This window comes from Phyllobates terribilis, unplaced genomic scaffold, assembly GCF_046119375.1.
Source record: "Phyllobates terribilis strain yellow unplaced genomic scaffold, ASM4611937v1 Scaffold_498__1_contigs__length_1317049, whole genome shotgun sequence".
Classification (NCBI taxonomy): Eukaryota; Metazoa; Chordata; class Amphibia; order Anura; family Dendrobatidae; genus Phyllobates; species Phyllobates terribilis.
The window spans coordinates 222,862-294,950 of NW_027363258.1; positions in this window are offsets into that span (position 1 = coordinate 222,862).

A 72,089-nucleotide genomic window follows, 5' to 3' on the forward strand; every position below is an offset into this window, starting at 1 on the left:
CAAAAGGAGGGATATTACGGTAACAAGAGGGCATTCACTAAGACTGGAAGAGAAAAGGTTTAAGCACCAGCATAGGAAGGGGTTCTTTACGGTAAGAGCAGTGAGAATATGGAATTCACTGAGTGAGGAGACGGTAATGTCAGATTCACTAAACCAGTTCAAGCGGGGACTGGATGCATTTCTAGATACCAGGCAGATTTCAGCATATACTTAAAAATAAAATAAAATAGTAGGTTGATACAGGGATTTATTCTGACTGCTGGTTTCAGAGTCGGGAGGGAATTTTTCCTCAGGTGAAGATTGGCTAAATCATTTGGGGTTTTTGCCCTCCTCTGGATCAACTTTAGCAATTACAGAACTAACAGGTCGAACTTGATGGACGCAAGTCTTTATTCGGCTTTACAAACTATGTTACTATGTTACTATGTTACATTGTCTAATTTGGAAAGAATTTTTTTTCAAATTTTGGTGGAAAATAAGTATTTGGTCAATTACATAAGTTCATGTCAATACTTTGTTATATATCCTTTGTTGGCAATGACAGAGGTAAATATTTTCTGTAAGTCTTCACAAGGTTGGCACACACTGTTGCTGGTATGTTGGCCCATTCCTCCATGCAGATCTCCTCTACAGCAGTTACGTTTTGGGGCGGTCGCTGGGCAGCACAGACTTTCAACTCCCTCCAAAGTTTTTCTATAGGGTTTACATCTGAAGACTGGTTAGGCCACTCCAGGACCATGAAAAGCTTCTTACGAAGCCACTCCTTCGTTGCCCTGGCAGTGTGCTTGGGATCATTGTCATGCTGAAAGACCCAGCCACGTTTCATCTTCAATGCCCTTGCTGATGGAAGGAGGTTTGTACTCAAAATCTCACGATACATGGCCCCATTCATTCTTTCATGTACACGGATCAGTCGTCCTGGTCCCTTGGCAGAGAAACAGCCCCAAAGCATGATGTTGCCACTCCCATGCTTCACAGTAGGTATGGTGTTCTTTGGATGCAACTCAGCATTCTTTCTCCACCAAACACGACGAGTTGTTTCTACCAGACAGTTCTACTTTGGTTTCATCTGACCATATGACATTCTCCCAATACTCTCCTGGATCATCCAAATGCTCTCCAGCAAACTTCAGACGGGCCCGCACATTTAATGGCTTAAGCAGGGGGACACATCTGGCACTGCAGGAGTCCCTGGCGGCGTAGTGTGTTACTGATGGTAGCCTGTATAACGTTGGTCACAGCTCTCTGCAGGTCATTCACTAAGTCCCCGCATGTGGTTCTGGGATTTTTGCTCACCGTTCTTGAGATCATTTTGACCCCATGGGGTGAGATCTTGTGTGGAGCCCCAGATCGAGGGAGATTATCAGTGGTCTTGAATGTCTTCCATTTTCTAATTATTGCTCCCACAGTTGATTTCTTCACACCAAGCTGCTTGCCTATTGCACATTCAGTCTTCCCAGCCTGGTGCAGGGCTACAATTTTGTTTCTGGTGTCCTTCGACAGCTCTTTGGTCTTCACCATAGTGGAGTTTGGAGTGTGACTGTTTGAGGTTGCGGACAGGCGTCTTTTATACTGATAACAAGTTCAAACAGGTGCCAGTACTAAATGTAATGAGTGGAGGACAGAGGAGCCAGTACTACAGGTAATGAGTGGAGGATAGAGGAGCCTCTTAAAGAAGAAGTTACAGGTCTGTGACAGCCAGAAATCTTGCTTGTTTGTAATTGACCAAATTCTCATTTTCCAACAAAATTTGAAAAAAATTCTTTCTAAATCAGACAATGTGATTTTCAGGATTTGTTTTCTCATTTTGTCTCTCATAGTTGAGGTCTACCTATGATGTCAATTAAAGGCGTCTCTCATCTTTTTAAGTGGGAAAACTTGCACAATTGATGGCTGACTAAATACTCCCCCCCCACTGTATATACACACATATATACAGTAATACAGCATATACATACACATATATATACTGTATATACACACACACATATATATAGCTACAGGGCCCCGCTGCGTCCTCTCTGTCTCTGTACAGATATAAGTGTAACACGTACTGGATCCAGCACAGGTGACAGTCTGCCATAGAGCTGACGTGCAGTACATACACTGTGTTATTGGGGGCGCTCACCTGTGCGGACCCCGCGCTCCGGCCGCTACTTCTCTGCTCATATAAGGTCTTTCTTTCTGCCATTAAACAATTCAGTTGTCATGGCAGCGGAGGCGGGGCATTGGTAGGGGGCGTGTCTGATATAGGGCAGATTGGGGCGGGGCTGTGATGCAGTGCTTGTCTCATCGCTGTAATTTCCTGCTGATGCCACCTGGTGGACAGCATTGGTCAGTACACGCTGAGAATGCTCACATGGTGGGGGAGGGAGAGCTTACATACAGGTGCATCTCACTAAATTAGAATATCATCAAAAAGTTACAGTATTTTTCGGACCATAAGACGCACTTTTTTCCCCCAAAATTTGGAAGGAAAATGGGGGGTGTGTCTTATGGTCCGAACGTTACTTTACCGGTGGTGGTGGAGCGGGGATCGCAGGGTCCTCCGGCGGCGGCAGAGGTGAGATGCGGCTGGAGCGGGGCCTGTACCTGTGCTGGAGTGGCTGGTGTCAGGTGGTGAACCAGAGGAGCTCGGGCCTGTGCTGGGCTGTGAGTGGCATTCGGAGGTGAGGCAGAGGAGCCGGGGCCTCTGCCGGGCTGTGAGCGGTGTCCAGCGGTGCGGCAGAGCAGCGTGTGCTACTTCCGGTGGCCGCGGCCATCTTCCTGAGACCGTGATCCACGGGAAAATGGCCACCTGAGCCGACGTATACGCCGGCGGGAGCTCTGGTGGCCATTTTCCTGTAGATCACGGCCTCAGGAAGATGGCCGCGGCCACCGGAAGCCGCACACGCTGCTCTACCGCACCGCCGGACACCGTTCACAGCCCGGCAGAGGCCCCAGCTTCTGTGCCTCACCGCCGGACGCCACTCACAGGTACAGGCCCCAGCAAGTGCACAGGCCCCAGGCAGGTGCACAAGCCCCAGCAGGTCCGCAGGCCCCAGCAGGTCCACAGGACCCAGCAGGTCCACAGGCCCAGGCAGGTGCACAGGCCCCAGGCAAGCCCCAGCAAGTACACAGGCCCCAGGCCCCAGCAAGTCCACAGGCCCCAGCAAGTCCACAGGCCCCAGCCAGACACCGGCATCTCACCTCTTCTGCTGCCACCGGGTTCCTGAGGCAGGGAACGGAGGGACCTGTGACACCCACCCCCTGGGCCAGACCTGTGAAGGACCCCCAGGCCGGTCGTTGCTAGGGGAGATGTCACAGTGGCGGTGACCAGGTCCGTGACCCAGGGCTTTCCATAAAAGGATATATTTACAGGGGAATTAAAGTGCTGATATACAGTTTGTGACGCCACCAGTGGTATGCGGCTAAAGGGAGCCGCCGCTGCGGAGCAGGTCCTCTGGAGCTGTTGTTAATGCAGCAGAGTTGGTTTAGCTCTCCACAGGTAGAGCTTAGCCCCAGGGCAGTGTAGATGTTGCTGTTATGGAAGTAGTGCTCGTGGTGCAGTGTAGTGCAGGGGGTGATGGTGTGTCACCCTGGCCTGGATGCCACAAAATGTATTAAAGCTGTGTCTGAGAGCAAGGGGGAGGTTCTCTAGTCAGGGGAACATTAGCATGCAATGCCTCCTGTCTCAGGCCAGTAGGGGGAGCTGGCTGCCCCTATAAAAGCTGGTACTGGGGGCAGGGTTAGAGAGAACTTGAAGGCCTGTCTCAGGACTGAGACTTGTCCCAGAGCAGAGCAGGGACAGAAAGTTGTATTGCACCTAAGAGGAAGTGTGGCAGGAGGAGAGCCACAAGCCAGAGACAAGAGGCGAAGTGAGCCTGTCTTGGCAGATAAAAGACTTACTTTACCAGACTTTGGTGTCTGAGGCTGGGAGGATTCTACATCCTCCAGCAGATAACTAGTTCGCAGGGGACTGTATATTCCTTGGCCTAAGAAGCCTGGAGGCCCTGCCACAACAGAAGGGACCAGCAGAGCCGTACAAGGCTGGGAGCAGAAAGGAACCCACGTCGCAGGCCATACAGGCGAGAATACACGGAAAGCTCGGAAACGTGGGCTGTTACCCTATAACGAGGAGATAGCCAGAAGGAGCGCAGAAAGCACGGTAGGCCTACACCCTCACCCTGACCAGGGCCAATTTCCCCGTTGCTCTCAGACATCCAGGTCCCCTCCTAGCCGGGACTGTTTATGGGTCAGTTTACCTGTTTTAGTAAAGACCCTGGACTGCAACTTGTTGTCTGTGTGCTCCTTGCTCCTCCAGCACTATCGGCACCGGAACTCTCACTACCATCACTCCCACCATCCACCACACTGCCCTGGGGCCGCACTCTTCCCGTGGGGACCACACCATCCCAGCTGTATATATCATCAGCCCCAGCGGTCTGCCCTGCAGCGGTGGTTCCTTATGACCGCAAATCCACGGGTGGCGTAGTCGGACATAATCAATAGCACATAACGGACTACCACTGGCCTGACCACCCTGAGCCACGGAACCGGGTTGCCACTACTACCCCCATCGTTCCCTATTGCCCGGATCCGCGTGCCCCACGGCCCAGGGGGCGAGTCAGCTTTGGCGTAGTCGGCAGGATTGCAACCAACCCACCACAGACGGGTATTGCGTGCCTGAAAGAGACGTTGCACTTACCTGAAAAGAGGTTTCCCGCCATCCGGAGCCGATTCCCGCCATCAGACGCCATCTTGGACTGTTTCCCGCCGTCCGGAGTCGTTTCCCGCCATCAGACGCCATCTTGGACCGTTTCCCGCCATCTTCCCGCCATCCGCAGCTGCTTCCCGCCATCGGACGCCATCTTCAGGACGCCGAGCAGGAAGAAGAGGGGCGTGGACGCCGAAAGCGTGCGAGACCTGAAGCTCCGCCCCACGCACCGACGCTGCGCAAGGTCCTGGAAGGGAGAGAGAGCGACGCTGACGTCATCAGGACGCGACGCAAGGTCCTCGTCCAGAGCAGCAGCAGCGGAGCCGCGGCCTACAGAAGAGGATCGTCGGAAGGTAGGCCACGCTTGACTAGGGGGGAGGAAGATGTCGGACACAGAGGCGCCCACTACCACCAACGCAGCTGCAGCAGCGGTGATGCCCTTTTCCCTGCCCTACATCCCTGGAGCGGCCTGGCTGCCCAAGTACTCAGTGGAGCCCCATGCCCTAACTGACTTTAAGGAAAGGCTGTACAGTTTGTTCCAAGTCTACCCCCTAACAGAGGAACAGAAGGTCAGCATACTAACAGGGCAGTTAACTGGCGCAGCCCAAAGGGAGGTAAAATCATGGCCCACTGAGGAGAAAAGGACTGTGAAGGGTATTCTGGCCCGGCTGCGGGGTACCTTTGACACACGTACCTCCGCTGAAATTAAAATGAGGTTCTATGGATGTAAGCAGCGGGCACAGGACAGCATCAGAGACTATGCCCTAAATTTGCAGGAAGCCTTGAGGGCTATTCAACAAACTGACCCTGGCAGTGTGCTGGAAACGGATAAGCTGCTAACAGAACAATTCATAGAAGGTCTGCTGTCTAGCGCCCACAGGGCCCAACTGCGCCTCATGTTCTTTCAGAACCCTGACCTGACCTTTGCCCAATTTAAGGACAGGGCCATAAGGGTGCTCCGTGAATCTGCAACCAGTGGTGCTATAAACCCCCGGCGCCCTGCTCTCACCTACCACCAGGAGGCGGCGCCCTCCTCTATGGACCCCGTGGGGGCTGATGCACAGGCCCTGAACCAAGCCCCGTCGAAAGACCTGCACCACCAAGTCCAGGAGCTGACCAGTAGCGTCACGGCGTTGACCAGGACCATCCAGGCGTTGCAAGTGGACCCGTCAAGACCCATCGAGCTGGCTTCAAGTCCGGAGGATGTCCCGTGGCGTCGACAGAGGAGGATCCCGTCATTCCGAGGGAGGCCCACAGACCGCTACGCAGAGGATGGACAGCCCATTTGCCGTCGAGGCAACCAGCCCAGACACATTTCCAGGTACTGTAATTTAAACTGGTCCAACCTGGGGCAGAGGGCCAACCCCCAGGCATAAGATCACCAGGCCCTTATAATTGGCGTGATAAGTACATTGGGGGGCGCCCGGTTTTACCCGTGGTGCTGGACGGTATCCCCATGAGCGCCTTGCTGGATACTGGGTCACAAGTAACCACTATCCCTTATGTACTTTTTAAGCAGTATTGGACTGATGCTGATATCACACGGTATCCAGACAGTAACTTGAGCATCATCGCCAGTAATGGCTTACCCGTGCCGCAGATGGGGTTCAAGGAGATGACCATTAAAATTGGTAAAGTTGAATTGCCGGCACAGGGAGTGATTATTGTGGACATTGACCGTCGTGAAAGTCACCCTAAAATAACTGTGGGTACTAACGTGATTGAAAATTGTCTTTCAGAGGTAATTGTAATCTTACAACAGGTGGCGGTGAATGCTAGTTCCAGCCAACAGAGAGTCCTCAACAAGGAGATAAAAGCCCTGATGAGACGGCAGCAGGTAGAACTGTCTGGTGGTGACATCGGTAGCGTAAGACTGAGTGACCCATTCCCCATTTCCATGCCTCCCAAAAGTGAAATGATGATCTGGTGTCGGACTGCAATCGGGTTGAGAGGTAGAGACTACCAAGCCATGGTAGAACCCGTGTACTCAGACAGCAGGCCCACCATTTTGACAGCCCGGGGGGTGGTTGATGTCCGTCATGGGAGGGTGCCCGTCCGCATCCTCAACATTGGGGAGAGGGAGGTACACTTACCCAGGTACGCTACACTCGCCAAGCTGTTTGTGGTCGAACACAAAGCTATCAGGGCCGTGGAACCCTTGCCTCCATCTCCTCAGGCGGAGGGTAATGGCTCCCAGAAACAAAAGGAGGACTGGTGCCAGAAACTCCATGTGGGTGCTGACTCCACTCCCCTGCACCAAAAACAAGGAGTCTACCGGGTGGTACAGGAGTACGAGAGAGTCTTTAGTAAGCACCCGCTAGACTTCGGCAGAGTAAAGGGGATAGAACACCACATCCCCACCGGGAGCCACCCACCAATAAAAGAGAGGCACAGACCTGTACCCCCTGCACATTATCAGAACGCAAAGGGCATGCTAAGAGAGATGAAAGAAGCTGGGGTTATTAGAGACAGCTGTAGCCCCTGGGCAGCCCCCTTGGTTCTGGTCAAAAAGCACCATGAGAATGTGCGTGGACTATAGACAAATCAACCGTATCACCCACAAAGACGCATATCCGCTGCCTAGAATAGAGGAGTCTTTAGCCGCACTAAAATCTGCTAACTTCTTTTCTACTTTGGACCTTACTAGCGGGTACTAGCAGGTTCCTGTGGCAGAGGCTGACAAGGAGAAGACCGCCTTCACCACCCCGATGGGACTGAGTGAGTTCAACTGTATGCCCTTCGGGCTCTGCAACGCACCAGGGACCTTCCAGCGGCTGATGGAATGCTGTCTAGGGCACCGAAACTTCGAGACGGTCCTCCTTTACCTGGACGACGTGATCGTCTATTCGAAGACCTACGAGGACCATCTCAAACACCTGGCTGAGGTGTTCGAAGCCCTGGCAGGCTATGGCCTGAAGGTGAAACCATCGAAGTGTCACCTGCTGAAAACAAAGGTCCAGTACCTAGGGCACGTGGTAAGCGCGGAAGGAGTGGACCCCGATCCTGACAAGGTCACGGCAATCAAGAGCTGGCCAAGCCCCTCGAACATCAAAGAGGTGAGACAGTTTCTCGGGTTGGTAGGCTACTACCGAAGATTCATCCCCGGGTTCACTAAGATGGCAGCTCCTATGCAGGACCTCCTGATCGGACAGTCTAAGTCCAGGAGCCAAAAGCCGCCCTTCAAGTGGGATAAACCGGAAGAGGAGTCCTTCCGCCAGCTAAAGATGGCCCTCACAGGGGACGAGATCCTGGCCTACCCTGATTATGGCCAGCCTTTTATTCTCCACACAGACGCCAGTAATGTAGGACTGGGAGCCGTACTGTCCCAAAACCAACAGGGCAGAGAACGGGTGATCGCATACGCCAGCCGGAAGCTGAGGCCCACTGAGAGGAACCCAGAGAATTACAGCTCCTTCAAGCTAGAATTCTTGGCGGTGGTGTGGGCCGTGACGGAACGCTTCAAGCATTACCTGGCCTCCGCAAAGTTCACCGTGTACACGGACAACAACCCGTTGACACACCTGGACAATGCAAGACTGGGTGCCCTGGAACAGCGGTGGATGGCCCGTCTCTCCAACTATGACTTCGTGATCAAGTACCGGGCAGGCAAAACCAATGCCAACGCGGACGCCCTATCAAGAATACCTCACTTACCTGAAGGTGACGAAGACCCAGAAGAGCTGGAGGAGGTAGAACTCCCCGCATTTCACCGGTATGGAGCCGCTCAATACTCCCACCGCGTGAAGGAGGAGGATCTAACAACCGTGATGATCAATCCACTACCTCACCACAGCTGGGCTGAGACCCAAGATAGTGACCCTGCCATCCGCCTGGTGAAAGATCTGCTGACCCAGGAAGACGCCCGCATGGATCCGGATGCTCCAGAGGAAGCTAAGCAGCTATGGAAAGAGAAGAGCAAGCTGTTCCTCTACGAAGGCAAGTTGTGCAGAAGGATTGTCAACCACCGGACGCACAAGCTGACCTGGCAAGTCGTGGTCCCAAGGCGGGATGCAGCTATGGTCCTGGGGGCTTACCATGACAGAGCGGGGCACTTCGGTTGGAAGAAACTGGAGTTCCTGCTAAGAGGAAGATTCTTTTGGGTCGGCATGAGAGGAGCTGTAGAAAAATGGTGCAGAGACTGTGGCCCTTGTCACCTAAGGAGGAAGGACCGTGCCAGCCAGAAGACACCCTTGAGGCCCATCGTCACCACGCAGCCTCTTGAGCTGGTAGCTCTGGACCACGTCAAATTGGCTCCAAGCCGGTCAGGATACATCTATGCCCTGACAATCGTGGACTACTATTCCCGTTTTCTAGTGGTGGTCCTGGTGAAGGACTTGACAGCCCAAACAGCGTCCAGAGCCTTCCAGCAATACTTCTGCCATCCACATGGGTATCCGGAGCAGGTCCTGACAGACCAGGGTCCAGCGTTCGAGGCTGAAATCTTCCAGGAGTTCTGCAACCTCTATGGCTGTAAGAAGATTCTGACAATGCCTTACCACCCCCAAACCAACGGGATGTGTGAGAAGATGAACAATATAGTCATTGATCTCCTGAAGACGTTGCCCCTGGAGGAATGCAGCCTGTGGCCAGAAAAACTGCCGGACCTAATAGACCTATACAACAATATCCCGGTGAATGCTACAAACTGCACCCCAGCTTACCTGATGCGAGCCAGACCAGGTAAGCTGCCCGTAGACCTGGAGATGGGAGTCCTAATACCAGAGGATACCTCCCCGGATGCGGACTGGGATACGGAAAGGCAACTGCAGTACAAGAAGGTACAGGAGAGTGTGGAGAAGACCCTGGCCCAGGTGAGAGAGAGGCAAGAAAAACTCTTCAATCAACACGCCCCTGCTGGTCCCCTAGAATCTGGTGAGCAAGTCCTAAAGCGAAAAAGAAGGCTACATAAGTTGGACGACCAGTGGGAAAGGGAACCCTACACCGTACTGCAGTCTGACCACGACAACCCAAAGGTGTGCGTAATCACCAAGGATGGAGGAGAAACCACTAGTGTCGTCTCCAGAGACCACCTCAAAAGGTGCCCCGAGCAACTCCGTAGTGCAGAAGAAGATCAGAGTGACCTTAAACCCGCAGAGGACAAGGAAGAAATGATCAGCACCATTCTCGGAGAGTTCCCTCAGTCCTGGACTCGCATAAATGATGCCATAGTGGTACCTGTCCTGCATTTCCTGCAACCGACTGCGAAACAACCTGCACCAGAGCCGGAAGGTGAAGAGGAGCAAGCGGTTCCAGAGGCAGAAGAGCCTGTACCAGCAGCCCAGGAGAGTCAACCCTCTGCTGACAGTGAGCCTGCCATGCCTGCGGTAAGCCAAAGGACCCGCAGACAGCTGCCTGCCCTACCTGTACACCCAGCTGGTAGCTGTACCCCTAACGCTAGTGGGGAAAGCCAGGTTGGTCCACCACCAGACAGTGGGCTACGTAGATCAACCAGGAGCTCAAAGGGGCAGATACCCGCTCGCTGGAGAATATAGAGCGCGCTAAGATTGTAAATAACCCTGTTGCCAAATGTTGAAATGTTTGCCAAGTTACATGCTTGTTTGGTAATTCTGTGTTTCAGTTTCTTGCAGTTACCGTAAGGACTCACAGGTTATGGACTTTTTATAATCAGGACCTTGTATGGACTGCATTCGGAGCCTACCCCAGGAATGAACTAAGACTGTGAAGGACTTGGGGTAGGACAGACCCCCACCTGGTTAAGGCTCCCCGTTGTGCTGGTGATATGGACACCCGGTCACAGGCCACACTGTGACCTTAAGAACTCAATTTGTGCGTCGTCTGTCTATTAATGTTTTATGGTTATGCATATTGTCTTTGTTTACTGTTTAGTCCCGGAGTACTAAATTTCACTAGGGGGGAATGTGTCACCCTGGCCACAAAATGTATTAAAGCTGTGTCTGAGAGCAAGGGGGAGATTCTCTAGTCAGGGGAACATTAGCATGCAATGCCTCCTGTCTCAGGCCAGTAGGGGGAGCTGGCTGCCCCTATAAAAGCTGGTACTGGGGGCAGGGTTAGAGAGAACTTGAAGGCCTGTCTCAGGACTGAGACTTGTCCCAGAGCAGAGCAGGGACAGAAAGTTGTATTGCACCTAAGAGGAAGTGTGGCAGGAGGAGAGCCACAAGCCAGAGACAAGAGGCGAAGTGAGCCTGTCTTGGCAGATAAAAGACTTACTTTACCAGACTTTGGTGTCTGAGACTGGGAGGATTCTACATCCTCCAGCAGATAACCAGTTCGCAGGGGACTGTATATTCCTTGGCCTAAGAAGCCTGGAGGCCCTGCCACAACAGAAGGGACCAGCAGAGCCGTACAAGGCTGGGAGCAGAAAGGAACCCACGTCGCAGGCCATACAGGCGAGAATACACGGAAAGCTCGGAAACGTGGGCTGTTACCCTATAACGAGGAGATAGCCAGAAGGAGCGCAGAAAGCACGGTAGGCCTACACCCTCACCCTGAACAGGGCCAATTTCCCCGTTGCTCTCAGACATCCAGGTCCCCTCCTACCCGGGACTGTTTATGGGTCAGTTTACCTGTTTTAGTAAAGACCCTGGACTGCAACTTGTTGTCTGTGTGCTCCTTGCTCCTCCAGCACTATCGGCACCGGGACTCTCACTACCATCACTCCCACCATCCACCACACTGCCCTGGGGCAGCACTCTTCCCGTGGGGAGTCACACCATCCCAGCTGCATATATCATCAGCCCCAGCGGTCTGCCCTGCAGCGGCGGTTCCTAATGACCGCAAATCCACGGGTGGCGTAGTCGGACATAATCAATAGCACATAACGGACTACCACTGGCCTGACCACCCTGAGCCACGGAACCGGGTTGCCACTACTACCCCCATCGTTCCCTATTGCCCGGATCCGCGTGCCCCACGGCCCAGGGGGCGAGTCAGCATTGGCGTAGTCGGCAGGATTGCAACCAACCCGCCACAAACGGGTATTGCGTGCATGAAAGAGACTTTGCACTTACCTGAAAAGAGGTTTCCCGCCATCCGGAGCCGATTCCCGCCATCAGACGCCATCTTGGACTGTTTCCCGCCGTCCGGAGTCGTTTCCCGCCATCAGACGCCATCTTGGACCGTTTCCCGCCGTCTTCCCGCCATCCGCAGCTGCTTCCCGCCATCGGACGCCATCTTCAGGACGCCGAGCAGAAAGAAGAGGGGCGTGGACGCCGAAAGCGCGCGAGACCTGAAGCTCCGCCCCACGCACCGACGCTGCGCAAGGTCCTGGAAGGGAGAGAGAGCGACGCTGACGTCATCAGGACGCGACGCAAGGTCCTCGTCCAGAGCAGCAGCAGCGGAGCCGCGGCCTACAGAAGAGGATCGTCGGAAGGTAGGCCACGCTTGACTAGGGGGGAGGAAGATGTCGGACACAGAGGCGCCCACTACCACCAACGCAGCTGCAGCAGCGGTGATGCCCTTTTCCCTGCCCTACATCCCTGGAGCGGCCTGGCTGCCCAAGTACTCAGGGGAGCCCCATGCCCTAACCGACTTTAAGGAAAGGCTGTACAGTTTGTTCCAAGTCTACCCCCTAACAGAGGAACAGAAGGTCAGCATACTAACAGGGCAGTTAACTGGCGCAGCCCAAAGGGAGGTAAAATCATGGCCCACTGAGGAGAAAAGGACTGTGAAGGGTATTCTGGCCCGGCTGCGGGGTACCTTTGACACACGTACCTCCGCTGAAATTAAAATGAGGTTCTATGGATGTAAGCAGCGGGCACAGGACAGCATCAGAGACTATGCCCTAAATTTGCAGGAAACCTTGAGGGCTATTCAACAAACTGACCCTGGCAGTGTGCAGTAACGGATAAGCTGCTAACAGAACAATTCATAGAAGGTCTGCTGTCTAGCGCCCACAGGGCCCAACTGCGCCTCATGTTCTTTCAGAACCCTGACCTGACCTTTGCCCAATTTAAGGACAGGGCCATAAGGGTGCTCCGTGAATCTGCAACCAGTGGCGCTATAAACCCCCGGCGCCCTGCTCTCACCTACCACCAGGAGGCGGCGCCCTCCTCTATGGACCCCGTGGGGGCTGATGCACAGGCCCTGAACCAAGCCCCGTCGAAAGACCTGCACCACCAAGTCCAGGAGCTGACCAGGAGCGTCGCGGCGTTGACCAGGACCGTCCAGGCGTTGAAAGTGGACCCGTCAAGACCCATCGAGCTGGCTTCAAGTCCGGAGGATGTCCCGTGGCGTCGACAGAGGAGGATCCCGTCGTTCCGAGGGAGGCCCACAGACCGCTATGCAGAGGATGGACAGCCCATTTGCCGTCGATGCAACCAGCCCAGACACATTTCCAGGTACTGTAATTTAAACTGGTCCAACCTGGGGAAGAGGGCCAACCCTCAGGCATAAGATCACCAGGCCCTTATAATTGGCGTGATAAGTACGTTGGGGGGCGCCCGGTTTTACCCGTGGTGCTGGACGGTATCCCCATGAGCGCCTTGCTGGATACTGGGTCACAAGTAACCACTATCCCTTATGTACTTTTTAAGCAGTATTGGACTGATGCTGATATCACACGGTATCCAGACAGTAACTTGAGCATCATCGCCAGTAATGGCTTACCCGTGCCGCAGATGGGGTTCAAGGAGATGACCATTAAAATTGGTAAAGTTGAACTGCCGGCACAGGGAGTGATTATTGTGGACATTGACCGTCGTGAAAGTCACCCTAAAATAACTGTGGGTACTAACGTGATTGAAAATTGTCTTTCAGAGGTAATTGTAATCTTACAACAGGTGGCGGTGAATGCTAGTTTCAGCCAACAGAGAGTCCTCAACAAGGAGATAAAAGCCCTGATGAGACGGCAGCAGGTAGAACTGTCTGGTGGTGAGATCGGTAGCGTAAGACTGAGTGACCCATTCCCCATTTCCATGCCTCCCAAAAGTGAAATGATGATCTGGTGTCGGACTGCAATCGGGTTGAGAGGTAGAGACTACCAAGCCATGGTAGAACCCGTGTACTCAGACAGCAGGCCCACCATTTTGACAGCCCGGGGGGTGGTTGATGTCCGTCATGGGAGGGTGCCCGTCCGCATCCTCAACATTGGGGAGAGGGAGGTACACTTACCCAGGTACGCTACACTCGCCAAGCTGTTTGTGGTCGAACACAAAGCTATCAGGGCCATGGAACCCTTGCCTCCATCTCCTCAGGCGGAGGGTAATGGCTCCCAGAAACAAAAGGAGGACTGGTGCCAGAAACTCCATGTGGGTGCTGACTCCACTCCCCTGCACCAAAAACAAGGAGTCTACCGGGTGGTACAGGAGTATGAGAGAGTCTTTAGTAAGCACCCACTAGACTTCGGCAGAGTAAAGGGGATAGAACACCACATCCCCACCGGGAGCCACCCACCAATAAAAGAGAGGCACAGACCTGTACCCCCTGCACATTATCAGAACGCAAAGGGCATGCTAAGAGAGATGAAAGAAGCTGGGGTTATTAGAGACAGCTGTAGCCCCTGGGCAGCCCCCTTGGTTCTGGTCAAAAAGAAAGACGGCACCATGAGAATGTGCGTGGACTATAGACAAATCAACCGTATCACGCACAAAGACGCATATCCGCTGCCTAGAATAGAGGAGTCTTTAGCCACACTAAATTCTGCTAACTTCTTTTCTACTTTGGACCTTACTAGCGGGTACTGGCAGGTTCCTGTGGCAGAGGCTGACAAGGAGAAGACCGCCTTCACCACCCCGATGGGACTGAGTGAGTTCAACTGTATGCCCTTCGGGCTCTGCAACGCACCAGGGACCTTCCAGCGGCTGATGGAATGCTGTCTAGGGCACCGAAACTTCGAGACGGTCCTCCTTTACCTGGACGATGTGATCGTCTATTCGAAGACCTACGAGGACCATCTCAAACACCTGGCTGAGGTGTTCGAAGCCCTGGCAGGCTATGGCCTGAAGGTGAAACCATCGAAGTGTCACCTGCTGAAACCAAAGGTCCAGTACCTAGGGCACGTGGTAAGCGCGGAAGGAGTGGCCCCCGACCCTGACAAGGTCACGGCAATCAAGAGCTGGCCAAGCCCCTCGAACATCAAAGAGGTGAGACAGTTTCTCGGGTTGGTAGGCTACTACCGAAGATTCATCCCCGGGTTCACTAAGATGGCAGCTCCTATGCAGGACCTCCTGATCGGACAGTCTAAGTCCAGGAGCCAAAAGCCGCCCTTCAAGTGGGATAAACCGGAAGAGGAGTCCTTCCGCCAGCTAAAGATGGCCCTCACAGGGGACGAGATCCTGGCCTACCCTGATTATGGCCAGCCTTTCATTCTCCACACAGACGCCAGTAATGTAGGACTGGGAGCCGTACTGTCCCAAAACCAACAGGGCAGAGAACGGGTGATCGCATACGCCAGCCGGAAGCTGAGGCCCACCGAGAGGAACCCAGAGAATTACAGCTCCTTCAAGCTAGAATTCTTGGCGGTGGTGTGGGCCGTGACGGAACGCTTCAAGCATTACCTGGCCTCCGCAAAGTTCACCGTGTACACGGACAACAACCCGTTGACACACCTGGACAATGCAAGACTGGGTGCCCTGGAACAGCGGTGGATGGCCCGTCTCTCCAACTATGACTTCGTGATCAAGTACCGGGCAGGCAAAACCAATGCCAACGCGGATGCCCTATCAAGAATGCCTCACTTACCTGAAGGTGACGAAGACCCAGAAGAGCTGGAGGAGGTAGAACTCCCCGCGTTTCACCGGTATGGAGTTGCTCAATACTCCCACCGCGTGAAGGAGGAGGATCTAACAACCGTGATAATCAATCCCCTACCTCACCACAGCTGGGCTGAGACCCAAGATAGTGACCCTGCCATCCGCCTGGTGAAAGATCTGCTGACCCAGGAAGACGCCCGCATGGATCTGGATGCTCCAGAGGAAGCTAAGCAGCTATGGAAAGAGAAGAGCAAGCTGTTCCTCTACGAAGGCAAGTTGTGCAGAAGGATTGTCAACCACCGGATGCACAAGCTGACCTGGCAAGTCGTGGTCCCAAGGCGGGATGCAGCTATGGTCCTGGGGGCTTACCATGACAGAGCGGGGCACTTCGGTTGGAAGAAACTGGAGTTCCTGCTAAGAGGAAGATTCTTTTGGGTCGGCATGAGAGGAGCTGTAGAAAAATGGTGCAGAGACTGTGGCCCTTGTCACCTAAGGAGGAAGGACCGTGCCAGCCAGAAGACACCCTTGAGGCCCATCGTCACCACGCAGCCTCTTGAGCTGGTAGCTCTGGACCACGTCAAATTGGCTCCAAGCCGGTCAGGATACATCTATGCCCTGACAATCGTGGACCACTATTCCCGTTTTCTAGTGGTGGTCCCGGTGAAGGACTTGACAGCCAAAATAGCGGCCAGAGCCTTCCAGCAATACTTCTGCCGTCCACACGGGTATCCGGAGCAGGTCCTGACAGACCAGGGTCCAGCGTTCGAGGCTGAAATCTTCCAGGAGTTCTGCGACCTCTATGGCTGTAAGAAGATTCGGACAACGCCTTACCACCCCCAAACCAACGGGATGTGTGAGAAGATGAACAATATAGTCATTGATCTCCTGAAGACGTTGCCCCTGGAGGAACGCAGCCTGTGGCCAGAAAAACTGCCGGACCTAATAGACCTATACAACAATATCCCGGTGAATGCTACAAACTGCACCCCGGCTTACCTGATGCGAGCCTGACCAGGTAAGCTGCCCGTAGACCTGGAGATGGGAGTCCTAATACCAGAGGATACCTCCCCGGATGCGGACTGGGATACGGAAAGGCAACTGCAGTACAAGAAGGTACAGGAGAGTGTGGAGAAGAGCCTGGCCCAGGTGAGAGAGAGGCAAGAAAAACTCTTCAATCAACACGCCCCTGCTGGTCCCCTAGAACCTGGTGAGCAGGTCCTAAAGCGAAAAAGAAGGCTACATAAGTTGGACGACCAGTGGGAAAGGAAACCCTACACCGTACTGCAGTCTGACCACGACAACCCAAAGGTGTGCGTAATCACCAAGGACGGAGGAGAAACCACTAGCGTCGTCTCCAGAGACCACCTCAAAAGGTGCCCCGAGCAACTTCGTAGTGCAGAAGAAGATCAGAGTGACCTTGAACCCGCAGAGGACAAGGAAGAAATGATCAGCACCGTTCTCGGAGAGTTCCCTCAGTCCTGGACTCGCATAAATGATGCCATAGTGGTACCTGTCCTGCATTTCCTGCAACCGACTGTGAAACAACCTGCACCAGAGCCGGAAGGTGAACTGGAGCAAGCGGTTCCAGAGGCAGAAGAGCCTGCATCAGCAGCCCAGGAGAGTCAACCCTCTGCTGACAGTGAGCCTGCCATGCCTGCGGTAAGCCAAAGGACCCGCAGACAGCTGCCTGCCCTACCTGTACACCCAGCTGGTAGCTGTACCCCTAACGCTAGTGGGGAAAGCCAGGTTGGTCCACCACCAGACAGTGGGCTACGTAGATCAACCAGGAGCACAAAGGGGCAGATACCCGCTCGCTGGAGAATATAGAGCGCGCTAAGATTGTAAATAACCCTGTTGCCAAATGTTGAAATGTTTGCCAAGTTACATGCTTGTTTGCTAATTCTGTGTTTCAGTTTCTTGCAGTTACCGTAAGGACTCACAGGTTATGGACTTTTGATAATCAGGACCTTGTATGGACTGCATTCGGAGCCTACCCCAGGAATGAACTAAGACTGTGAAGGACTTGGGGTAGGACAGACCCCCACCTGGTTAAGGCTCCCCGTTGTGCTGGTGATATGGACACCCGGTCACAGGCCACACTGTGACCTTAAGAACTCAATTTGTGCGTCGTCTGTCTATTAATGTTTTATGGTTATGCATATTGTCTTTGTTTACTGTTTAGTCCCGGAGTACTAAATTTCACTAGGGGGGAATGTGTCACCCTGGCCACAAAATGTATTAAAGCTGTGTCTGAGAGCAAGGGGGAGGTTCTCTAGTCAGGGGAACATTAGCATGCAATGCCTCCTGTCTCAGGCCAGTAGGGGGAGCTGGCTGCCCCTATAAAAGCTGGTACTGGGGGCAGGGTTAGAGAGAACTTGAAGGCCTGTCTCAGGACTGAGACTTGTCCCAGAGCAGAGCAGGGACAGAAAGTTGTATTGCACCTAAGAGGAAGTGTGGCAGGAGGAGAGCCACAAGCCAGAGACAAGAGGCGAAGTGAGCCTGTCTTGGCAGATAAAAGACTTACTTTACCAGACTTTGGTGTCTGAGGCTGGGAGGATTCTACATCCTCCAGCAGATAACCAGTTCGCAGGGGACTGTATATTCCTTGGCCTAAGAAGCCTGGAGGCCCTGCCACAACAGAAGGGACCAGCAGAGCCGTACAAGGCTGGGAGCAGAAAGGAACCCACGTCGCAGGCCATACAGGCGAGAATACACGGAAAGCTCGGAAACGTGGGCTGTTACCCTATAACGAGGAGATAGCCAGAAGGAGCGCAGAAAGCACGGTAGGCCTACACCCTCACCCTGACCAGGGCCAATTTCCCCGTTGCTCTCAGACATCCAGGTCCCCTCCTAGCCGGGACTGTTTATGGGTCAGTTTACCTGTTTTAGTAAAGACGCTGGACTGCAACTTGTTGTCTGTGTGCTCCTTGCTCCTCCAGCACTATCGGCACCGGGACTCTCACTACCATCACTCCCACCATCCACCACACTGCCCTGGGGCCGCACTCTTCCCGTGGGGAGTCACACCATCCCAGCTACATATATCATCAGCCCCAGCGGTCTGCCCTGCAGCGGCGGTTCCTAATGACCGCAAATCCACGGGTGGCGTAGTCGGACATAATCAATAGCACATAACGGACTACCACTGGCCTGACCACCCTGAGCCATGGAACCGGGTTGCCACTACTACCCCCATCATTCCCTATTGCCCGGATCCGCGTGCCCCACGGCCCAGGGGGCGAGTCAATGGCGCAGCAGTAATAATTACCAGAGACAGTGGGGTGCAGTCTTCCGGATTTACTCACAGTTCTTACTTTGCTCCTCGTTACAACTGCAGATCATAACTTCCCACGTCGTGCTGCGTTCACCGGGCAGGGGCTCAGCCAACCCTCAGGTACCTCCGGAGTACATAACGGGACCCCATTCTGTGTGTTCCTTCTGGCCGTCTCCCTGCACCTCACAGCCAATGTCCCAATCCAGTGGCCGCTGGCCTTGTCGGGCGACGTGTTCTCTGTTCCCTGGGCCCTCTATGGCCACCTTCTCTCTTTGGGCTGCAGCACTTGAAATGCTACACCCTCCGGTTACCCAGCTGAATATTGTAATTCTCACTAGTTAGGGGCCGGTCCTCTCTGCGACCCGATCCCTCCACCGCCTGGTAGACTAGGGCGTACAGATGACCTCGAGCACTGCCGGTACCCCTGGGATCCTTTCTTCACTCCTGGAGCCTTCTCTCTGCTCCCGTTCCTTCCTCCTCTCCTTCTCCTGGGCCTCCTCACTAGGCCCACTCCGCCTGAGCAGAGCTCCTGCAGAGCTCCTGCTCCCAACTCTCTTCCTCTCACTTCTCCTCTGACTGGAACTGAACTCACTAGAATGTTCCACCCTCTCTTTTATATCACCTCTTACTGAGCTCCCCTGAACTTCTTCCTCCACCCACACCTACTATATGGTCCTCCCTACTTTGGTTCAGTCAGGGACAGGGCTCAGCAGAGGAGCAGCGCATCTTGCCTCTCCTGCTGGTCTGGAGTAGTGTAGTGTTGGATGCAGGTGTTAGGGTCCCGGGCAGCACTCTATCCTTACCTGAGAGTGAGATACCACACCTCTGGGTGAGATGCAGTACCTCTGTGGCGACTGAACCCGCAGGGGCACCACACCTACGATCCTGCTCCACCATCACCGCAACTCACAGCTGCTGGAGCACTGGCTTCATGTATCCAGGGTCCACAGCATTCCTCCACTTCCGCCGGGCCGGTTTTCTGAAGGACCCTGCTCCACCACCCCCAGGTAAGATACCTAATCAGACTATAAGACGGACCCCATCTTATAAAAAAAAAATTTCCTATTTTCCACCCCAAAATTTGGGGTGCGTCTTATAGTCTGAAAAATACGGTAATTTATTTTAGTTCTTCAATACAAAAAGTGAAGCTCATATATAGAGTCATTACAGACAGAGTGATCTATTTCAAGTATTTATTTCTGTTAATGTTGATGATTATGGCTTACAGCCAATGAAAACACAAAAGCCATTATCTCAGTAAAATAGAATACTTTATAACAACAGCTTGAAAAATGTTTTTAAAATCCGAAATGTTGGCCTACTGAAATGTATGTTCAGTAAATGCCCTCAATACTTTGTCAGGGCTCCTTTTGCATCAATTACTGCATCAATGCAGCGTGGCATGGAGGCGATCAGCCTGTGGCACTGCTGAGGTGTTATGGAAGCCCAGGTGGCTTTGATAGCAGCCTTCAGCTCGTCTGCATTGTTGGGTCCAGTGTCTCTCATCTTCCTCTTGACAATACTCCATAGATTCTCTATGGGGTTAAGGTCAGGCGAGTTTGATGGCCAATCAAGCACAGTGATACTATTGTTTGTAAACCAGGTATTGGTACTTTTGGCAGTGTGGACAGGTGCCAAGTCCTGCTGTAGAATGAAATTTCCAAAAAGCTTGTCGGCAGAGGGAGCATGAAGTGCTCTAAAATTTCCTGGTAGACGACTGCACTGACTTTGGTCTTGATACAACACAGTGGACCTACACCAGCAGATGACATGGCTCCCCAAACCATCACTGATTATGGAAACTTCACACTAGACCTCAAGTAGCTTGGATTGTGGCCTCTCCACTCTTCCTCCAGACTCTGAGACCTTGATTTCCAAATGAAAATTGGGAGTCTGGGACCTTGTGGAGTGTGTTCATGACTGCCTTCTGGACATCTGTCAAGTCAGTAGTCTTACCCATGATTGTGGAGCCTACTGAAACAGACTAAGGAACCTTTTTAAATGCTTAGGAAGCCTTTGCATGTGTTTTTTGTTTATTATTTTAATTTACTGAGATAATGACTTTTGTGTTTTCATTGGCTGTAAGCCATAATCATCAACATTAACAGAAATAAACACTTGAAATAGATCACTCTGTCTGTAATGACTCTATATAATATATGAGTTTCAATTTTTGTATTGAAGAACTGAAATAAATTAACTTTTTGATGATATTCTAATTTAGTGAGATGCACCTGTATGTATATACATAGTCATAATGCAGCTAGGGGTGTGTTCACACAGTGTTTTTTTTAAACGTTTTTTTCCACATTATAAAACTCAGTGTTGTCAGGAAAAGCATTGCATGTATTTTTGATGTATGCCTCATACAAAATACATTTTTGAAGATTTTTTTTAATCTTCCATCCTATACTCGGGCACTGACTGTATATTGTTGTGGCCCCGGGACTTGCTTAGATCCGCTGGGTGGCATTGCCAGCTACATTGCAGTAAATGGGTGACCTGAAATCCCACATTTATCCTGTGACCAGTTAGGGACTGTTTTTTCTTAAAGAAGGGGCTCGTGTTATTAATCCCAGACAATCCATTAATGGAGTTTCCAGTAGTATAATAATGATGATTTATCCTGGGGATGGGTTATCAATATCAGATCGGTGGGCTCCGACACGCGGCACCAGCTCTAACCTTCAGCTGATTGCAGCGCTCAAGTGTAAATAGTGTGAAGATTGAACATCACTGCTCCATTCACTGTACTGCGGGTCCTGCAGATCAGCTAATATTCATGTAATAGGAGCTGATCTGCAGCACCAGGGAGCGGCCACTACACAGTGAACAGATCAGTGATGTTCAGCTCCTCCACACTGTTTCCATCTGACCTCTGCCAAAGCTGCAAGCAGCTGATTGGTGGAGTTGCCGTGTGCTGGACCCCCACAAATCTGATATATTAATGACCTAACCAAGGGATAGGCCATCAATATGTTTGTCCTGGAAAATCTCTTTAAGGCCCACCTGCACATTCTATGTATATAATATATATATATGACAAAGAGTGGGAAGGGGTTAATCACAGGCTCATAAAACGGACAAACAACACAAATATTGGTTCTATCTTTTACACATTTGGGGTAGCCCTTAAGAGGGCCGTTGGGTCAAAGAGAGAGAGAGAGAAGAGAGAGGGGAGGGAGAGATACCGGGAGATACCAAGAGAGAGACCCAACCAGTGCAAGTCTAAGCCGGGCAGGCGGCAGCGGCTATTTATACCCACTGCTGATCTCTTATTGGTGGAAAATCTGGGTGTGGCTGCTATTTAAACCCACTGCTTATCTCTGATTGGTGGAAAATCTGGGAGTGGCTGCTCTCTGATTGGTGGAAAATCTGGGTATGGCTTCTCTGTGATTGGTCAGCATTATGACCTCACAGTGGCGATGACTCATACCTCCTGGGTGGTTCTTCTGGGCGGTTCTGTTTTCTGATTGGTGGAAATTCTAATCAGCATTATGACCTCACAGTGGCCGTGACTCATGTTTCATGGACTGTTCTATCTGGGTGACCTGAAGCATGCTGATCTCTGATTGGTGGAAATTCAAGTCATCTTCATGACATCACAATCAGCATGTTATTACTGCTGAGTGCTGAGATGTTCAGTTTTTTCCTAAATTTCCTACGTTTTGTCCTAATTTATTAACACATATATACCACTCATTCCTACAATCAAAGGATCAGGAAAACACTCTGAAATCAATATCCTACAATTTACCCCAACAGCAAAAAAACAACTATACACAAAATACCAAAAGATATATCAGATTATTAATGAGCAAATAAAAGACACTATCACATAAAAATAATTTTTAGAAAGGTGTAGAAAAAATGCTGTAACGTAAACGCTTCAAAAATAGAAATGTTAATGATTTATTTAATCAATTAACAAAATACAAGTGAATGAACAAACAAAAAATCTAGATCCAATTAATATTTGGTGTGACCAACTTTTGACTTTAAAACAGCATCAATTCTTCTAGGTACACCTGCGCAAAGTCAGGGATTTTGTAATAATACAGTCAGGTGTCTGGTCATACACCATGGCAAGACTGAGCAAGAATACACAAGGAAGTTATACTACATCAGCAAGGTCTCTAAGGCACAAATTTCAAAGCAGATTGAGGGTTCAAGATGTGTCATTCAAGCACTTATGAAGAAGCACAAGAAAATGTGCAACGTTGAGGTCAGTAGATGTGACTCGCCCCCTGGGCCGTGGGGTACTCTAGGTTGCGCTGTGCTGATGGGGGTAGTAGTGGCAACCCGGTCCCGTGCTCAGGGTGTCAAGCTGAAATGATGGCAGTCTCTTTCTATATATAGACATGTGAAAGTCCGACTACGCCACCCGTGGACCGCTGGGGCTGGTGTTGGTGAGCAGCACAGGAATGGTATAACTCCCCACGGGAGAAGTGTAGCCCCAGGGCAGTGTAGGTGGATGTTGGGGGTGATAGTTCCGGCCGCGATAGTTAGAATGCAGAATCCGCTTAAACAGTTCAGGGTCTTTATTGTAACAGGTGGTAGTGACCCAACAGCAGTACCGTCTAGAAGGGGGGCTTGGATGTCTGAGAACACTCGGGAAGCCCCTCTGGTCAGGGTGAGGGTGTAGGCCTACCGTACTCTCTATGCTCTTTCTGACTAGTTCCCCCTTTAGTGGTAAAATAGCCCATGTCCCTGAGCGTGCTGTGTATTCTCACCCGTATGGCTTGCAACTTGGGCTCCTTTTACCTCTGGCCTCTCTTGGCTTTGCTGGTCCCTTCTGTTGTGGCGGAGCCTCCGGGCTTTTTAGGCCAAAGGACATGAAATCCCTCACAGATTGGTTCTCTGCTGCTGGACTTAGAGTCTTTACAGCCTCGGACCCCAATGTCCGGTAGGTAGTTCTCTATCTGCCAGGACTGGCTCTCCGTGCTGTATGTCCCTGGCTCGTGGCTTCTCCACTGCCTCACGACCTCCTCAGCTACAGCTGAACTGTCCCTCCTTCTCTGGGACTAGTCTCACTCCTGAGCTAGGTTGTCCAGTTCTCTCTAACCCTGCCCCCAGTTCCAACTTTTATAGGGGCAGCCAGCTCCCCCTACTGGCCTGGGACAGGAGGTGCTGTATGCTAATTGTCCCTAACCAGGGAACCTCCCTCCTGCTCTCAGACACAGCCTTTATTATTTGAGGCATCCAGGCCTGGGGTGACACATTCCCCCCTCGTAAAAGTTTAGTACTCCGGGACTAAGCCTTTTTGGCCAAAAACAACCGGGTAACATATGCACGACCATAAACACAACATTAATACATGGCAACAAACAAAACACAATTGAGTTCTTTAGGTCACAGTGTGGTCTGTGACCGCGTGTACATATCACCAACAAAAGGAGAGGGTCACAGTATGATCTGTGACCGGGTGTCCATTTCACCAACACAAGGGGAGCCTTAACCAGGTAGGGGTCTGTCCTTGCCCCGAGTCCTTGACAGTCTTTATTCATTCCTTTGGTTAAGCTTCAAAAGGAGGCACTTTGTGCAATTATTTACAAGAAAGTCCCGGTTACTCAAAGTTCATAACCTGTTAGTCCATATAGTCAACTGAAAGAAACTGAAAAGACATAATTACTGGTCATGCAATTAGCTGTTTGAACATTTGACAATTATTTACAAGGGTTATTTACAGTTCTTTACACACCCTATATTTTCCAGCGAGCAGGTATCTGCCCCCTAGTGCTCCCGGTTGACCTGCGTAACCCACTGTCTGGTGGTGGTCTAACTTGGCTTTCCCCACTATCATTTAGGGTACAGCTACTAGCTGGGTTTACAGGCAGTTCAGGCAGCTGTCTGCGGGTCCTATGGCTTACCGCAGGCATGGCAGGCTCACTGTCAGCAGAGGGTTGACTCTCCTGGGCTGCTGGCATGGGTTCTTCTGCCTCCAGGGCTGCTTGTTCCTCTGATTCTTCCTGCTCTCCTGTAGGTTCCTCCTGGGTTGGTTGAAGGAAGTGTAGGACGGGTACCACTATTGCGTCGTTTATCCGAGTCCAGGACCGGGGAAACTCTCCAAGAACTGTGCTGATCATTTCTTCCTTGTCCTCTGCGGGTTCAAGGTCATCTTGATCTTCTCCTGCACTCTGTAGTTGCTCGGGGCACCTTTTTAGGTGGTCTCTGGAGACGGTGCTAGTGGTTTCTCCTCCATCCTTGGTAATTACACATACCTTCGGGTTGTTGTGGTTGGACTGCAGTACTGTGTACGGGTCTCTTTCCCACTGGTCATCTAGCTTGTGAAGCCTTCTCTTCTGCTTCAGGACCTGCTCGCCAGGTTCCAGGGGACCAGCAGGGGTGTGTTGGTTAAAGAGCCTCTCTTGTTTTTCTCTCACTTGAGCCAGACTCCTCTCCACACTCTCCTGTACCTTCTTGTACTGTAGCCGCCGTTCCGTATCCCAGTCCGCGTCTGGGGAGGTGTCCTCGGGTGTCAGGACTCCCATCTCCAGGTCTACCAGCAGCTTACCTGGTCTTGCTCGCATCAGGTAAGCCGGGGTGCAATTTGTAGCATTCACCGGGATATGGTTGTATAAGTCGATCAGGTCTAGCAGCTTCTCCGGCCACAGGCTGCGTTCTTCCAGGGGCAACATCTTGAGGAGATCAATGACGATATTATTCATTTTCTCACACAACCCGTTGGTTTGCGGGTGGTAAGGCGTTGTCTGAATCTTCTTACAGCCGTAGAGGTTGCAGAACTCCTGGAAGATTTCCGCCTCGAACGCTGAACCTTGATCTGTCAAGACCTGTTCCGGATACCCGTGTGGACGGCAGAAGTGTTGCTGGAAGGCTCTGGCCGCTGTTTGGGCTGTCAAGTCTTTAACAGGAACCACCACCAGGAGCCGGGAATAGTGATCCACTATTGTCAGGGCATAGACGTAGCCCGACCGGCTTGGAGCCAATTTTACATGGTCCAGAGCTACCAGCTCAAGAGGCTGCCTGGTTATGATGGGCCTCAAGGGTGTCTTCTGGCTGGTATGGTCCTTCCTTCTGAGGTTACATGGGCCGCAGTCCCTGCACCACTTCTCTATGGCCCCTCTTCAGAAGAACCACTCTCTCAGTAGGAACTCCAGTTTCTTCCACCCGAAGTGTCCCGCTCTGTCATGGTAGGCCTCCAGGACCATTGCTGCATCTCGTCTTGGGACCACTACCTGCCAGGTCAGCTCGTGCATCCGGTGGTTGACAAGCCTTCTGCATAGCTTACCTTCGTAGAGGAATAGCCTGCTTTTCTCCTTCCAAAACAGCTTGGCTTCCTCTGGAGCGTCCGGGCCAGGGCTAGCGTCTGCCTGGGTTAACATGTCTTTCACCAGGCGAGTTGCAGGGTCACTATCTTGCGTTTCAGCCCAGCCGTGGTGGGGTAAGGGGTTGAACATGACGGTGGTTAGGTCTTTGTCTCTTACCCGGTGAGAATACTGAGTGGCCCCATACCGGTGGAACGCAGGGAGCTCTACTTCCTCCAGCTCTTCCGAGTCTTCTTCTCCTTTGGGTAGGTGGGGCATTCTTGATAGGGTGTCTGCATTGGCGTTGGTTCTGCCTGCCCGGTATTTGATTGTGAAATCATAATTTGATAGCCGGGCCATCCACCGCTGATCTAGGGGACCAAGTCTAGCATTGTCCAGATGTGTCAACGGGTTGTTGTCCGTGTACACCGTGAACTTTGCAGAGGCCAGGTAATGTTTAAACCGTTCTGTTACGGCCCACACCACTGCCAAGAACTCTAGCTTGAAGGAGCTGTAATTCTCCGGGTTTCTTTCGGGGGGCCTCAGCTTCCGGCTGGCATACGCTATCACTCGTTCCCTGCCCTGTTGATTTTGGGACAGTACGGCTCCTAGCCCCACATTACTGGAGTCGGTGTGGAGGATAAAAGGCTGGCCATAATCAGGGTAGGCCAGAATTTCATCTCCCGTGAGGGCCATCTTCAGTTGGCGGAAAGAATCCTCTTCCAACCTGTCCCACTTGAAGGGTGGCTTGTGACTTCTGGATTTAGACTGACCTATCAGGAGGTCCTGCATTGGAGCTGCCATCTTAGTGAACCCAGGCATGAACCTTCGGTAGTAGCCTACCAACCCGAGGAATTGCCTCACTTCTTTGATGTTAGAGGGGCTTGGCCAGCTCTTGATTACTGTAACCTTGTCGGGGTCGGGGGCTACTCCCTCTGCACTCACCACGTGTCCTAGGTACTGTACCTTCGGTTTCAACAGGTGACACTTTGAGGGCTTTACCTTCAGGCCAAAGCCTGCCAGGGCTTCGAACACCTCTGCCAGGTATTTCAGATGGTCCTCGTAGGTCTTTGAATATACAATCACGTCGTCCAGGTAAAGTAGGACCGTCTCAAAGTTTCGGTGCCCAGACAGCATTCCATCAGCCTCTGGAAGGTCCCGGGTATGTTGAAGAGCCCGAATGGTATACAGTTGAATTCACTTAATCCCATCGGGGTGGTGAAGGCGGTCTTCTCCTTGTCAGCCTCTGCCACAGGAACCTGCCAGTACCCGCTAGTAAGGTCCAAAGTAGAGAATAAATTAGCTGATTTTAGTGCGGCCAAAGACTCCTCTATTCTAGGCAATGGGTATGCGTCTTTATGGGTGATACGATTGACTTTTCTATAGTCCACGCACATTCTCATGGTACTGTCTTTCTTTTTTACCAGGACCAAGGGGGCTGTCCAGGGGCTACAGCTGTCTCTAATGACCCCGGCTTCTTTCATTTCTCTCAGCATGCCTTTTGCATTCTGATAGTGTGCGGGGGGTACAGGTCTGTATCTCTCTTTTATTGGTGGGTGGCTCCCGTGGGGAAGAGGTGTTCTACCCCTTTCACTCTGCCGAAGTCTAGCGGGTGCTTACTAAAGATTCTCTCGTACTCCTGAACCACCCGGTAGACTCCTTGTTTTTGGTGCAAGGGAGTGGAGTCAGCACCCACATGGAGTTTCTGGCACCAGTCCTCCTTGTGTTTTTGGGAGCCATTATCCTCTGCCTGGGGAGATGGAGGCAAGGGTTCCACGGCCCTGACAGCATTGTGTTCAACAGTAAACAATTTGGCTAGTGTAGCGTACCAGGGCAAGTGTACTTCCCTTTCCCCAATGTTTAAGATCCGGACGGGCACCCTTCCATGGCGGAGATCAACCACCCCCCGGGCTGTCAAAATGGTGGGTTTGCTGTCTGAGTACACGGGTTCTACCATGGCTTGGTAGTCTCTACCTCTCAACCCGATTGCAGTCCGACACCAGATCATCATTTCACTTTTGGGAGGCATGGAAATGGGTAACGGGTCACTCATCCTCACGCTACCGATCTCACCACCAGACAGTTCTACCTGTTGCCGTCTCATCAGGGCTCTTATCTCTTTCTGGAGGACCCTCTGTTGGCTGGAGCTCGCATTCATCGCCACCTGCTGCAAAATTACAATTACTTCTGAAAGACAATTTTCAATCACGTTAGTTCCCAAGGTTATTTTAGGGTGACTTTCTCGACGGTCAATGTCCTCAATAATCACTCCCTGTGCCGGTAGTTCAACCATACCAATCTTGATGGTCATCTCTCTGAACCCCACCTGCGGCACGGGTTGACCATTGCTGGCGATGATACTCAAGTCATCGTCTGGATAACGGGTTATATCAGTGTCACTCCAGTACCGCTTGAAAAGTACATAGGGGATGGTAGTCACTTGAGACCCGGTGTCCAGCAGTCCACTCATGGAGATACCGTCCAGCACTACGGGTAAAACCGGGCACCCCCCACGTACTTATCACGCCAATTAGACGGGCCTGGTGACCTTATGCCTGGGGGTTGGCCCTCTGCCCCAGGTCGGACCAGTTTAAAGTACAGTACCTGGCTATGTGTCCTGGCTGTTCGCAATGGTGGCAAATCGGCTGTCAATCCTCAGCATAGCGGTCTGTGGGCCTCCCTCTGAACGACGGGATCCTCCTCCGTCGACACCACGGGACATCCTCCGGACTGGAAGCCAGCTTGATTGGTCCTGACGGGTCCATCTGTAACGACTGTACGGTCCTGGTCAATGCAGCAACACTGTTAGTTCTTGGACCTGATGGTGCAGGTTTGCAGACGGGGATGGGTTTAGGGCCTGCGCATCAGCCCCCACAAGGTCTGCAGGGTAGGGCGCCTCCTCCTGGTGGTATGTAATGGCAAGACGCCGGGAAGCTACAGCGCCACCTGGTGTGGGTTCTCGGAGCACGTGGATGGCCCTTTCTTTAAACTGTGCAAAAGTCAAATCGGGGTTCTGTAGGGCCATGAGGCGCAGCTGGATTCTATGGGCGCTAGACAGCAGACCTTCTATGAACTGGTCAGTCAATAGTTTATCTGTATCCTGCATGCTGCCAGGGTCAGCTTGTTTGATTGCTCCCACGGCTTCCTGTAAATTTAGGGCATAGTCTCTGATGCTGTCCTGTGTCCGCTGCTTACATCCGTAGAACCGCATTTTAATTTCAGCGGAGGTGCGGGTGTCAAAGGTACCCCGCAGCCGGGCCAAAATGTCCTTTACAGTCCTTCTCTCCTCAGCTGGCCATGATTTTACCTCCCTCTGGGAGGCACCAGTTAACTGCCCTGTCAGTATGCTGATTTTCTGTTCTTCTGTTAGAGGATAGACTTTAAACAAGCTATACAGCCTTTCCTTAAAGTCGCTTAAGGTATGTGACTTGTCGGCATACTGGGGCAGCCAGGCCGCTCCAGGGATATAGGGCATGGAAAACAGCATCACAGCTGCAGCGGCTACGCTGGTGGTAGAGGGTCCCTCCGCGTCCGACATCTTCCTCCCCCCTAGTTAACCGTGGCCTACCTTCCGTTGATCCTCTTCCGTAGGCCGCGGTTCCGCTAGCGCTGCTCTGGGTGAGGACCTTGCGTCGCGTCCTGGTGACGTCAACGTCGCTCTCTCTCCTTCCAGGACCTTGCACAGCGTCCGGACGAAGGGCGGGGCTTCAGGTCTCGCGCGGTTTTGGTGTCCACGCCCCTCTTCTTCCCGCGCGGCGTCCCGAAGATGGCGCCTTTTGGCGGGAAACAGCCCCGAATGGCGGGACACTCCGCTCAGGTAAGTATAAAGTCTTTTCAGACACGCATTACTCGTTTGTGGCGGGTTGGTCACAACCCTGCCGACTACGCCAAAAAGCTGACTTGCCCCCTGGGTCGTGGGGTACTCAAGACCGGGTCTCTAGGTTGCGCGGTGCTGATGGGGGTAGTAGTGGCAACCCGGTCCCGTGCTCAGGGTGTCAAGCTGAAATGATGGCAGTCTCTTTCTATATATAGACATGTGAAAGTCGGACTACGCCACCTGTGGATTGCGGTCAGGGATAACCGCCGCTGCAGGACACACCGCTGGGGCTGGTGTTGGTGAGCAGCACAGGAATGGTATAACTCCCCACGGGAGAAGTGTAGCCCCAGGGCAGTGTAGGTGGATGTTGGGGGTGATAGTTCCGGCCGCGATAGTCAGAATGCAGAATCCGCTTAAACAGTTCAGGGTCTTTATTGCAACAGGTGGTAATGACCCAACAGCAGTACCGGCTAGAAGGGGGGCCTGGATGTCTGAGAACACTCGGGAAGCCCCTCTGGTCAGGGTGAGGGTGTAGGCCTACCGTACTCTCTATGCTCTTTCTGACTAGTTCCCCATTTAGTGGTAAAATAGCCCACGTCCCTGAGCGTGCCGTGTATTCTCACCCGTATGGCTTGCAAATTGGGCTCCTTTTACCTCTGGCCTCTCTTGGCTTTGCTGGTCCCTTCTGATGTGGTGGAGCATCTGGGCTTTTTAGGCCAAAGGACATGAAATCCCTCGCGGATTGGTTCTCTGCTGCTGGACTTAGAGTCTTTACAGCCTTGGACTCCAATGTCCGGTAGGTATTTCTCTATCTGCCAGGACAGGCTCTCCGCGCCGTACGTCCCTGGCTCGTGGCTTCTCCACTGCCTCACAACCTCCTCAGCTACAGCTGAACTGTCCCTCCTTCTCTGGGACTAGTCTCACTCCTGAGCTAGGTCGTCCAGTTCTCTCTAACCCTGCCCCCAGTTCCAGCTTTTATAAGGGCAGCCAGCTCCCGCTACTGGCCTGGGACAGGAGGTGCTGTATGCTAATTGTCCATAACCAGGGAACCTCCCTCCTGCTCTCAGACACAGCCTTTATTATTTGTGGCATCCAGGCCTGTGGTGAAACAGATGCAGTGGTCGGCCAAGGAAACTTAGTGCAGCAGATGTATGACACATTATGGTTACTTTCCTTCAAAAGCGGAAGATGTCCAGCAGTGCCATCACCTCAGAACTGGCAGCAACCAGTGGGACTCAGCTTCACTCATCTACTGTTCAGAGAAGACTGACCAGAAGTGGTCTTCATAGCAGAATTGAGGCGAAAAAGCCATATCTTCCACATCAAAACAAGGCCAAGTGACTCAACTATGCATTAAAACAGAGGAACCAGGGTGTAGAAAATTGGCAGGATGTGCTCTGGATGGTTGAGTCAAAATATGAAAAATGTTGTTATTACAGAAGAGATTTTGTTCACTGAAGGGCTGGAGAGCAGTATAATAATGAGTGTCTGTGGGCAATAGTGATGCATAAGCACGGTGGAGGGTCCTGTAAGTTTGGGGCTGCATTTCAGCAAATGGAAGTGGGAATTGGGTCAGAATTATTGGTTCCGTCAATGCTGAGATATAGAGGCAGATACTTATCCATCATGCAATATCATCAGGGAGGTGTCTGATTGGATCCAAATGTTTTCTTCAGCAGAACAACAACCCCAAACGTACAGCCAATGTCATTAAGAATTATCTTCAATGTAAAGAACAAGGAGTCCTGGAAATGATCTGGTCCCACCCAGTGGAGTAACTAGAGTCTGATAGGCCCCAAAACGGCATGTTGGTCAGACGTATTGTCCCTTGTAGCGTTCTGGATCCTATAAAGGTATATGTTTTCTCTCCCTATGTAGTAATGTCCCCCTTCCTGGCTCCTTCTTGTAATAATCTACCACATGCTGGGCCTTATGCTATAACATTTTCCCCCACCTGTGCCCCTGTCTGGTAATGTCCCCATTCTGGCATCATTTCCTTCATTCTGGTTTAATGTCACCAACCTGGTATAGTGTCCCCATTCTGATATAATGTCCCCATTTTGGTATAATGTCTCTAACCTGGTATAAAATCCCCCATGCTGGTGTAATGCTCCCAATTCTGCTATAATGTCCCCAAAGCTGGTATAATGCCCCACATCCTGGTATAGTATCTCCAGTTCTGGCATAATGACCCCCATGCTGCTATAATATCCCCCATACGGGTATAATATCATCATTGTGATACAATGTCCCCCATCCTGGTATAACATCATCATTGTGATATAATGTCCCCATTCTGATACAGTGTCACCCATCCGGGTATGGTGTACCCCATTCTGGTATAGTGTCCCTTTTTCTGGTATAATGTCCCCAATTCTGGTATAATTTCCCCATTCTGATATAATGTCCCCATTCTGATTTAATGTCCCCCTTCCTGGTATACTGTCCCCATTCTGATATATTGTCCCCATTCTGATATAGTGTCCTTCATCTTGGTAAAATGTCCCCATACTAGTATAGTGTCCCCATTCTGGTATAATGTCTTCATCCTGGTATAATGCCCCCCATCCTGGTTTAATGACCATTTTACTGGTTTAATGTCCCTCGCCCTGGTTTAATGTTCCCCATCCTGGCACAATGCACTTCATTCTGTAACAGTGTCTCACATTCTGGCATAATGACCTAATTCTGATATAATGTCCCCATTCTGGTATAATGTACCCATTCTGGCGTAATGTCCCCCATCCTGGTATGGTATCTACTGAGCTGCCATCCTGGGGATGGGTTATCAATATCAGATCGGTGGGCCCCGACACGCGGCACTGGCTCTACCCATCAGTTGTTTGCAACGCTCAGATGTAAATAGTTTGAAGATCTGAACATCACTGCTCCATTCACTGTACTGTGGGTCCTGCAAGTCAGCTAATATTCATGCAATAGGAGCTGATCTGCAGCACCAGGTAGCAGCCACTACACAGTGACCAGAGCTGTGATGTTCAGCTCCACAACAATGTTTACATCTGACCTCTGCCAGAGTTTCAAACAACTGAGTAGTGGAGGTGCCACGTACCGGACCCCCACAAATCTGATATTAATGAGCTAACCAGGGGATAGGCCATCAATATGTTTGTCCTGGAAATTCCCTTTAAGGCCCACCTGCACATACTACGTATATAATATATATATATGGCAAAGAGTGGGAAGGGGTTAATCACAGGCTCAGAAAACGGACAAACAACACAAATATTGGTTCTATCTTTTACACATTTGGGGTAGCCCTTAAGAGGGCCGCTGGATCAAAGAGAGAGAGAGAGAGAAGAGAGAGGGGAGGGAGAGATACCAGGAGATACCAAGAGAGAGAAAAAAAGAGAGACCCAACCAGTGCAATACTAAGCCGGGCAGGCGGCAGCGGCTATTTATACCCACTGCTGATCTCTGATTGGAGAAAAATCTGGGTGTGGCTGCTCTCTGATTGGTGGAAAATCTGGGTGTGGCTGCTCTGTGATTGGTCAGCATTATGACCTCACAGTGGCGATGACTCATATCTCCTGGGTGGTTCTTCTGGGCGGTTCTGTTTTCTGACTGGTGGAAATTCTAATCAGCATTATGACCTCACAGTGGCCGTGACTCATGTTTCATGGACTGTTCTATCTGGGTGACCTGAAACATGCTGATCTTTGATTGGTGGAAATTCAAGTCATCTTCATGACATCACAATCAGCATGTTATTACTGCTGAGATGTTCAGCTTTTTCCTACATTTCCTACGTTTTGTCCTAATTTATTAGCACATATATACCACTCATTCCTACAATCAGAGGATCAGGAAACCACTCTGAAATCAATATCCTACAATTTACCCCAACAGCAAATAAACAACTATACACAAAATACCAAAAGATATATCAGATTATTAATGAGCAAATAAAAGACACTATCACATAAAAATAATTTTTAGAAAGGTGTAGAAAAAATGCTGTAAAGTAAGAACGCTTCAAAAATAGAAATGTTAATGATTTATTTAATCAATTAACAAAATACAAAGTGAATGAACAAACGAAAAATCTAGATCCAATCAATATTTGGTGTGACCAACTTTTGACTTTAAAACAGCATCAATTCTTCTAGGTACACCTGCGCAAAGTCAGGGATTTTGTAATAATACAGTCAGGTGTCTGGTCATACACCATGGCAAGACTGAGCAATAATACACAAGGAAGTTATACTACATCAGCAAGGTCTCTAAGGCACAAATTTCAAAGCAGATTGAGGGTTCAAGATGTGTCATTCAAGCACTTATGAAGAAGCACAAGAAAATGTGCAACGTTGAGGTCAGTAGATGCAGTGGTCGGCCAAGGAAACTTAGTGCAGCTGATGTATGACACGTTATGGTTGCTTTCCTTCAAAAGCAGAAGATGTCCAGCAGTGCCATCAGCTCAGAACTGGCAGCAACCAGTGGGACTCAGCTTCACTCATCTACTGTTCAGAGAAGACTGGCCAGAAGTTCTCTTCATAGCAGAATTGTGGCGAAAAAGCCATATCTTCCACATCAAAACAAGGCCAAGTGACTCAACTATGCATTAAAACAGAGGAACCAGGGTGTAGAAAATTGGCAGGATGTGCTCTGGACGGTTGAGTCAAAATAAGAAATATGTTGTTATTACAGAAGAGATTTTGTTCACTGAAGGGCTGGAGAGCAGTACAATAATGAGTGTCTGTGGGCAATAGTGATGCATAAGCACGGTGGAGGGTCCTGTAAGTTTGGGGCTGCATTTCAGCAAATGGAAGTGGGAATTGGGTCAGAATTATTGGTTCCCTCAATGCTGAGATATAGAGGCAGATACTTATCCATCATGCAATATCATCAGGGAGGTGTCTGATTGGATCCAAATGTTTTCTTCAGCAGAACAACAACCCCAAACGTACAGCCAATGTCATTAAGAATTATCTTCAATGTAAAGAACAAGGTGTCCTGGAAATGATCTGGTCCCACCCAGTGGAGTAACTAGAGTCTGATAGGCCCCCACCTGCATGTTGGTCAGATGTATTGGCCCTTGTAGCATTGTGGATCCTATAAAGATATATGTGTTCTCTCCCTATGTAGTAATGTCCCCCATCCTGGCTCCTTCTTGTAATAATCTCCCACATGCTGGGCCTTATGCTATAACATTTTCCCCCACCTGTGCCCCTGTCTGGTAATGTCCCCATTCTGGCATCCTTTCTTTCATTCTGGTTTAATGTCCCCAACCTGGTATAGTGTCCCCATTCTGATATAATGTCCCCATTTTGGTATAATGTCTCTAACCTGGTATAATATCCCCCATGCTGGTGTAATGCTCCCAATTCTGCTATAATGTCCCCAAAGCTGGTATAATGCCCCACATCCTGGTATAGTATCTCCAGTTCTGGCATAATGACCCCCATGCTGCTATAATATCCCCCATACGGGTATAATATCATCATTGTGATATAATGTCCCGCATCCTGGTATAACATCATCATTGTGATATAATGTCCCCATTCTGATATAGTGTCACCCATCCGGGTATGGTGTACCCCATTCTGGTATAGTGTCCCTTATTCTGGTATAATGTCCCCAATTCTGGTATAATTTCCCCATTCTGATATAATGTCCCCATTCTGATTTAATGTCCCCCTTCCTGGTATATTGTCCCCATTCTGATATAATGTCCCCATTCTGATTTTATGTCCCCCTTCCTGGTATATTGTCCTCATTGTGATATATTGTCCCCATTCTGATATAGTGTCCTTCATCTTGGTAAAGTGTCCCCATACTAGTATAGTGTCCCCATTCTGGTATAATGTCCCCATCCTGGTATAATGCCCCCATCCTGGTTTAATGACCATCATACTGGTTTAATGTCCCTCGCCCTGGTTTAATGTCCCCCATCCTGGTACAATGCACTCCATTCTGTTACAGTGTCTCACATTCTGGCATAATGACCTAATTCTGATATAATGTCCCCATTCTGGTATAATGTACCCATTCTGGCATAATGTCCCCCATCCTGGTATGGTATCTACTGAGCTGCCATCCTAGGGATGGGTTATCAATATCAGATTGGTGGGCTCGGACACGCGGCACTGGCTCTACCCATCAGTTGTTTGCAATGCTCAGATGTAAATAGTTTGAAGATCTGAACATCACTGCTCCATTCACTGTACTGTGGGTCCTGCAAGTCAGCTAATATTCATGTAATAGGAGCTGATCTGCAGCACCAGGTAGCAGCCACTACACAGTGACCAGAGCTGTGATGTTCAGCTCCTCAACAATGTTTACATCTGACCTCTGACAGAGTTTCAAACAACTGAGTAGTGGAGGTGCCACGTGCCGGACCCCACAAATCTGATATTAATGAGCTAACCAGGGGATAGGCCATCAATAGGTTTGTCCTGGAAATTCTCTTTAAGGCCCACCTGCACATACTATGTATATAATATATCTATATGGCAAAGAGTGGGAAGGGGTTAATCACAGACTCATAAAACGGACAAACAACACAAATATTGGTTCTATCTTTTACACATTTGGGGTAGCCCTTAAGAGGGCCGTTGGGTCAAAGAGAGAGAGAAGAGAGAGGGGAGGGAGAGATACCGGGAGATACCAAGAGAGAGAGAAAAAGAGAGACCCAACCAGTGCAAGGCTAAGCCGGGCTATTTATACCCACTGCTGATCTCTGATTGGTGGGAAATCTGGGTGTGGCTGCTCTCTGATTGGTGGAAAATTTGGGTGTGGCTGCTCTGTGATTGGTGAGCATTATGACCTCACAGTGGCGATGACTCATACCTCCTGGGTGGTTCTTCTGGGCGGTTCTGTTTTCTGACTGGTGGAAATTCTAATCAGCATTATGACTTCACAGTGGCCGTGACTCATGTTTCATGGACTGTTCTATCTGGGTGACCTGAAACATGCTGATCTCTGATTGGTGAAAATTCAAGTCATCTTCATGACATCACAATCAGCATGTTATTACTGCTGAGATGTTCAGCTTTTTCCTACATTTCCTACGTTTTGTCCTAATTTATTAGCACATATATACCACTCATTCCTACAATCAAAGGATCAGGAAACCACTCTGAAATCAATATCCTACAATTTACCCCAACAACAAATAAACAACTATACACAAAATACCAAAAGATATATCAGATTATTAATGAGCAAATAAAAGACACTATCACATAAAAATAATTTTAGAAAGGTGTAGAAAAAATGATGTAAAGTAAGAACGCTTCAAAAATAGAAATGTTAATGATTTATTTAGCAAAATACAAAGTGAATGAACAAACGAAAAATCTAGATCCAATTAATATTTGGTGTGACCAACTTTTGACTTTAAAACAGCATCAATTATTCCAGGTACACCTGGCAAAGTCAGGGATTTTGTAATAATACAGTCAGGTGTCTGGTTATACACCATGGCAAGACTGAGCAAGAATACACAAGGAAGTTATACTACATCAGCAAGGTCTCTAAGGCACAAATTTCAAAGCAGATTGAGGGTTCAAGATGTGTCATTCAAGCACTTATGAAGAATCACAAGAAAATGTGCAACGTTGAGGTCAGTAGATGCAGTGGTCGGCCAAGGAAACTTATTGCAGCTGATGTATGACACGTTATGGTTACTTTCCTTCAAAAGCGGAAGATGTCCAGCAGTGCCATCAGCTCAGAACTGGCAGCAACCTGTGGGACTCAGCTTCACTCATCTACTTTTCAGAGAAGACTGGCCAGAAGTCGTCTTCATAGCAGAATTGTGGCGAAAAAGCCATATCTTCCACATCAAAACAAGGCCAAGTGACTCAACTATGCATTAAAACAGAGGAACCAGGGTGTAGAAAATTGGCAGGATGTCCTCTGGACGGTTGAGTCAAAATATGAAAAATGTTGTTATTACAGAAGAGATTTTGTTCACTGAAGGGCTGGAGAGCAGTACAATAATGAGTGTCTGTGGGCAATAGTGATGCATAAGCACGGTGGAGGGTCCTGTAAGTTTGGGGCTGCATTTCAGCAAATGGAAGTGGGAATTGGGTCAGAATTATTGGTTCCCTCAATGCTGAGATATAGAGGCAGATACTTATCCATCATGCAATATCATCAGGGAGGTGTCTGATTGGATCCAAATGTTTTCTTCAGCTGAACAACAACCCCAAACGCACAGCCAATGTCATTAAGAATTATCTTCAATGTAAAGAACAAGGAGTCCTGGAAATGATCTGGTCCCACCCAGTGGAGTAACTAGAGTCTGATAGGTCCCCACCTGCATGTTGGTCAGATGTATGGGCCCTTGTAGCGTTCTGGATCCTATAAAGATATATGTGTTCTTTCCCTATGTAGTAATGTCCCCCATCCTGGCTCCTTCTTGTAATAATCTCCCACATGCTGGGCCTTATGCTATAACATTTTCCCCCAACTGTGCCCCTGTCTGGTAATGTCCCCATTCTGGCATCATTTCCTTCATTCTGGTTTAATGTCCCCAACCTGGTATAGTGTCCCCATTCTGATATAATGTCCCCATTTTGGTATAATGTCTCTAACCTGGTATAATATCCCCCATGCTGGTGTAATGCTCCCAATTCTGCTATAATGTCCCCAAAGTTGGTATAATGCCCCACATCCTGGTATAGTATCTCCAGTTCTGGCATAATGACCCCCATGCTGCTATAATATCCCCCATACGGGTATAATATCATCATTGTGATATAATGTCCCCCATCCTGGTATAACATCATCATTGTGATATAATGTCCCCATTCTGATATAGTGTCACCCATCCGGATATGGTGTACCCCATTCTGGTATAGTGTCCCTTATTCTGGTATAATGTCCCCAATTCTGGTATAATTTCCCCATTCTGAAAAAATGTCCCAATTCTGATTTAATGTCCCCCTTCCTGGTATATTGTCCCCATTCTGATATATTGTCCCCATTCTGATATAGTGTCCTTCATCTTGGTAAAATGTCCCCATACTAGTATAGTGTCCCCATTCTGGTATAATGTCCCCATCCTGGTATAATGCCCTGTGGCACCCCAGGGGTCTGGTTGCCACAGTAATAGAAATATTATGTCTGAGAGCAAGTGGGAGGTTTCTCTGGTCAGGAGCCCTAAGCATGCAACACGGCCCACCCAGACCTGGGAGGGGAGGAATCTGCCCTTATAAACTGGGTCTGGGGCGGTATTAGTGAGTGAAGTCCCAGACAGAGACGCAGTCTGGTCTGGAGGACATCAGACACAGGGAAAGGAAGACCTAGGAGCTCTGTAGGAACAGTAGCTGAATACCAGGGGCTGGAGCTGAGCAGAGTTCGCCCTGGTTGAAGACACTAATACCGGACACGGAGTCCGAGGCTGTGGGGACATCCAGGTCCAGCAGCAGAATCCAACCGGCAGGGGATTCCATGTCCTCTGGCAATAGAAACCCGAAGGCACGGTCACAAGCAAGGGACCAGCAACGCCATTGTGAAGCGGAGGCTAACAGAAGGCCCCAAGTCACCGGCCATACGCGTGAGCACCACACGGTATACTCAGGGACGTGGGCTACTTCTACCCGCATAGAGCAAGGTAGCCAGGAAAGAGTGCAGATAGTCGGGGAGGCCTACAACTCCACCTGGCCAGGGGAGATTCTGCTTGCTCACAGACTGACCAGGCCCCTAATGCTAACCAGTACTCCCGGGAGGGTCTGCTTTATACCACCAGTAAAGACCCTGAACTGCACCACACGTCTCTGTGTTTCATCGCTGCACCAGCACCATTACTACTGGTCCCACCATTACTACTGGACGCTCACACCATCACTCCCATCTTCCACACTAGCTGCCCTGAGGCAATAGTTCTCCCGTGAGGAGTTATTCCATACTCGGCTGCGCAAATTACATCAGCCTCAGCGGTCTGCAGCGCAGCGGCGGTCCCCACTGACCGCAATCCACGGGTGGCGTAGTCGGACATTGTTATTACCTAAGACTCCCAATGAATTGACCACCCTGGGCACAGACCGGGTCAACGCCACGGAGACTACAACCCCCAGCGATCCGGCTCCGGGTGTTCCCCTGCACAGCACAGGCCCAGGGGGCGCGTCAGCCCCCCATCCTGGTTTAATGACCATCATACTGGTTTAATGTCCCTCGCCCTGGTTTAATGTCCCCCATCCTGGTACAATGCACTCCATTCTGTTACAGTGTCTCACATTCTGGCATAATGACCTAATTCTGATATAATGTCCCCATTCTGGTATAATGTACCCATTCTGGCATAATGTCCCCCATCCTGGTATGGTATCTACTGAGCTGCCATCCTGGGGATGGGTTATCAATATCAGATCGGTGGGCTCCGACACGCGGCACTGGCTCTACCCATCAGTTGTTTGGAACGCTCAGATGTAAATAGTGTGAAGATCTGAACATCACTGCTCCATTCACTGTACTGTGGGTCCTTCAATCAGCTAATATTCATATAATAGGAGCTGATCTGCAGCACCAGGTAGCAGCCACTACACAGTGACCAGAGCTGTGATGTTCAGCTCCTCAAAAATGTTTACATCTGACCTCTGCCAGAGTTTCAAACAACTGAGTAGTGGAGGTGCCACGTGCCGGACCCCCAAAAATCTGATATTAATGAGCTAACCAGGGGATAGGCCATCAATATGTTTGTCCTGGAAATTCCCTTTAAGGCCCACCTGCACATACTATGTATATTATATATATATATGGCAAAGAGTGGGAAGGGGTTAATCACAGGCTCATAAAATGGACAAACAACACAAATATTGGTTCTATCTTTTACACATTTGGGGTAGCCCTTAAGAGGGCAGCTGGGTCAAAGAGAGAGAGAGAGAGAGAAGAGAGAGGGGAGGGAGAGATACCGGGAGATACCAAGAGAGAGAAAAAAAGAGAGACCCAACCAGTGCAAGGCTAAGCCGGGCAGGCGGCAGCGGCTAATTATACCCACTGCTGATCTCTAATTGGTGGAAAATCTGGGTGTGGCTGCTCTCTGATTGGTGGAAAATCTGGGTGTGGCTGCTCTGTGATTGGTCAGCATTATGACCTCACAGTGGCGATGACTTATATCTCCTGGGTGGTTCTTCTGGGCGGTTCTGTTTTCTGACTGGTGGAAATTCTAATCAGCATTATGACCTCACAGTGGCCGTGAGTGATGTTTCATGGACTGTTCTATCTAGGTGACCTGAAACATGCTGATCTCTGATTGGTGGAAATTCAAGTCATCTTCATGACATCACAATCAGCATGTTATTACTGCTGAGATGTTCAGTTTTTTCCTACATTTCCTACGTTTTGTCCTAATTTATTAGCACATATATACCACTCATTCCTACAATCAAAGGATCAGGAAACCACTCTGAAATCAATATCCTACAATTTACCCCAACAGCAAATAAACAACTATACACAAAATACCAAAAGATATATCAGATTATTAATGAGCAAATAAAAGACACAATCACATAAAAATAATTTTTAGAAAGGTGTAGAAAAAATGCTGTAAAGTAAGAACGCTTCAAAAATAGAAATGTTAATGATTTATTTAATCAATTAACAAAATACAAAGTGAATGAACAAACGAAAAATCTAGATCCAATTAATATTTGGTGTGACCAACTTTTGACTTCAAAACAGCATCAATTCTTCTAGGTACACCTGCGCAAAGTCAGGGATTTTGTAATAATACAGTCAGGTGTCTGGTTATACACCATGGCAAGACTGAGCAAGAATACACAAGGAAGTTACACTACATCAGCAAGGTCTCTAAGGCACAAATTTCAAAGCAGATTGAGGGTTCAAGATGTGTTATTCAAGCACTTATGAAGAAGCACAAGAAAATGTGCAACGTTGAGGTCAGCAGATGCAGTGGTCGGCCAAGGAAACTTAGTGGAGCAGATGTATGACACATTATGGTTACTTTCCTTCAAAAGCGGAAGATGTCCAGCAGTGCCATCAGCTCAGAACTGGCAGCAACCAGTGGGACTCAGCTTCACTCATCTACTGTTCAGAGAAGACTGGCCAGAAGTTGTCTTCATAGCAGAATTGTGGCGAAAAAGCCATATCTTCCACATCAAAACAAGGCCAAGTGACTCAACTATGCATTAAAACAGAGGAACCAGGGTGTAGAAAATTGGCAGGATTTGCTCTGGACGGTTGAGTCAAAATATGAAAAATGTTGTTATTACAGTAGAGATTTTGTTCACTGAAGGGCTGGAGAGCAGTACAATAATGAGTGTCTGTGGGCAATAGTGATGCATAAGCACGGTGGAGGGTCCTGTAAGTTTGGGGCTGCATTTCAGCAAATGGAAGTGGGAATTGGGTCAGAATTATTGGTTCCCTCAATGCTGAGATATAGAGGCAGATACTTATCCATCATGCAATATCATCAGGGAGGTGTCTGGTTGGATCCAAATGTTTTCTTCAGCAGAACAACAACCCCAAACGTACAGCCAATGTCATTAAGAATTATCTTCAATGTAAAGAACAAGGAGTCCTGGAAATGATCTGGTCCCACCCAGTGGAGTAACTAGAGTCTAATAGGCCCCCACCTGCATGTTGGTCAGATGTATGGGCCCTTGTAGCATTGTGGATCCTATAAAGATATATGTGTTCTCTCCCTATGTAGTAATGTCCCCCATCCTGGCTCCTTCTTGCAATAATCTCCCACATGCTGGGCCTTATGCTATAACATTTTCCCCCACGTGTGCCCCTGTCTGGTAATGTCCCCATTATGGCATCATTTCCTTCATTCTGGTTTAATGTCCCCATCCTGGTATAGTGTCCCCATTCTGATATAATGTCCCCATTTTGGTATAATGTCTCTAACCTGGTATAAAATCCCCCATGCTGGTGTAATGCTCCCAATTCTGCTATAATGTCCCCAAAGCTGGTATAATGCCCCACATCCTGGTATAGTATATCCAGTTCTGGCATAATGACCCCCATGCTGCTATAATATCCCCCATACAGGTATAATATCATCATTGTGATATAATGTCCCCCATCCTGGTATAACATCATCATTGTGATATAATGTCCCCATTCTGATATAGTGTCACCCATCCGGGTATGGTGTACCCCATTCTGGTATAGTGTCTCTTATTCTGGTATAATGTCCCCAATTCTGGTATAATTTCCCCATTCTGACATAAAGTCCCCATTCTGATTTAATGTCCCCCTTCCTGGTATATTGTCCCCATTCTGATATAGTGTCCTTCATCTTGGTAAAATGTCCCCATACTAGTATAGTGTCCGCATTCTGGTATAATGTCCCCATCCTGGTATAAAGCCCCCCCATCCTGGTTTAATGACCATTATACTGGTTTAATGTCCCTCGCCCTGGTTTAATGTCCCCCATCCTGGTACAATGCACTCCATTCTGTTACAGTGTCTCACATTCTGGCATAATGACCTAATTCTGATATAATGTCCCCATTCTGGTATAATGTACCCATTCCGGCATAATGTCCCCCATCCTGGTATGGTATCTACTGAGCTGCCATCCTTGGGATGGGTTATCAATATCAGATCGGTGGGCTCTGACACGCGGCACTGGCTCTACCCATCAGTTGTTTGCAATGCTCAGATGTAAATAGTTTGAAGATCTGAACATCACTGCTCCATTCACTGTACTGTGGGTCCTGCAAGTCAGCTAATATTCATGTAATAGGAGCTGATCTGCAGCACCAGGTAGCAGCCACTACACAGTGACCAGAGCTGTGATGTTCAGCTCCTCAACAATGTTTACATCTGACCTCTGCCAGAGTTTCAAACAACTGAGTAGTGGGGGTGCCACGTGCCGGACCCCCAAAAATCTGATATTAATGAGCTAACCAGGGGATAGGCCATCAATATGTTTGTCCTGGAAATTCCCTTTAAGGCCCACCTGCACATACTATGTATATAATATATATATATGGCAAAGAGTGGGAAGGGGTTAATCACAGGCTCATAAAACGGACAAACAACACAAATATTGGTTCTATCTTTTACACATTTGGGATAGCCCGTCACAAGGCCGTTGGGTCAAAGAGAGAGAGAGAAGAGAGAGGGGAGGGACAGATATCGGGAGATACCAAGAGAGAGAGAAAAAGAGAGACCCAAGCAGTGCAAGGCTAAGCCGGGCAGGCGGCAGCGGCTATTTATACCCATCGCTGATCTCTGATTGGTGGAAAATCTGGGTGTGGCTGCTCTCTGATTGGTGGAAAATCTGGGTGTGGCTGCTCTGTGATTGGTCAGCATTATGACCTCACAGTGGCGATGACTCATACCTCCTGGGTGGTTCTGTTTTCTGACTGGTGGAAATTCTAATCAGCATTATGACCTCACAGTGGCCGTGACTCATGTTTCATGGACTGTTCTATCTGGGTGACCTGAAACATGCTGATCTCTGATTGGTGGAAATTCAAGTCATCTTCATGACATCACAATCAGCATGTTATTACTGCTGAGATGTTCATTTTTTTCCTAAATTTCCTACGTTTTGTCCTAATTTATTAGCACATATATACCACTCATTCCTACAATCAAAGGATCAGGAAATCACTCTGAAATCAATATCCTACAATTTACCCCAACAGCAAAAAAACAACTATACACAAAATACCAAAATATATATCAGATTATTAATGAGCAAATAAAAGACACTATCACATAAAAATAATTTTTAGAAAGGTGTAGAAAAAATGCTGTAAAGTAAGAACGCTTCAAAAATAGAAATGTTAATGATTTATTTAATCAATTAACAAAATACAAGTGAATGAACAAACGAAAAATCTAGATCCAATCAATATTTGGTGTGTCCAACTTTTCACTTCAAAACAGCATCAATTCTTCTAGGTACACCTGCGCAAAATCAGGGATTTTGTAATAATACAGTCAGGTGTCTGGTCATACACCATGGCAAGACTGAGCAAGAATACACAAGGAAGTTATACTACATCAGCAAGGTCTCTAAGGCACAAATTTCAAAGCAGATTGAGGGTTCAAGATGTGTCATTCAAGCACTTATGAAGAAGCACAAGAAAATGTGCAACGTTGAGGTCAGTAGATGCAGTGGTCGGCCAAGGAAACTTAGTGCAGCAGATGTATGACACATTATGGTTACTTTCCTTCAAAAGCGGAAGATGTCCAGCAGTGCCATCAGCTCAGAACTGGCAGGAACCAGTGGGACTCAGCTTCACTCATCTACTGTTCAGAGAGGACTGGCCAGAAGTGGTCTTCATAGCAGAATTGTGGTGAAAAAGCCATATCTTCCACATCAAAACAAGGCCAAGTGACTCAACTATGCATTAAAATAGAGGAACCAGGGTGTAGAAAATTGGCAGGATGTGCTCTGGACGGTTGAGTCAAAATATGAAAAATGTTGTTATTACAGAAGAGATTTTGTTCACTGAAGGGCTGGAGAGCAGTACAATAATGAGTGTCTGTGGGCAATAGTGATGCATAAGCACGGTGGAGGGTCCTGTAAGTTTGGGGCTGCATTTCAGCAAATGAAGGTGGAAATTGGGTCAGAATTATTGGTTCCCTCAATGCTGAGATATAGAGGTAGATACGTATCCATCATGCAATATCATCAGGAAGGTGTCTGATTGGATCCAAATGTTTTCTTCAGCAGAACAACAACCCCAAACGTACAGCCAATGTCATTAAGAATTATCTTCAATGTAAAGAACAAGGAGTCCTGGAAATTATCTGGTCCCACCCAGTGGAGTAACTAAAGTCTAATAGGCCCCCACCTGCATTTTGGTCAGATGTATGGGCCTGTAATGCAGCGACTTGCTGGCATTACGGTAATGGTCCAGGATGTGTTTTACCTGACCATGTACCTTCCCCCTCAGGTGACTGGTCACATGACTGTGACATAGCACAGGTCCTGCGCGCACAGAATGTCTGTCTGATCACATGACTGTGACATCAGCAAGGTCCTGTCAGTATGTGTGTGTGTGCATGGGATGCATATATAAACCCTGCTTGATGGGAGACAGGTGTGTTCTGTGAGAGAGGCGTAAGGCCTGTTCCCGTGTGTGTGGGACACCGACCGTGTGAGGCCTAGTGAGGCCGAGTGAAGCCTGGTGCCTGAAAGGCAGAGCATGGATCTGTAGCACCCCGAGGGCTCAGCTGCTACAGGGGTATTGCACCTCGACCCAGAGGTGTGGTATTCCACTCCCGGGTAAGGATGGAGTGTGGAACTGAGCTCAGAAAGCTGCATGCACTACACTCATCCCATTTCCGGGGGACAGAACTACGGTACTCCCACCAGTTATATGTGCAGGTACGACAGCGTCTGTCCCTGGCTGGAGTGGGAGGGGGGGAGGAACATCCCAGTAGTGTAGGGGCAGATAGGGGAGGGGCTCTGGGCATAGAAGTAGGAGCCCATTGGGTGCTAGTCACCTGGGCTCACACATAGAGGGAGTATATATGGTGGGCACCATCTTAGGAACAGGGTCAGAGAGTCCAGGAGAAGCTGAGGGAGAGTTCAGCCAGAGAGGGCTGACAGGGAGCTGTGGCTCCGGCTGGGCCCAGCTCCAGGGCCAGGCCTGAAGCAGAGAGAAGGAGGAAGAAAGGCCCGGAGACATAAGACCAAGAGGGAACCCTGAGATCCCAGAATTAAGCCAGAAGGGTGAAGGGTTGGCAGAAGAGGGCACCGGATCCCAAGCTGGCGGAGGCAAAAGTAACCCTTAGCCAGGAACCGGAGGCCGTGGTCAAACTTTGCCACGACCCTCACCACATCCACCAGGAAGGTACACCAAGAGTAGGGTCAGGAAAGCCAGAGAAGGTTTTACCATAGAAGGCCCAAGGGAACCGGACAAAGGTGGATCCCTGGTGGGGACGGCCAGCAGAGAGAGAAAGAGAAGGGAGCTCAGGACCACGCTCCAGAACTGCCTGGGGGTTAGCCGAGTCCCACACCTGGTGAATGCAGCACAGCTCGGGTGGTCACTCAAGGCCAGAGTGACTGAAGGAACACCTGTGAGTAAAAACCCTGAAACTGCATCTCACGTCTCTGACTCTCCTTTCTGCACTATCACTACCTCCATCATCCGCACCAGCTGCCCTGAGGCCATACCCCTCCCGTTGGGGGTTATACCATCTATGCTGCACACATACTACCGGCCTCAGCGGACTGTTCTGCAGCGGCGGCCTTGTGACCGCAAATCAACGGGTGGCGTAGTCGACACTGAAACAACATCTACCAAGACTGCCAACCACTTAGTTTGACACCCTGGGCACGGACCGGGTCACCGCCACGAGGACTACTACCCCTGTCAGATCCGGCTCCGGGTAAGCCCCTGAACATGGCCCAGGGGGTGCGTCAGATCCTGTATGGATGCTGGTGGCCTTGGAAGGCAGAGGCTTGAGTAAGAGTCGTGAAAGGCAGAGCCTGGATCCTGTGTGGATGTCAGTGGCCTTTGAGGGAACGACGGCTGGAGACCCCTACCTGGGAAGCCGCAAAGCCACAGTGGTGGCGGAGTAATGGACTGAGACAGCTAAACCCGGCAAAGGTAATACCCTGTGTTATATGGACATTAATATGGACATTGCTATTTTATTACCTTGCTGAAGGCTGTTACTTGGGCCACTTGGGCCTGTCTGCTACTTGAGAGACTCCCGGATGTTAAGTGTGTAAACATGCCGGTGGCGGACTAAGATGGACTGTGTGAACTGTGGTTTATGAAGTGTAATAAACTGCAGCATTAAGAAATACCGGAAGGACATTGCTGGTGTGCTTTGATTTACCCGGTGCAGCGAGTATTCCCCATTATGATGACTAGTGCTGCCTTACATATGGTGGAGAATGCGGGCAACTGCAGCCCGGTTGCTAGCGGCAACGACAACCCGGTTGCTAGCGGCAACGACAGCCCGGTTGCTCAGGGCAACGGCACAGGACGAGTGTAGATTAAAGCATCTGGCTGCAACTCGGTGGGGTTGCGAAGATTGGCGTCGCACTCAAACCTGGTTTGCTGTGGCTCGGCGGGGCTCACGAAGTTTAAAGCATCTGGCTGCAACTCGGCGGGGTTGCGAAGGTTGTCATCGCACTCAAATCCAGTTTTGCTGTGGCTCGGCGGGGCCACGAAAATTTTTCCGGGGAGAGCGGTGTGTGAATAGTGTCCTGAGGAAATGCAGGAGCAGATAAAAATGGCTGTGAAAGGAGCAGCAACTGAGTCTGAAGCTATTGAGCGATTAGAGCGATTAAAGTGCCTGTTAAAACCGGAGCAGGTATTTGAGAAACGTCTACTGGACATGAAACTGGACATGGTGCAGGAACCACAGGAGCCGTGGGCACCTTATAGAATGGTGGCAGTGGACCATTCTATGTACTCTCCGGAGGCGCCAGTGTTGTCCCAGAGTGCCCGGGGAGGTGGTAAGAGCTGTTGTGAACTAAGTCCTAGGACTATTGCTGATTTTTCTTGTAAAAATTCCCCTGCCGGTGTGGTTGTTATAAAAGAGGGCGGAGTCTAAAAAAGGGGCGGTTGTTCAAAACAGCGTGGAGGATAGAAAATAAAAAAAAATGACTGGTGGTGGGTTGGTACCTCCTAAAAATGACAATGTGACCGTTGATAACGGGGTAGCTCCAGTAGAAGGGGGTGACGTCAAAGTGGGAGGTGACCTGTTAGTCCACAACACCATGGGGAGTGACACAGACCCCGTAGCTGACGGTGACACTATGAAAGTAGAAGGAGAGGTCAGTCAGGAGGGGCTAGAAGAGGTGAGAAAGTCCCCATCTCGTAGACGGCGCAAGGGCCACAAAAAGGTTGCTCCTGTAGACTTGGCTGAAAATGAAAATAAAGAGAATGTAGTACTGTGTGCCTTTGCTTCAAGTGTGGATCCTCCATTAGAGGTAGAAGAGGAGGTGACGTTGCCAGTAGCAACCTCCAGTACGGTAGCGAGTCAGAAGGATCTGACAGCCCTGAAAGAGGAGGCGGCCAGTCGTGACCAAGAGCTGGAGCCTATCGGCCAGCAGGGTCAGAGTGACGTGCAGCAATTATGTGAAAACCTGGGGAACGTGTCCTCAGACCAGTTGATCCTGGAGTCTGAACAGCAGAAAATACACCAGCTTATGAGGAACTGGCAGCGAGACATGGAGCAAAGCCACGCGGAAATTAACCAGTGGAAGGAAATGTTCTATGCAATTAAGGAGGACCGCCGCAAAATCAAGGAAGAGGTTTTGCAGTTGAAGCTTGAGAAGGAGGCGCGGCAGGATGGTGTTTCTGGACGCGAACAAATCCTAGAACGACTGCGCAAACAGCTCAACCAGGAGCTGTGTGACTCCAAGAAGGAGTGTGGTGAACGCAGTAGGGAACTGCAACAGAGTAAGAGAGATTATGAGGATCTCCTCAAGGTGAAGAAAAAACTAGAGGAGGATAAGGCGGGTGCAGAGCAAGTGCGCCAAGTGGTTGAGACCACTCTGCAAGACACCCGTGAGGAGAATGATGATCTCCGGGGAAAGACCCTAGATCTGGAAGCTCAGGTGAAGGAGCTGCAGATGTCATGTGATACTCTCCAGAAGGCGGAGACGTACCTTAAGGAAACAGTCAGCAAAATGGAAGCTGAGCGAGAGAGGATGGAGGAGTCCATCGGAAAAGCCACAGACCAGGGCCAGGAGTTGACCGCTGGTGATGGGAGGTATGAAGCAGATACCTCCTCGGGTGATGTGGGCTCGGAGGGTTCGGTGGATGTCGAAGCCGAGATCAAGCAGCTCAAGGAGTTGCTACAAACCCAGTGGACGCAAGAGAAGCGTGAGAGACTGGCTATTGAGAGCCGAGTGGGCGCATTGGAGACGGAGAGGTCTGAGAGAGCTCTGCTGCTGGAAGAGCAGTTGAAGCAGGAAGAGCTTCAGAGAAGGGCCGCTGAGAGGCGAGTGGCGGAGCTAGAGGAAGAAGTTTCCGAGCTCAAAAGTCGCCTGACAAAGTATCACTCAGTGAACGAGGCCTTCTTGGAGAAGGAAAAGGGCGAACACGTTGCACTCAATCCCTTATACCATGAGAAGGTGGACCTGAGGAGAACTAAGAGAGTGTTAACCACAGATAAATATGAGATGGAAGTGGTCAAGACCGAAATTCGTGGAGTTGTAGCTGTGAGTCAACTCAGGGAAAGCATACAGGGTGAAGAAGCTGGAGGTCAGTTGTCCCTGAAACCTGAGTTGGTTGACCGTCTGGAAACCACTGGTGAGACCGAAACGTCTCGGTACAAGTGCCTCGTAGATATACCCGAGGATTTGAGGGAAGAATGCACCAGTGAGTCCGTGCATGAGGAGTTTAAGAAGGCCGTGGGAGCCTGTAAGGTGTACTTGACCTCAGAAGCTAAACAGCTGGTGGTCCTGTCCACGACCGAAGTCACAATGAAGAGGGTGGCTATCCTAAGTGACATGCACTGGCGATGTATTCGCACAAAGCGGTTTCTCCGGTTGAAGACGGAACAAGCCGTTAGACAACTGGAGTTGATGAGGAAAGCTCACAGTATGCGTGAAGAGGTCATCCGGGTGCCTCATGTTCTGGTGAGGAAGCTCGTTGGGAGAAATGGTCGAGCCATGCAGGTGATGGTCAAGAAGTCTGGTGTGGTGAAAGTAAGCAGTCCACGTGATCGTCAGGACTGGATACCAGACGAAGACGGCAAGGTATCATTCTCCGCTGTAGGAACAGAAGAAAGCCTGGGATATATGCGCATGCTGTTGGAGTACCGAGTGACCTATCTGCAAGAGGTAGAACAGTTGAATCTCGCTAGACTGCGAGTGGATAGACAGCATCATCTGAGTAGCAGAAGATGGCAGCCGTCTAGAAATTATGAGACCAGGCAGAGAAAGGGCCCCCTAAATAACAGAACAGCTATAGCTGGAGTTAGGGACCTTTCAAGATGTCCTGAGAGTAGTGGGCGTGGGTTTAGAGATAGTGAGACCTCCAGTAACTCAGGTTTGAGCAGCCCATACAAACGACCCAATAGATGACGGGACATTACGGAGTCGAACCGGACCTTAGATACCAGGGCATGTGAGTCACACCACTGTATGACTGACCGCTGGGAGCGGGGGAGACCTGCAAAGGTTACGACTGACCGCTGGGAGCGAGGGAGGTCTGACAAGATTATGACTGACCGCTGGGAGCGGGGGAGACCTGACAAGGTTACAACTGACCGCTGGGAGCGGGGGAGTTCTGACAATGTTACGACCCGGAAAGGTGACCTGACGAAGTCAGTGACAGTGACAAATGGTAGGTCCCTAGGGAATGGGCTAATGTCATTGACTAATATTCCTGGGGCTGAACAGCGCAATTGACAAGTACATGGTCTCTGTATGAGCTGTGGGATAAGAGGTGATTGTGTACATTATGTGTTCAACCCCACAACTTTGAACAGAGGGGGGGATATGTAATGCGGCGACTTGCTGGTATTACGGTAATGGTCCAGGATGTGTTTTACCTGACCATGTACCTTCCCCCTCTGGTGACTGGTCACATGACTATGACATAGCACAGGTCCTGCGCGCACAGAATGTCTGTCTGATCACATGACTGTGACATCAGCAAGGTCCTGTCAGTATGTGTGTGTGTGTATGGGATGCATATATAAACCCTGCTTGATGGGATACAGGTGTGTTCTGTGAGAGAGGCGTAAGGCCTGTTCCCGTGTGTGTGGGACACCGACCGTGTGAGGCCTAGTGAGGCTGAGTGAAGCCTGGTGCCTGAAAGGCAGAGCCTGGATCCTGTGTGGATGCTAGTGGCCTTGGAAGGCAGAGGCTTGAGTAAGAGTCCTGAAAGGCAGAGCCTGGATCCTGTGTGGATGTCAGTGGCCTTTGAGGGAACGACGGCTGGAGACCCCTACCTGGGAAGCCGCAAAGCCACAGTGGTGGCGGAGTAATGGACTGAGACAGCTAAACCCGGCAAAGGTAATACCCTGTGTTATATGGACATTAATATGGACATTGCTATTTTATTACCTTGCTGAAGGCTGTTACTTGGGCCACTTGGGCCTGTCTGCTACTTGAGAGACTCCCGGATGTTAAGTGTGTAAACATGCCGGTGGCGGACTAAGATGGACTGTGTGAACTGTGGTTTATGAAGTGTAATAAACTGCAGCATTAAGAAATACTGGAAGGACATTGCTGGTGTGCTTTGATTTACCCGGTGCAGCGAGTATTCCCCATTATGATGACTAGTGCTGCCTTACAGGGCCTTGTAGCGTTCTGGATCCTATAAAGATATATGTCTTCTCTCCCTATGTAGTAATGTCCCCCATCCTGGCTCCTTCTTGTAATAATCTCCCACATACTGGGCCTTACGCTATAACATTTTCCCCCACCTGTGCCCCTGTAAGGTAATGTCCCCATTCTGGCATCATTTTCTTCATTCTGGTTTAATGTCCCCATCCTGGTATATTGTCCCCATTCTGATATAATGTCCCTATTTTGGTATAATGTCTCGAACCTGGTATAATATCCCCCATGCTGGTGTAATGCTCCCAATTCTGCTATAATGTCCCCAAAGCTGGTATAATGCCCCACATCCTGGTACAGTATCTCCAGTTCTGGCATAATGTCCCCCATGCTGCTATAATATCCCCCATACTGGTATAATATCATCATTGTGATATAATGTCCCCCATCCTGGTATAACATCATCATTGTGATATACTGTCCCTATTCTGATACAGTGTCACCCATCCAGGTGTGGTGTACCCCATTCTGGTAAAGTGTCCCCAATTCTGGTATAATTTCCCAATTCTGATATAATGTCCACATTCTGATTTAATGTCCCCCTTCCTGGTATATTGTCCCCATTCTGATATACTGTTCCCATTCTGATATAGTGTCCTTCATCTTGGTAAAATGTCCCCATACTAGTATAGTGTCCCCATTCTGGTATAATGTCCCCATCCTGGTATATTGCCCCCCATCCTGATTTAATGACCATCATACTGGTTTAATGTCCCTCGCCCTGGTTTAATGTCCCCCATCCTGATACAATGCACTCCATTCTGTTACAGTGTCTCACATTCTGGCATAATGACCTAATTCTGATATAATGTCCCCATTCTGGTATAATGTGCCCATTCTGGCATAATGTCCCCCATCCTGGTAGTGTATCTACTGAGCTGCCATCCTGGGGATGGGTTATCAATATCAGATCGGTGGGCTCCGACATGCGGCACTGGCTCTACCCATCAGTTGTTTGCAATGCTCAGATGTAAATAGTTTGAAGATCTGAACATCACTGCTCCATTCACTGTACTGTGGGTCCTGCAAGTCAGCTAATATTCATGTAATAGGAGCTGATCTGCAGCAGCAGGTAGCAGCCACTACACAGTGACCAGAGCTGTGATGTTCAGCTCCTCAACAACGTTTACATCTTACCTCTGCCAGAGTTTCAAACAACTCAGTAGTGGAGGTGCCACGTGCCGGACCCCCACAAATCTGATATTAATGAGCTAACCAGGGGATAGGCCATCAATATGTTTGTCCTGGAAATTCCCTTTAAGGCCCACCTGCTCATACTATGTATATAATATATATATATATATATATATATATATATATATATATATATATATATATATATATATGGCAAAGAGTGGGAAGGCTTTAATCACAGGCTCATAAAATGGACAAACAACACAAATATTGGTTCTATCTTTTACACATTTGGGGTAGCCCTTAAGAGGGCTGTTGGGTCAAAGAGAGAGAGAGAGAGAGAGAAAAGAGAGAGGGGAGGGAGAGATACCAGGAGATACCAAGAGAGAGAAAAAAAGAGAGACCCAACCAGTGCAAGGCTAAGCCGGGCAGGCGGCAGCGGCTATTTATACCCACTGCTGATCTCTGATTGGTGGAAAATCTGGGTGTGGCTGCTCTCTGATTGGTGGAAAATCTGGGTGTGGCTGCTCTGTGATTGGTCAGCATTATGACCTCACAGTGGTGATGACTCATACCTCCTGGGTGGTTCTTCTGGGCGGTTCTGTTTTCTGACTGGTGGAAATTCTAATCAGCATTAAGACCTCACAGTGGCCGTGACTCATGTTTTATGGACTGTTCTATCTGGGTGACCTGAAACATGCTGATCTCTGATTGGTGGAAATTCAAGTCATCTTCATGACATCACAATCAGCATGTTATTACTGCTGAGATGTTCAGTTTTTTCCTAAATTTCCTACGTTTTGTCCAAATTTATTAGCACATATATACCACTCATTCCTACAATCAAAGGATCAGGAAACCACTCTGAAATCAATATCCTACAATTTACCCCAACAGCAAAAAAACAACTATACACAAAATACCAAAAGATATATCAGATTATTAATGAGCAAATTAAAGACACAATCACATAAAAATAATTTTTAGAAAGGTGTAGAAAAAATGCTGTAAAGTAAGAACGCTTCAAAAATAGAAATGTTAATGATTTATTTAATCAATTAACAAAATACAAGTGAATGAACAAACGAAAAATCTAGATCCAATCAATATTTGGTGTGACCAACTTTTCACTTTAAAACAGCATCAATTCTTCTAGGTACACCTGCGCAAAGTCAGGGATTTTGTAATAATACAGTCAGGTGTCTGGTCATACACCATGGCTAGACTGAGCAAGAATACACAAGGAAGTTATACTACATCAGCAAGGTCTCTAAGGCACAAATTTCAAAACGGATTGAGGGTTCAAGATGTGTTATTCAAGCACTTATGAAGAAGCACAAGAAAATGTGCAACGTTGAGGTCAGTAGATGCAGTGGTCGGCCAAGGAAACTTAGTGCAGCAGATGTATGACACATTATGGTTACTTTCCTTCAAAAGCGGAAGATGTCCAGCAGTGCCATCAGCTCAGAACTGGCAGCAACCAGTGGGACTCAGCTTCACTCATCTACTTTTCAGAGAAGACTGGCCAGAAGTGATCTTCATAGCAGAATTGTGGCAAAAAAGCCATATCTTCCACATCAAAACAAGGTGAAGTGACTCAACCATGCATTAAAACAGAGGAACCAGGGTGTAGAAAATTGGCAGGATGTGCTCTGGACGGTTGAGTCAAAATGTGAAAAATGTTGTTATTACAGAAGAGATTTTGTTCACTGAAGGGCTGGAGAGCAGTACAATAATGAGTGTCTGTGGGCAATAGTGATGCATAAGCACGGTGGAGGGTCCTGTAAGTTTGGGGCTGCATTTCAGCAAATGGAGGTGGAAATTGGGTCAGAATTATTGGTTCCCTCAATGCTGAGATATAGAGGCAGATACTTATCCATCATGCAATATCATCAAGGAGGTGTCTGATTGGATCCAAATGTTTTCTTCAGCAGAACAACAACCCCAAACGTACAGCCAATGTCATTAAGAATTATCTTCAATGTAAAGAACAAGGAGTCCTGGAAATGATCAGGTCCCACCCAGTGGAGTAACTAGAGTCTGATAGGCCCCCACCTGCATGTTGGTCAGATGTATGGGCCCTTGTAGAGTTCTGGATCCTATAAAGGTATATGTTTTCTTTCCCTATGTAGTAATGTCCCCCATCCTGGCTCCTTCTTGTAATAATCTCCCACATGCTGAGCCTTGTGCTATAACATTTTCCCCCACCTGTGCCCCTGTCTGGTAATGTCCCCATTCTGGCATAATTTCCTTAATTCTGGTTTAATGTCCCCATCCTGGTATAGTGTCCCCATTCTGATATAATGTCCCCATTTTGGTATAATGTCTCTAACCTGGTATAATATCCCCCATGTTGGTGTAATGCTCCCAATTCTGCTATAATGTCCCCAAAGCTGGTATAATGCCCCACATCCTGGTATAGTATCTCCAGTTCTGGCATAATGTCCCCCATGCTGCTATAATATCCCCCATACTGGTATAATATCATCATTGTGATATAATGTCCCCCATCCTGGTATAACATCATCATTGTGATATGATGTCCCCATTCTGATATAGTGTCACCCATCCGGGTATGGTGTACCCCATTCTGGTATAGTGTCACTTATTCTGGTATAATGTCCCCAATTCTGGTATAATTTCCCCATTCTGATATAATGTCCCCATTCTGATTTAATGTTCGCCTTCCTGGTATATTGTCCCCATTCTGATATATTGTCACCATTCTGATATAGTGTCCTTCATCTTGGTAAAATGTCCCCATACTAGTATAGTGTCCCCATTCTGGTATAATGTCCCCATTCTGGTATAATGTCCCCATCCTGGTTTAATGACCATCATACTGGTTTAATGTCCCTCGCCCTGGTTTAATGTCCCCCATCCTGGTACAATGCACTCCATTCTGTTACAGTGTCTCACATTCTGGCATAATGACCTAATTCTGATATAATGTCCCCATTCTGGTATAATGTACCCATTCAGGCATAATGTCCCCCATCCTGGTATGGTATCTACTGAGCTGCCATCCTGGGGATGGGTTATCAATATCAGATCGGTGGGCTCTGACACGCGGCACTGGCTCTACCCATCAGTTGTTTGCAACGCTCAGATGTAAATAGTTTGAAGATCTGAACATCACTGCTCCATTCACTGTACTGTGGGTCCTGCAAGTCAACTAATATTCATGTAATAGGAGCTGATCTGCAGCACCAGGTAGCAGCCACTACACAGTGACCAGAGCTGTGATGTTCAGCTCCTCAACAATGTTTACATCTGACCTCTGCCAGAGTTTCAAACAACTGAGTAGTGGAGGTGCCACGTGCCAGACCCCAACAAATCTGATATTAATGAGCTAACCAGGGGATAGGCCATCAATAGGTTTGTCCTGGAAATTCCCTTTAAGGCCCACCTGCACATACTATGTATATAATATATATATATGGCAAAGAGTGGGAAGAGGTTAATCACAGGCTCATAAAACGGACAAACAACACAAATATTGGTTCTATCTTTTACACATTTGGGGTAGCCCTTAAGAGGGCCGTTGGGTCAAAGAGAGAGAGAGAGAGAAGAGAGAGAGGAGGGGGAGATACCAGGAGATACCAAGAGAGACAAAAAAATAGAGACCCAACTAGTGCAAGGCTAAGCCGGGCAGGCGGCAGCGGCTATTTATACCCACTGCTGATCTCTGATTGGTGGAAAATCTGGGTGTGGCTGCTCTCTGATTGGTGGAAAATCTGGGTGTGGCTCCTCTGTGATTGGTCAGCATTATGACCTCACAGTGGCGATGACTCATACCTCCTGGGTGGTTCTTCTGGGCGGTTCTGTTTTCTTATTGGTGGAAATTCTAATCAGCATTATGACCTCACAGTGGCCGTGATTCATGTTTCATGGACTGTTCTATCTGGGTGACCTGAAACATGCTGATCTCTGATTGGTGGAAATTCAAGTCATCTTCATGACATCACAATCAGCATGTTATTACTGCTGAGATGTTCAGTTTTTTCCTAAATTTCCTTCGTTTTGTCCTAATTTATTAGCACATATATACCACTCATTCCTACAATCAAAGGATCAGGAAACCACTCTGAAATCAATATCTTACAATTTATCCCAACAGCAAAAAAACAACTATACACAAACTACCAAAAGATATATCAGATTATTAATGAGCAAATTAAAGACACAATCATATAAAAATAATTTTTAGAAAGGTGTAGAAAAAATGCTGTAAAGTAAGAACGCTTCAAAAATAGAAATGTTAATGATTTATTTAATCAATTAACAAAATACAAGTGAATGAACAAACGAAAAATCTAGATCCAATCAATATTTGGTGTGACCGACTTTTCACTTCAAAACAGCATCAATTCTTCTAGGTACACCTGCGCAAAATCAGGGATTTTGTAATAATACTGTCAGGTGTCTGGTCATACACCATGGCAAGACTGAGCAAGAATACACAAGGAAGTTATACTACATCAGCAAGGTCTCTAAGGCACAAATTTCAAAGCGGATTGAGGGTTCAAGATGTGTTATTCAAGCACTTATGAAGAAGCACAAGAAAATGTGCAACGTTGAGGTCAGTAGATGCAGTGGTCGGCCAAGGAAACTTAGTGCAGCAGATGTATGACACATTATGGTTGCTTTCCTTCAAAAGCGGAAGATGTCCAGCAGTGCCATCAGCTCAGAACTGGCAGCAACCAGTGGGACTCAGCTTCACTCATCTACTGTTCAGAGAAGACTGGCCAGAAGTGGTCTTCATAGCAGAATTGTGGCAAAAAAGCCATATCTTCCACATCAAAACAAGGCCAAGTGACTCAACTATGCATTAAAATAGAGGAACCAGGGTGTAGAAAATTGGCAGGATGTGCTCTGTACGGTTGAGTCAAAATATGAAAAATGTTTTTATTACAGAAGAGATTTTGTTCACTGAAGGGCTGCAGAGCAGTAGAATAATGAGTGTCTGTGGGCAATAGTGATGCATAAGCACGGTGGAGGGTCCTGTAAGTTTGGGGCTGCATTTCAGCAAATGGAGGTGGAAATTGGGTCAGAATTATTGGTTCCCTCAATGCTGAGATATAGAGGCAGATACTTATCCATCATGCAATATCATCAGGGAGGTGTCGGATTGGATCCAAATGTTTTCTTCAGCAGAACAACAACCCCAAACGTACAGCCAATGTCATTAAGGATTATCTTCAATGTAAAGAACAAGGAGTCCTGGAAATGATCTGGTCCCACCTAGTGGAGTAACTAGAGTCTGATAGGCCCCCACCTGCATGTTGGTCAGATGTATGGGCCCTTGTAGCGTTCTGGATCCTATAAAGATATATGTGTTCTCTCTCTATGTAGTAATGTCCCCCATCCTTGCTCCTTCTTGTAATAATCTCCCACATGCTGGGCCTTGTGCTATAACATTTTCCCCCACCTATGCCCCGGTCTGGTAATGTCCCCATTCTGGCATCATTTCCTTCATTCTGGTTTAATGTCCCCATTCTGATATAATGTCCCCATTTTAGTATAATGTCTCTAACCTGGTATAATATCCCCCATGCTGGTGTAATGCTCCCAATTCTGCTATAATGTCCCCAAAGCTGGTATAATGCCCCACATCCTGGTATAGTATCTCCAGTTCTGGCATAATGACCCCCATGCTGCTATAATATCCCCCATACTGGTATAATATCATCATTGTGATATATTGTCCCCCCATCCTGGTATAACATCATCATTGTGATATAATGTCCCCATTCTGATATAGTGTCACCCATCCGGGTATGGTGTACCCCATTCTGGTATAGTGTTCCTTATTCTGGCATAATGTCCCCAATTCTGGTATAATTTCCCCATTCTGATATAATGTCCCCATTTTGATTTAATGTCCTCCTTCCTGGTATATTGTCCCCATTCTGATATATTGTCCCCATTCGGATATAGTGTCCTTCATCTTGGTAAAATGTCCCCATACTAGTATAGTGTCCCTATTCTGGTATAATGTCCCCATCCTGGTATAATGCCCCCCATCCTGGTTGAATGACCATCATACTGGTTTAAAGTCCCTCGCCCTGGTTTAATGTCCCCCATCCTGGTACAATGCACTCCATTCTGTTACAGTGTCTCACATTCTGGCATAATGACCTAATTCTGATATAATGTCCCCATTCTGGTATAATGTAACCATTCTGGCATAATGTCCCCCATCCTGGCATGGTATCTACTGAGCTGCCATCCTGGGAATGGGTTATCAATATCAGTATATTGGTATATTGGTATTTTGGTATATTGTCGATATTCTGATATTGTAACGGGTCTGGGAGGTGGAACCTCTGAGCTATTATACAAAGGGGCAGTCTTTGTAAGGAGGCAGGTAGCTCCCAGGGAAGGCGGGAAGGTAGACACGGCAGGTGACAAGAACAGTCTCAGGGTAGAAGGACAGAACGGACACGGCAAGTGATGGGAACAGTCTCTTGACAGGCGGGTGGTCACGGCAAGTGACAGCAGAACCTCCAGGTAGGCTAGAAGGCAGGTAACAGGTGAGCGCTCCCAGGTGAGCGGGCAAGAGTCTCTGGACAGGCAGGTGGTCACAGCAAGTGACGGCTGAGCCTCCAGGTAGGCTAGCAGGCAGGTAGCAGGTGGGCACTCCCAGGTGAGCGGGCAAGAGTCTCTGGACAGGCAGGTGGTCACAGCAAGTGACGGCTGAGCCTCCAGGTAGGCTAGCAGGCAGGTAGCAGGTGGGCGCTCCCAGGTGAGCGGGCAAGAGTCTCTGGACAGGCAGGTGGTCACAGCAAGTGACGGCTAAGCCTCCAGGTAGGCTAGCAGGCGGGAAGCAGGTGAGCGCTCCCAGGTGAGTGGGTAAGAGTCTCACGGCTGGCTGGCAGGTGGTCACGGCAAGTGACAGCAGAGCCTCCAGGTAGGCTAGCAGGCAAGTAGCAGGTGGGCGCTCCCAGGTGAGCGGGCAGACTGATCCATAGACAGACTGGCAGGTGCTGGTAGGCAGACTGTCGGACCGCAGGAATGCAAGCAGATAGACAGGTATCAGGCAGGAATCAAGCAGGAATCTGGCAGGTAACTGGCTGGTATCTGGTAAAGGGACCTGAGGGCTGAAGCAGAGTTGATAGGCTTTGCAGCAACATTGCTCGGGCACCTCCATTTTGGAGGAGGTGCCTTATATATGGTGAGATCCTCCGACCATTGGCCGGGAACTCCTTAGGACGGCGCGCGCGGCCCCTTTAAGAGAGGGGGAGCGCGCGCGCTCCCTAAGCACAGTGGCCGGGAAGCAGCGCACGCTGCCAGCAGAGCGGGAGGAAGACGCCGGGCACGGAGCAGAGAGGTGAGGGGAACGGCGTACCTGCCTAGCAGGAGGCAGGGATGCCGACGCTACAGTACCCCCCCCTTTAGGCCCCCCCTTTTTTAGGCCAGAGAGAAATTTATCAAGGATGAGAGGGGCATGGATGTTCTCCCGGGGCTCCCATGTTCTCTCCTCAGGACCAAACCCTTTCCAATCCACTAGAAAAAAGGTCTTTCCTCTTACCCTTTTGGTGGCTATAATGTTCTCTACCTCAAACTTGTCTTCAGCGGAAACAGGAGCAGGAGGCGTACCTGTCGACTTGGAAAAAGAGTTAAGTACCACGGGTTTGAGTAGAGATACATGGAAGGAGTTAGGGATCCGCAAGTTGGCCGGAAGTTTCAATTTATAGGCCACCGGGTTGATTTGCTTGATAACTTCCAGTGGGCCGATGAACCGAGGCCCTAACTTGTAAGAAGGAATCTTGAGCCGGACATATTTGGACGAGAGCCAGACTTTATCTCCAGGACGGAATTGCGGTGGATCCAGACGTCTTTTGTCAGCCTGTTTTTTCATCCGCTCGGAAGACTGAAGAAGTGCGAATCTGGTACTCTCCCAAATGGAGGAAAATTCGCTAACAAAAGATTCCGCAGTCGGGTTGTCCACCGAGGTGGAGACGGGAAACGGGATCCGAGGATGCTGACCGTAGACTCCAAAAAACGGAGATTTGGAGAAAGATTCGCTCTCGTGATTATTGTAGGAAAATTCGGCCCACGGTAAAAGATCCACCCAGTCGGAATGGTGAGCATTAATAAAGTGCCGGAGGTAACTGGTTAAATTTTGGTTGATCCGTTCTACTTGACCGTTGGACTGTGGGTGATAAGCAGAAGAAAAGTCCAAGGTGACTCCCAGCAATTTACACATGGCTCGCCAAAAGCGAGAGGTGAACTGAACCCCTCGGTCGGATACAATGTGGAGAGGAAGACCATGAAGACGGAAAATATGATGTATAAAGTCTTTAGCCAACTCGGATGCAAACGGGAGACCCGGCAGGGGAACGAAGTGAGCCATCTTAGAAAAGCGGTCAGCGACCACCCAAATGACCGTACAACCGGCAGAGACAGGGAGGTCCGTTATAAAGTCCATAGATATATGTTGCCACGGGGCAGCAGGTACAGGAAGAGGAAGGAGGCGGCCGGCTGGCAGGTGTCTCGGAACTTTGTTGCAGGCGCAGGACACACAGGCAGAAACAAAATCTATTACGTCCTTGTGCAGGGTAGGCCACCAGTAATGCCGGGTAATAAGCTGGAGGGTCTTCTTCTGACCAGCGTGGCTAGCTAGATTAGATGAGTGTCCCCAGTGTAGGACCTTCTCATGATCAGATACTGTTACGAACGTCTTTCCGGGTGGAAGACGATTTAGATTCACGGGGGCCACCTGCATTACTCTGGCGGGGTCGATGATGTGCTTAGGCTCCTCCTCAAGATCAGAGACCAAAAAGGATCGGGACAAGGCATCAGCTTTGATGTTTTTGTCTGCCGGGCGAAAATGAAGAATGAAATCAAAGCGGGCAAAGAACAAGGACCACCAGGCTTGGCGCGGGATAAGTCTCTGGGCGCTCTGGAGGTAAGCTAAGTTCTTGTGGTCCGTGTAAATAATTACCGGGTGAAGAGCCCCCTCGAGCAGGTAACGCCACTCCTCCAGTGCCAGCTTAATGGCCAATAATTCTCGGTCTCCTATGGAATAATTGCGCTCAGAAGAGGAGAAGAGTTTGGAGAAGAAGCCGCAGGTTACCATTCTTCCGGAAGACGACTTTTGGGTAAGTACCGCTCCGGCTCCGGAAGAGGAAGCGTCAACCTCTAGGAAGAATTGTTTGTTGCCGTCCGGGCGATGCAGCACAGAAGCGGAGGAGAAAGCTTGTTTTAAGGAAAGGAAGGCCTCCTCTGCTTCGGGCGGCCATTCTCTGGGATTAGCGCCGTTATGGGTGAGCACAGAGATAGGGGCAGTCCGGGAAGAGAAGTGCGGAATGAAGAGGCGGTAGTAGTTGGCGAAGCCCAGGAACCGCTGAATAGCCTTCAACCCCTCTGGTCGGGGCCACTTCTGGATGGCAGACAGTTTCTCAGGATCCATTCGTAGGCCGGTCTGAGAGATTATGTAGCCCAGAAACGGAAGCGAGGTCTGCTCAAAGAGGCACTTCTCATATTTAGCGTAGAGGTGGTTCTGCCTGAGCCTGAGCAGGACCTGACGAACGTCCCTCCGGTGAGTGAGAAGATCCGGAGAGAAGACCAAGATGTCGTCCAGGTACACCACCACGCAGGAGTAGAGAAGGTCACGGAAAATGTCATTGACCAACTCTTGAAAGACGGCGGGAGCGTTACAGAGACCGAAGGGCATTACAAGGTATTCATAGTGGCCGTCCCGGGTGTTGAATGCCGTCTTCCATTCATCCCCCTGACGGATACGGACCAGATTATACGCCCCACGGAGGTCCAGTTTGGTGAAGATTCTAGTCCTCCTCAGACGGTCAAATAATTCAGGAATGAGCGGAAGGGGGTATTTATTTTTCACTGTGATCTGGTTAAGGCCTCTATAGTCTATACAGGGACGGAGTGAGCCGTCCTTCTTTTTGACGAAGAAGAAGCCTGCTCCCGCTGGGGAGGTAGATTTCCAGATAAATCCCCGGGCCAGATTCTCCTCAATATATTCAGACATGGACCGGGTCTCAGCAGCGGACAAAGGGTAAATACGCCTACGGGGAGGAGTAGCGCCGGGCATCAGGTCGATTGGGCAGTCGTATGGTCTATGAGGGGGTAATGTCTCTGCTTCTCTTTTATTAAAGACGTCTGCAAAAGACCAATAGGAAACCGGTAAGCCGGATAGATTGGCTGGGGTAGGAGAAGGACGAGCAGGATGAATGGGAACTAAACAAGTCTTATGGCAGTCCTGTCCCCAGCGAAGAACTTCTCCGGTCTGCCAATCAAGCACAGGTGCATGTCTCTGGAGCCAAGGTAGGCCTAGCAAGAGGGCGTGAGAGAGTCCAGGCAGAACATGGAAGAAGATGCTCTCAGAGTGCAGCATTCCCACCTGCAGAGTTATGGATTCGGTGATGAGTTGGATGGGATGTGGTAAGAGGCCCCCATCCACGGCGGCGACAGATAAGGGTACAGCCAGAGGTTTGGTGGGAATGCGGTATTTCTCTACCAGGGACTGAGAAATGAGATTTCCGGCAGCTCCAGAGTCAAGTTGAGCCAGTTCAAAATAACGGTTCTTCCCGCAGATGATAGAGACCGACAGCATCAGAGATGGAGAGGGTTTACTTTTGTCTAGGGCGACATCTCTGAGCGATCCTAGACACAGGCGTTTCCCGACCTCTCCGGGCAGGAACGGATCCGGTGCTCCTTACTGCCACAGTAGAAGCAGCTCCCCTCGGCACGGCGTAATTCTTGATGGGTCTTGACCATCTTGGTCTGGTCGACCTGCATAGGCTCGGGTGAGTGCGCCTGGGGAGTAACGGAGGAAGTGACGGGTCTCTGGAAGGTAGGGGCAAGGCGTGGAAACCTCCTCTCACGGGTGGCCTCTTTGGAGCGCTCCTGGAACCGGATGTCAATCCGGGTGGCAAGTGTAATTAAGTCGTCGAGAGTGGTAGGAATGTCCCGACCGGCGAGTTCATCTATAATACGGCCGGACAGACCCTCCCAGAAGACGGACACCAGGGCGTCGTTATCCCAGGCAAGCTCCGAAGCAAGGGTACGGAACCGTATGGCATATTGGCCCACGGTGAGACTTCCTTGGCGGAGGCGTAGCAGAACTGAGGCGGATGAGGTCTTCCGTCCTGGTTCGTCGAAGACTTTCCGGAAAGCCGTGAGAAAGGCTGGCAGGTTGGACACCAGGGGGTCTCCTCTCTCCCATAGAGGATTTAGCCAAGCCAGCGCCTCCCCCGTGAGATGGGACTACTTTGGCTCAGTCGGTGGAAAACTGGTGTGCCAACAGTTAGAAGTGCAGAGTGCACTGGTTAATGAAGCCCCGTGCCTGACCGGGATCTCCGCCAAAACGAGGCGGGGCGGAGAGGCGGGGACCGGGAAGAGATGCCATGGTATTGATGGGCAGCGACGCTGCCGGGGTAGGAGTCGTGCGACTGGAAGCAGGTCCCAAAGAGGTAGTCAGTGTGTCCAGGCGGGAGATAACACTACGCAGGTGGCTCAGGATGGACTCCTGTTGGGACCTCTGACTGGACAGTTCATGGCATAGGTCCGAGAGCGAGGGAGTTTGGGTGCCACCAGGTTCCATGGCCCGAGCAAACTGTAACGGGTCTGGGAGGTGGAACCTTTGAGCTATTATACAAAGGAGCAGTCTTTGTAAGGAGGCAGGTGGCTCCCAGGGAAGGCGGGAAGGTAGACACGGCAGGTGACAAGAACAGTCTCAGGGTAGAAGGACAGAACGGACACGGCAAGTGACGGGAACAGTCTCTTGACAGGCGGGTGGTCACGGCAAGTGACAGCAGAACCTCCAGGTAGGCTAGCAGGCAGGTAACAGGTGAGCGCTCCCAGGTGAGCAGGCAAGAGTCTCTGGACAGGCAGGTGGTCACAGCAAGTGACGGCTAAGCCTCCAGGTAGGCTAGCAGGCGGGTAGCAGGTGAGCGCTCCCAGGTGAGCGGGCAAGAGTCTCTGGACAGGCAGGTGGTCACAGCAAGTGACGGCAGAGCCTCCAGGTAGGCTAGCAGGCAGGTAGCAGGTGGGCGCTCCCAGGTGAGCGGGCAAGAGTCTCTGGACAGGCAGGTGGTCACAGCAAGTGACGGCTGAGCCTCCAGGTAGGCTAGCAGGCAGGTAGCAGGTGGGCGCTCCCAGGTGAGCGGGCAAGAGTCTCTGGACAGGCAGGTGGTCACAGCAAGTGACGGCTAAGCCTCCAGGTAGGCTAGCAGGCGGGAAGCAGGTGAGCGCTCCCAGGTGAGCGGGTAAGAGTCTCACGGCTGGCTGGCAGGTGGTCACGGCAAGTGACGGCAGAGCCTCCAGGTAGGCTAGCAGGCAGGGAGCAGGTGGGCGCTCCCAGATGAGCGGGCAGACTGATCCATAGACAGACTGGCAGGTGCTGGTAGGCAGACTGTCGGACCGCAGGAATGCAAGCAGATAGACAGGTATCAGGCAGGAATCAAGCAGGAATCTGGCAGGTAACTGGCTGGTATCTGGTAACGGGACCTGAGGGATGAAGCAGAGTTGATAGGCTTTGCAACAACATTGCTTGGGCACCTCCATTTTGGAGGAGGTGCCTTATATATTGTAACGGGTCTGGGAGGCGGAACCTCTGAGCAACTATACAAGGGGGCGGTCCTTGTAAGGAAGCGGGTGGCTCCCAGGGAAGACGGGCAGGTAGTCACGGCAAGTGACAGGGACAGTCTCTGGGTAGAAGGGCAGGTAGTCACGGCAAGTGATAGGGACAGTCTCTGGGTAGACTAGCAGACAGGTAGCAGGTGGACGCTCCCAGGTGAGCGGGCAAGAGTCTCTGGACGGGCAGGTGGTCACAGCAAGTGACGGCAGAGCCTCCAGGTAGGCTAGCAGGCAGGTAGCAGGTGAGCGCTCCCAGGTGAGCGGGAAAGAGTCTCTGGACAGGCAGGTGGTCACGGCAAGTGACGGCAGAGCCTCCAGGTAGGCTAGCAGGCAGGTAGCAGGTGAGCGCTAACAGGTGAGCGGGAAAGAGTCTCTGGACAGGCAGGTGGTCACGGCAAGTGACGGCAGAGCCTCCAGGTAGGCTAGCAGGCAGGTAGCAGGTGAGCGCTCCCAGGTGAGCGGGCAAGAGTCTCTGGACTGGCAGGTGGTCACGGCAAGTGACGGCAGAGCCTCCAGGTAGGCTAGCAGGCAGGTAGCAGGTGAGCGCTCCCAGGTGAGCGGGAAAGAGTCTCTGGACTGGCAGGTGGTCACGGCAAGTGACGGCAGAGCCTCCAGGTAGGCTAGCAGGCAGGTAGCAGGTGAGCGCTCCCAGGTGAGCGGGCAGGCTGGTCCATAGACAGACTGACAGGTGTCGGAAGGCAGACCGTCGGACCGCAGGCTTGCAAGCAGGTAAGCGGATATCAGGCAGGTATCAAGCAAGAATCTGGCAGGTGACTGGCAGGTAACTGTTAACGGGACCTGAGGGCTGAAGCAGAGTGAAGGCTTTGCAACAACATTGCTCAGGCACCTCCATTTTGGAGGAGGTACCTTATATATGGTGAGGTCCTCCGGCCATTGGCCGGGGACTCCTTAGGATGGCGCGTGCGGCCCCTTTAAGAGAGGGGGAGCGCGCGCGCGCCCTAAGCACAGTGGCCGGGAAGCAGCGCGCGCTGCCAGCAGAGCGGGAGGAGGACGCCGGGCACGGAGCGGAGAGGTGAGGGGAACAGCGTCCCTGCCTAGCAGGAGGCAGGGATGCCGACGCTACATATATGGTGAGATCCTCCGGCCATTGGACGGGGACTCCTTAGGACGGCGCGCGCGGCCCCTTTAAGAGAGGGGGAGCGCGCGCGCCCTAAGCACAGTGGCTGGGAAGCAGCGCACGCTGCCAGAAGAGCGGGAGGAAGACGCCGGGCACGGAGCGGAGAGGTGAGGGGAACGGCGTCCCTGCCTAGCAGGAGGCAGGGACGCCGACGCTACAGATATATTGTCCCCATTCTGATATAGTGTCCTTCATCTTGGTAAAATGTCCCCATACTAGTATAGTGTCCCCATTCTGGTATAATGTCCCCATCCTGGTATAATGCCCCCCATCCTGGTTTAATGACCATCATACTGGTTTAATGTCCCTCGCCCTGGTTTAATGTCCCCCATCCTGGTACAATGCACTCCATTCTGTTACAGTGTCTCACATTCTGGCATAACGACCTAATTCTGATATAATGTCCCCATTCTGGTATAATGTAACCATTCTGGCATAATGTCCCCCATCCTGGTATGGTATCTATTGAGCTGCCATCCTGGGGATGGGTTATCAATATCAGATCGGTGGGCTCCGACACGCGGCACTGGCTCTACCCATCAGTTGTTTGCAACGCTCAGATGTAAATAGTTTGACGATCTGAACATCACTGCTCCATTCACTGTACTGTGGGTCCTGCAAGTCAGCTACTATTCATGTAATAGGAGCTGATCTGCAGCACCAGGTAGCTGCCACTACACAGTGACCAGAGCTGTGATGTTCAGCTCCACAACAATGTTTACATCTGACCTCTGCCAGAGTTTCAAACAACTGAGTAGTGGGGGTGCCACGTGCCGGACCCCCACAAATCTAATATTAATGAGCTAACCAGGGGATAGGCCATAAATATGTTTGTCCTGGAAATTCCCTTTAAAAGGGATTGTGTAATCGTACAAAACTAGCAAAAATGTAAAGCGCCTGGAAAACAAGGAACTTGCAATTTACCTCTTAGTAAAATCCTATGCTTTCTCAAGAACAGAGGAATTTTAATTTCATATTTTTTTTAATCAAAAAAAAACTGTTGCAGGCTGCTGTAATCACAGGACACAAGCAAACAGCATGGCATTTCCTATCAGCAGGGAGGAAGTAAAGGGCGACAGCAATGAAAGTCTCCTCCTACTCCGCTCCATATTGAAATGAATATTGTGCATCCTACAAATGAGATGCATACAGCAAACAATTGATTTTCCATACATAGGTTTTGAGTTGACCACTGGATATACACATGTGTATCACTAATTACCAGAACTGGAAATCGAAAAAAAAGAAGAGCAAGTTTGGGGTGAATCCTGCCTTCAGTACTGCACAGTCGCTCAGAGGGATCGGTACTAGGAACAGCAGGAGTGCCGGCGATGGTCACAGATTTACCTGCTGCGGGACTGAAGGAGTCTGATCGTGCTCGTGTAGTGAGCTGGCAGGCTCTGGCTGTTCGGTGATTACAGAAGTGATTACACAGGATGATGTTGCCACCTTGTGGCCAGAGGTTGCACCTGCGTGGGGTGTGATGACAGAGCAAAAGACTGAGCCTCCTGTGTCCGGCCCTAGAGAGTCACGTGACCAAAGTGGGAAGCAGAAAAAAAGCGCGCGAGGAGTTTGCTGTGGGCTGTGAAAAGAGCCAGGACGGTGTGCAGGCCCTCATGCGTGGCGCAGGAGAGACTCTCAACGGGATTTCTTTTACCTGACACCATATCCTCGGAGCCTTCCCCAGCTTCTTCACTGCTGAGGGATACTGCTATTACACTCCCTGCTACTGGAGTGTGGACTACATAAGGGATCCACCAAAGCTGCTATCCGGATCAGAGAGACTGTAAGCGGGTCCTCTGGCGAGAGGCCAAAGTATTCCCTCCTTTCAGCGTAATTTGTTGTTCCTGTTTTTTTTCCGGCTGGGACGCCCTCCTGCAAAGACAGACAGGCCTGCGACGGGGGACACATCCTTCTGGAGTAAAGGACTGGTAACGTGTGAGTAGGGACAGTGAGGGTCAGCTTATCAGTACAAGTTATTACTGTGCATATTTACGGTTGTCATTTATTGTTTTTTTTTTTTTTCTTTGCTGTATTAAAAATGTATACGAGTAAAGATACGGTTATCAAGATGGAGTCTGTGTGTGGGGATCTTGCTGGACCAGATTATAGATACCAATGCGCGGCCTTGCCCGCGGTCACTTCATCTGGCGTAGTCGGCAGGATCTGTGACCAACAGGATTCCCACCCAGGCCATGTGTACAGTCAGAAACCCCCGCCGGTGTCTATTGTGAATCAGGTCAGGAAATTTGGCGGACGAAACTACCCTGTACCAGAGTGGGCGGAACAGGTCCGGATACTGGGGGAAATGTATAATATTGACCCTAAGACCTTGGCAGAAATGGCGGTACTGACGCTAGAGGGGGAGGCATGGACGACAGTCAGACTGGAGACGGTCAGGGGCCAGCGTACAGTAGATGATTTGGTGCGGGTGCTGGAGAACACCTATGGGCCGACCACATACCAGGGAACACTGCGACACATGTTCTTTAGACGGACGCAGCTTGAATGGGAGGATATTCCCCAATATGCGAACGCCCTTCAGGTACTCCTTGAACAAACCTGTGGAAAAGGGGAGCAACTAGCTGGTATGGCTTCTCGTGACCTGGTACTGAGAGACCAATTTGTAATAGGACTGAGAGACCAGTATCTTAACCGCACGTTACAGGACTTGATCCGGATGTTGCCGGCTCTTACTTTTGCTGAAGTCAAACAGGAAGCCATAGAACGTTCAAGGGGACCCGTCATGGATGTGGGGATTCAAGGTGCTGCGTGCAGATCCATATCTGACATTAAAAATCCGAACAGTGACACGGAAGACCTGAAACAGATGGTAGCAGACTTACAGAGACAGATATTACAGTTAACATTAGACCGACAGGGAGACCAGCGAAGACAGCCTAGTCGTCCCGTGGGACAGTGTTGGTCATGCGGTGATCCTCGCCATAGGGCAAATCGTTGTCCTCAACACTTCCCTCCGCAACAACCTCCGTCGCACCAACGAACAAACCCTCAGTCACCCCAGCGAAGGGAATTTCGATCAGACCAGCGAATTGAACCCCAGCCATATCCACAAGCAGAGCTACCACGCCGGGCCTCACCACAATGGCCGCCGTTAAACTAGACACCCCTGCAGCTGAGGCTCGCGCAGCAGGGGAGGCCAAGGAGAGGGGTGTGGAAAAACAGAGCCGATGGCGGGGTGCTCTTGCCTCGAATAGCCCGACACTTGACGTTGTCCTGGAGGGAATTGCCGTACAGGGACTGATGGACACTGGGTCACAAGTGACCACGATCTCTGAACAGTTTTACGAAAATTACCTCAAACCAAGAACTGCTCGTGACCCAGACACCGCCATTAAGATTATTGCGGCTAATAATCTACCCATTCCAGTGACCGGAGTTGCTTGGATGGACACAAAGGCCTGCGGACAGGACTTAGGGAAACGAGGGATTGTCATCGTCAAGGAAGGTTTCGGCTCCGAGACCCCAGTGATAGTTGGAATGAACATTTTGAAAGACCTGGATCTTATGCTGTTGACAAGAAAAGGACCCAAATACTGGCAGAAAGTCACCAAACATAAGCCTACTCGTCTGGCGTTCCAGCGCATAATCCGGACCGTTGGACTTCAACAGATGGCAGAGGAACAACTACCCCTAGCCGCCATTACGGTGCCACGCCGTACCCGGATTACTTTGCCCGCTGAAAAAGAGACAGTCATTTCCTTACCCCTTAACACCCACCGACAACTTGAGGGGGTTGAAGTGTTGATCGAGCCGAGGACCCCAAGTGGGGGTAAGCTAAACCCACTAGTTGCTCGCACTCTAGCCGTTGTGAGGAACGGGAGAGTCCCTGTCAGGCTAAACAACACCGCAGACGTAGGCCTAGCCCTTGAAGCCGGCACTCAACTTGCCCGGGTATATGCTCTACCCACGGAAGTGAATCCCATTGGACCCCTAGAATTCACCCCGTCTACAGAAGGCGACAGGACGGTAACCGTCTCAGCCATAAACGCTCAAGTAGACGATGAAGACATTGGGCGAAAACTACTGGAAAAAGTGCAGCTAGACACGTCTCAGTACACCAAACAAGAAGTGTCTCAAGTGGAGTAACTCCTGCGGGAACACCAAGACTCCTTTGCAAAGCATGACACAGACTTTGGGTGTACCACCAGTATCCAGCACGAGATACCCACGGGCGATACCCCCCCTATCCGTGAGAGGTACCGGCAGATACCACCTCAGCAATACCAGGAGGTGAAAAGCCTGTTAGAATCCATGCTACGCGCCGGAGTGGTACGTGAAAGCCAGAGCCCGTGGGCTGCCCCCGTGGTGATAGTCAAAAAGAAAGATGGTTCCCTAAGGTTTTGCGTGGACTACCGTAGGCTGAACGCTTGCACTATCCGGGACTCATATCCACTTCCCCGGATCGAAGAGTCACTGACCGCCCTGAAGAAGGCCAAATATTTTTCGTCCCTAGACCTGGCCAGTGGATATTGGCAGGTTCCAATGAGCGAGAAGGACAGGGAAAAGACCGCCTTCATCCTTCCCATGGGCCTGTATGAGTTCGACCGGATGCCGTTCGGCTTGAATAACGCACCGGGGACCTTTCAGAGACTAATGGAACGCTGTCTGGGAGACTTTAACTTTGAGTTTACGCTGATATACCTTGACGACATCGTGGTATACTCCGCCACCTTTGCAGATCATCTTCACAAGCTTGGCCAAGTGTTCCAGCGCTTGAGGCGACACGGCTTGAAGTTGAAGCCCAGCAAGTGCCTTCTGTTCCAACAGGAAATCGACTACTTGGGTCACCGGATCTCGGCCGAAGGCGTCCAGCCCTCTCCGGAGAAGATAGCAGCCGTTCAAGAGTGGCCGCAGCCAACTACCGTCAAGGAAGTCCGGGCTTTTCTGGGGCTAGCAGGCTACTACCGTCGGTTTGTCAAGGACTTTGCTCGGCTTGCTGAACCATTGCATGAGGTTCTCCGAGGTACCGCGAACAGCCCCAGAGGACGACGCATCAGTTGGGGGCCTGACCGAGAAAAATCCTTTCAGGCACTTAAGGCTGCTCTAACATCACCCCCTGTTCTGGCGTATGCAGACTACACATTACCGTTTCAGTTGCACACCGACGCCAGCCTTCAAGGTCTAGGGGCGGTCCTCTCTCAAGTTCAAGATAATAAAGAACGCGTGATAGCCTATGCCAGTAGGTCTCTCCGTGACACCGAAAAGAATCCCGTCAACTACAGCTCCTTCCGCTTGGAACTCCTGGC